The following is a 72,089-nucleotide window of genomic DNA, read 5'->3' on the forward strand; positions in this document are numbered from 1 at the left end:
GCACCAGATTAGGAGGAATGTACAAGTTTATGTTGATGACATGTTAGTAAAGAGCCTGCCTGCGCGAAGATGACCACTTAGACGACCTCTGGGAGACCTTCGACACCCTCCAGTCATATAACATGAAGCTGAATTCAAACAAATGTGTGTTCGGAGTAACGGCGGGGAAATTCTTGGGCTTCAAGGTATCCCAAAGAGGTATAGAGGTTAACCCAGAGAAGATACGGGCCATAATGGAGTTAGAACCACTGAGGACGGTCAAAGAGGTGCAAAGCTTGAATGGCAAAATTGCAGGCCTAAACAGGTTCATCTCGAAAGTGACGAACAAATGTCTACCATTCTTCCGCACTCTAAGAAAATCCTTCCAGTGGACAGATGAATGCCAGAAGACCTTTGAAGATTTGAAGAAATATCTTTCATCTCCGCCATTGCTCAGCTCGTCTAAACCAAGTGAAGAACTCTACCTCTATTTAGCAATTTCGCAAGCAGCGGTTAACGCGGCCCTAGTAAGAGAAGAAGATAGATCTCAAAGACCCGTCTACTTTATATGCCGGGTGTTCCAAGGAGCAGAAGAGAGGTACACCCAAATGGAGAAATTGGCCTTCATACTAGTAACCATGGCACAAAAGCTCAATCCGTACTTCCAGGCACATACCATCATAGTCCTGTCAGATCAGCCCTTGAGAAGAGCCATGAGTAGACCTGAGGCTGCTGGACAGATGGCTTTATGGGCAATGGAGTTGAGTGAATTCGATATACAGTATCTCCGGTGAACTGCGATAAAAGAGCAAACTGTGGCCAACTTCATTGTTGAATTTGCTCAATCAAAAGGCGAGGGGATAGAGGCCACCGTACAATAGAGCATCCACACAGATGGATCTTCCAATAGATGAGCAAGAGGAGCAGGTGTGGTAATCCAAACGTCGGAGGGGGATAAGATCGAATGCATGATCTAACTGGACTTCCTTACAACCAACAACGAGGTTGAGTATGAAGCCTTAGTGGTGGGGCTAGACCTCACAAAGGCAACAGGTGCTGAAAACGTGGTCGTATATTGTGATTCCCAGGTGGTAACAAGTCAGATTAATGGCGGCTACGAGTGCAAGAATGAAAGGATGAAGAGGTATCTGGAAGAAGTGAAGAATTGAATCAACAGCCTCGAAGTCAGATTCATTTAAATCCCAAGAGAGGAAAACGAATGTGCCAACTGTTTAGCAAAAGCGGCCTCAGCGAAATTTATGCTTGTCCTCAAATAGGTATTTTCATTTGTTCAAGTCTCCTCACTTATTGATGATGAAACAAATGTGCAGGAAGTAGATTTTGAAAGTAATTGGACTACGCCATTGATATCCTACTTGAGAATTGGCATGTAACTAGACAAGAAAGATGCCGCTAGGAAGTTGAAGCTCTAAGCATCCCGATTTATGTTGATAAGAGATGTCTTATATAAGAGAGGATTCTCTAGACCGTACCTAAGGTGTTTAAGCCACGAGGAAGTAGATTACCTAATGAGAGAAGTCCACAGGGTATCTGCGGAAACCACTCGGGGGCACGGTCATTAGTGCACAAGTTGATCCGAGCAGAATATTATTGGCCTACAATGCTGAAGGACACATAAGCTTATGTCAAGGCCAACGACAAGTGTCAAAGGTTTAGTACTTTCATTAGGCAACCGTCCGAAGAGTTGATCCCATGCCGACCCTTGGCCATTTGCTCAATGGGGACTAGATATCATGGGCTCCTTCCTGACAGCAGTTAGGCAGCTATAGTTGGCATCGACTACTTCACTAAGTGGGTGGAAGCAGAAGCCCTAGCCACTATCACGGAGAAGAACATTCAAAGTTTTTGTTTGGAGAATTATCATCTGCAGGTACGGGATACCTAGAGTGCTTGTCTCCGATAACAGAAAGCAATTCGATAACAACGAATTTAGGGGCTTTTGTTCAGAGCTAGGTATCAAGAATCACTACTCGACGCCCGCACACCCACAGGCCAATGGACAAGTTGAAGTCACGAACTGATCCTTGCTCAAGATCATCAAGACTCAGCTCGAGGGGGCAAAGGGTATCTGGTTGGTCAAGCTACCAAGCATTTTGTGGGTGTACTGAACCATAGCAAGAACACCCACTGGAGAAATGCCATTTCAACTAGCATATGGAAGTGATGTTGTCATCCCAGCAGAAGTCGGGCTCACAAGCTATCGGGTGGAGAACTAAGACGAGGATAATAATGAAGAGGCCATGTGCCTTCAGCTTAACCTGGTGGACGAAGTCCGGGCGACAACGGAACAAAGGTTGGCGCGATATTGAAATCTTATGGCAAAACACTACAACTCCAATGTCAGGCATAGAGACTTTTAGGTTGGAGATCTTGTACTACGGAAGGTAATGGGCGCTACTAGAGATCCTTCGCAAGGAAAGCTCGACCCCAACTGGGAAGGACCCTATAGGATCGCATCATGGCAGAGGATGGGTACCTACCACCTCGAGACGCTAGACGAGCGAAAGCTGCAACACCCATGGAACACAAAGCACCTATGGAAGTACTACCAATAGAGACAATATGAAGACCAACAACGCTGACCAAATTCCCACTTTATTTATTTTTACTACAATTACTAGTTTTACTTAGACAATTTTTTTTGCTACAATATGTATTTCTTTAAGCCTAAGGGGGCAGGAACTTTTCGACAAACACATGGTTTTTTTAATTAAAATAAGAGGAATATTCAGACACAACTATATTTTTTTACCTGGAAATTCTTACAAAGTCCAAAAAGTGGACGAACTAAAGTCCCCAAACTGGACGGATCATCCTAAGAGGACGAAAATTCTCACAAAGTCCAAAAAGTGGACGAACTAAAGTATACAAACTGGAGGGATCATCCTAAGAGGATGAAAATTCTCACAAAGTCCAAAAAAGTGGACGGTTATAAGAAAAAGTCCACAAATTGGATGGATTATCCCAAGAGGATGAAAATTCTTACAAAATCCAAAAAGTGGATGGGTATAAACTAAAAGTCCACAAAGTGGATGGATCATCCAAAGATGATGAAAATTCTTATCAAGTCCACAAAAGGGACAAACTAAGTCCACAGAGTGGACAGATCATCCCAAAATGGTGAAAATAAGAGTCCAATAGCGGACATGATATAAACTAATGTTCATTAAGGTGGACGGCTATCTCAGGAGGATAGGACAGACTTAATTAAATCCCATTAAAACGAAGTGGATGGATGCCTTCCACGAACAAAATATCAAACAAGTCATCATCATAGACAGATTAAACCAAAATAGCAAGAAAGTTAAACAGAGATACTAAAATGCCCTCATAGGGAAATGTCTACATTATCCAAAAAATATGACGGAGGGATCATAAATTGTTCTCCAAATATTCTTACATACCAAAAAAAAAAAAAAAAAAAAAAAAAAACTCCACTCCTTCTGAGGGTCGTCATTCTTCTCCATCACATCAACAACCACAGGCTGACAGGTTTCATCCTAGACGGTCTAAGCTTGGCCTTGCGGAGCTGACTCTCCATCACCAACTCCGTCATCAGCAAAGAGGCCCTCCGTGCTGTCAGAGGCGACAGGTTGTGCAGTCATTTGAGCTTAATCATCAATATTGAGCATTGAGAAGTCAAGGTCAGGATAAGCATGCTTAGCCTGACAGATGACATCATCAAATCCGTCTGCATAAGAACCAGCAAGCTCCTTAATGAGGGCATCGAAGTTACGGTACTCTTGCACAACAACATTCTTCGCCAAAAGGAGCCAGTCCTTAGCATCACAGATCTCCTTCTCCTTATCCTTCAGGACCTACTTCAGCTCCCTCGTCTGTCTATGCAACTCATCCCTAGCCTACTTCGCCATGACGAGCTTCTTTTCCTGGGCCACCTTCCAGGCCTTTAGCTCAATCAGCTCATCCTCTGTCGACCTGGCCATTGCATGGACACGATCCAGCGCCATCTCATGATTCAGACACCATCTCATTAACCCCTTTATCATAACCTTGGCTTGAAAAATGGGAATGAAGCAGTGTCAAACAAAATAAAGAGAAATGGACGGATGAAATGATGATGGAAGAATTACCTGGGCGATGCTAAAAAGCCCCATCTCCCCTATTGCCTCTGTCAAATGATTACTTAAGTCCTCATAATCTTCAGAAGTTATGACGAAAGAAAGCCTCTCCAACGCATGTTTGGGGTCCTCCCAAAGGAGGACGGGTGGCCTCTCCTTCTGGATGGATGGACCTTTCATCAAGCCTTTCCCTGCTCCGTGCTTCGCAAGAGTGACCGTCTTTGCACCCTCAGCCATTAGCACTACAATGGGCTCCAAAGGTACCTTAGGTTTCCTGGGAGGACGGTCCCTTTTGGACGGTTGCTTCCTTTTTGTGGACAGGTTGCTTGAGCTCGCCCCCTCGGGATCCACATTGCCGGTCTCCTTGTTCTTGGCAGCCTGTGCCTTAATCATTGCCTTCCTCTTAGTGTCTTCCATTTCTGTAAAAGTGGACAAACAAAATTAATTACCAAGATAAAAAATCAAAACCATTCAAACAGAATAAGGACGACGAACTTACTTTGGCGTATTCTTGCGTCGTATTTGACAATTGCTGGTGTTGGTACTAGTTCGTCACAATACCAATGAATGGTATCTAGTGTGAAGAGTTTGGCCCAAATCCTTTCTTTTGGCTTGGTCTTGGCAAAAAATTTTTCAAGAAAACTGAACTCCTTGAGCTCAACTTGTGGACGCCGTGGAACTGCAAAGAAGAAGATGATTAAAAGTATTAAAGAAATTATAATAAACTGAACGATTATGTAAAGGCTTCACACATTAGGACGGGTGCGTACCAGACGGGTGCAATATGCCCCAAGTCGTGTTGACGGGCATGTGTTCCATGTCCCTTGGATGACACATCCACTCGTCACCCTCTAGGAAGAAATAACAACTTTTCTAGTCCTTATTGGAGTCTGGGGTTTCAAATATAACATTGAACAACGGACTCCTAGGTACAAAACTATATATCCCCTTTGATTTTTCTATCTAATCTGGATAGTAGCAGTGAAGGAATTCCCGCACCGTCAACCTCCTAGATCCGTTCGACATAGCACTGTACAGGACCTCCATGACTATGAATACCCTCCAGGCATTTGGGGATATTTGGTTGACAGACAGGCCTAGGTATCGAAGAAGCTCACGATGAAGGGAGCTTAGTGGAAACCTAAGTCCTACCTTCAGCATCTGTTCATACACCTTGACGCCTTTTACCCTTTCATAGTAGCGTTTCTCTGACTTATAGGGTAGACGGATGGGGATGTTGTCTGGAATTTGGTAGTTGACCCTAAGAGTGTTGAAGTGTTTCTCCTTGATGGAGGACGTAAAAACGTTCACCGTCCACTCCGGTAGCATGATGAACTCCCTAAGTCCATTAGCACCTACGACAGACTTTATTGGTTGTTCCTCACTGTCATCAGAACCCTTCTCTGGCTCAGCCATCTCCATATCCTCATTTGTTGAGGACGGGGAAGAGGCAGGCAGACTCCTCTCTTCGCTTAAACTGTCTTGGTCTTTGTGACCTGACAGGTATACTTCCTCGTAATCTGCCTTGTCACAGATGAATGACTGGTTACTTGACGCACTAGACATTACCTACACGTGACAACAAAACCTAAGACTCTGATGGGTCTAGAAGGAGTGACAGGTGTATAAAGTCTAGAAAAATAAAAAGAGAATATGTGACGGTAAAAGAGACTTGAAAAAGAGAGTACTTACCAAGTTAGTAAGTGAACGGAGGAAGGGCGTTGATGACGGACACAACAATTGAACGGAGTGGTCTCTGACAAGGTTGACGGAAGCACTCTAACTGTGTTTTTCAATGGAGAATAGAGAAGTGAGAGAAGAAGAGTGTGGTACTTATAGAGGAAGTGCACGAAAGACAAAGCGACACCTCGATCCAAGATAATATCCAGTGGAAGAGCAACATGTGTCATGTGGCATAAATGCCTTCCAGACAACCTGTCAAGGTTAGGCATAGTTCACAGAATCCATATTGAAACCGTCTACCCATAGGCCTTTGAATCGTCATCCCCTGAACCTTGAACCATCACTCGACGGGTCTTTTTGTTAAAAGATGATGGACCCATGGAATGAGGGGGCAACTGAAGAAGATAAAAATCTAGGCTGACGGATCACTATGAAATGGGCCTGACATGTTAGCATCTGTGGGCCGATTGAGGATAAGCCTAACAAGTGCAAGGTCTGTTATGGACGGATCTTGTGTGAACGGATGCAATAGGGACGGATTGACCGCCCACGTGGTAGACAGAAACCCTAGATGGGAAATACTTGTGACGCACATTTAGTCACCATATAATCCCAAGGTAAATGGAATCCTAGCACAAAGAGGATTCCGGAAGACACGCGTATTAATGAAGATCTTCTTTATAAGGAAATGTCTTTGTAAGATTGAAATTTATCAACCATCTTGTTAGCTTTATTCCGTGGCAATTTGCTTGTAATTTAGCACTTAGTAACCCTGTATTTAGGTGGGATTCTTGTAAGGGTAGTGTGTGAAGAGAGTGTGAAGAATTGCTCATCCTTGTGCAAAGAAGCAGAGACTCGTGGCTAGGACTCGCGACTGACTCGCAGCTTGCAAGCCACCAAATGCTGTGCACATGAGAAGCATGCGGGAAGGTGAAGGGTCACGTCAGCTGTCGTACTACAGGACAAAAGTCCCAGGCTGGCTAGGCCGTTACCTCGCGACTTGAACTCGCGAATTGGACAAGCCACCAACTTACCCTATTTGGCAAAAACTAACTCTTCGTATTCCAAACACACACCACTATATATAGACCCTTATACCCACGAAATTAAGAGAGCTTCCAGAGAGAATTTTGTGAGAGAAACCCTAGAGAAAAACAAGATTGCCTCATCCCCAATCTTCTCTAAGAGACTCTACAAATTCCTCTACTCTCTTCTTCTCTATTGATACATCCTTGAGAGGTTATTGATCAAATCTTTTTCTCATCACACCCACGTCTGTGAAAAGGTACATTTGGTGCTAAGGGAAGCAGTTTGGAAGGGACCAATGACTATTGGTTGATGCTATAGTTTGTAGCGGAATCCGGTAAGCTAGAAAAGAAAAAGGTTCAGCGCAACCTTGTTGGAGCAAGAAGCTTGGAGGGCATGGTACTTGGGTAGATTAGGCTTGGAGGGTCTACTACTGTTCATGTATCCCAACTACATTTTCTAGTGGATTATTACAGCTTGAAGGGCGGCAAAGAGGTTTTACGCCGAGGGCTTCGGTTTCCTCTTCAATAACACATTGCGTGTTGTCCTTGTGTTTGCATCTCTCATCCTTTATCTTTGCCTTTTATTTTTTGCTGTGGTTATGATTATAATTGGCTTAGAGTGTTTATCAATTCTATGTTTGGCTTATGTTCATGTTCCGTACATTAATTGTTTGATAATAAGCTTGAATTGATATTTTGTAATTGAGGGTCAAAACGTTCAAGGGTGTTTTAGACATATATTAAACTTTTAGTCTTGTCCATCACGTTTGGGACTATTCAAAGAGGATTCCTATAAGGAAAAAACTTCTACACCAAGGAAGAGAGGTCAACCTTCTACTATAAAAACCCCAATACCCTCATTGATCAAGGTACACATAATTGACCCCTCTCTAGCATTCTAGAGTTGTGAGAAGTTCTAACTTGAACTTCGGAGGGTATTTGGCCGGCACCACACTGGTGCTCTCTGTTAGGTCTTCTCTTTTGGTTGTGCAGGTGTTGTTTCGAGCGTGCGAGTATCGTGTGGCTCACTGGTGCTTTTTTCGGCATCATCACCTTGTAATGAGCACCACATAAAGAAAATAAATCTAAAGCCTCTAACCACAAAATTAAACTTCAATTTTATGCATGCTTGCATGGGATCCATATAAAGAGTATAAAAGAAGTGACCAAGGGAAAAAAATCAACAATATATGCACAAACTTCAAAAGATTAGGCAGAGTACAAAAGGCTATGAAAGAACTACAACAAAATACATATAATAGATGACTGAAGCTAAGCAAGTTCATGTGCCACTTGATTGTTTTCTAAGATTGAAACCAATGCAAGCCATGAAAGATGTTCTGTATCATGTGTCCAAGAGGCCCAATTGATTCATTGGTTTGACTGCTTGAAAAAGCAATGTGCTTCTTGCTCTTGGGCGAAATAGATTTCTACTTCCAGTGCAAAAGCCTCCATTCGTTTTCTAAATAGAAATAGATAACTTGGTTTTCTAGTTTCAGAATAATTCTAGCAATAGAAGAGTTCTAGATATATTTGGAGATATTTATGATTTTAACATTTCAGATTGATTAGCCTCCATTGAATTGTTCTTGGAGATAATTATGATTTTAGCATTTCAGATTGATAAGCCTCCATCAAATAATTCTTTATGATCTAATCTAAAGTTGTTAATAAACTTGGAGATGGAATGTAGAGTAAAAATTATTGATAATTCATAAACTTGAAAAAAAAAAGAAAAAAAGAAAAAAAAGAGGCTGAACAATACAGAGATAAAATTGTAGTTTATGTAAGAATCAAATACATCCAATGAAAAAAAAAATGATAAGAATAATTAGGTTATGTTGTTTCTATCTAAAAAAAGTACTGCAATTTTTAAGTTGATAGAGTTTAACTTAAACTCAAACTTATAACTCCCCTCTCATATTGTATGTTTAATTTTTTTTTTTTTTTTTAAATTTTATGTAGTTTTTTTTAGGGGTTTCTTTTAATGTAGTTTAGGTCCTTTAGGATAGTTACAAAGCTATCCCATAAAAAATGAACTATATATATATATATATACATGTAAAAAGAGGGAAAAAAAATTGATATCTAGAATTTGGATTGTAATCAAATTAAGATTTTTATCAACTTAGAAATTATAGGAGAAGAAAAATTATATATATTTTTTAAATAAAAAAATATAAAAAAAAAATTTTGCAATTTGGTGAAGCCACTTGGCGTACCACGTCGTTTAAGCCCAACTTTTATTATATATAATATAATATAATTTTATTCCTATGATTTCTAGGTGGGACGCCAAACCTGGGTTTTCATTATCTCTATTGCTTGGTGTTTACCAACATTTCCTTTTCTTTTATCTTGTCAATTAATAGTAACCAGAATCTTCTATAATCAGCATGGATAAATACAAATACCTAATTTTCTACCACTAAAATATGGGACAAAATTGGGAAATGCCCTGTTTGAGCAAAAAAAGCAGCATTATGCTCTCTTTTCCAAACTAAATAGGGAAATGCCCCTCTTTTGTAACTCAATTTTCTCAAAATCGAGTTATAAAAAAAAAAAATTCTGGAGCCCTATAGCAACGTTTTTAAGGACCTATAGTGACATTTTAGGACCTATAGTGACTTTTTGTAACTCGAATTCCATAAAATCGAGTTATAGACAATTTTTTAAATTTTTTTTACCTATAACTCGATTTCATATAAATCGAGTTAAAAAACGCCATTATAGGTCCTAAAAATGTCACTATAGGCTCCTAAAAAACGCCGCTATAGAGCCTAAATTGATTTTGAGAAACTCGATTTTCAAAAGAGGAGCATTTGCTTATTTAGTTTGGAAAAGAGGGCATAATGCTGCTTTTTTTGCTCAAACGGGACATTTCCCAATTTTGTCCCTGAAATATGACAAGAAAGTTAAAAACTCCTTTTCTTCCCCTTTTCATCAATGCCAAAAAATTTTCAATCTTATAAAATGACACAGCATTATTACTGTCATGGGAGAGTTAAATATGACGTTGATTTCTAATTTTAATTCCCTTAAAAAATATTTAATAAAGAAAAGATAGGTTTTGTGGGTGTTGTTATCCTACTGATTATGAGATTATTTAATAAAAGCATCCCCAATGTGAAAACATACAATTGGACAGTACAGAACCAAATCTGTCGAAGTGTATTGGAGCATGCATAAAAGAAGTAAATAACTGTCCTCAACTTATTGAGTCTATTGAGTAATGTAAACAACGATAATTTTTGAAGCACACGTATATAAAAAAAAAAAACAATATGAAAAAAAAAAAAAATAGTATCCAAAAAAAAAAAAAATCACAACTCTTCATGGGATTAATTGGGAGTGATGGAGAAAAAAATGGTATTATGACAAAAAGTGTGAGTTTGTTTATGATACTAGAAGAATTCATATGAAAACTCATGCGTGCTGGATGTTACTAAACCCGTAGTTAGTCCCCTAGCAATGTGAAATTTTTCCCGAGATTTTTTTTAATGAAAGTTTTAGAAAAGATTTTTAGATTTTAATTTAACTCTTTTTCGCACTTATCATCTTTCTAAAGTCATTTTTTAGGTGCTTAAGTTACCAAATACTCCAAGTTGATTCTTAAAAGTTAAAATGTTAGTTGTCTAATTTATGCTAGTTATTAATCTTTTGAGGCTGATTATAAGTATAATTTTTGGACCAAAGGAAACATAGGATTTTGTATAAAAAAAAAAAAAAAAAAAACCTAGGAACTTGTTTGGTCATCCGAATTTTTTTTTTTCCTTTTCCAAACTTAGATTATTTTTTCTTTCTTTCTTTCTAATTGTATTTGAAATTAGTCTTCAAAACCCAATTTTGATATGATTTGTTTTTTACCACTACTAGTTGCAAATTCACGTGATGCATGAAAAATTGTAATATAATTATTTTATAAGAATGTAATATAAGATTTATAGGTTAAATAGTGCATAAAAGTATTTTTAATTTTTATAAGTTTTATGTAATAGAACTGTGGAGGCACGAGGATCCAAAGTAGTAATAAAGTAGGCAAGGGTATTTTTGAGAAGGGGAATTTTGTGAGGAATCCTTGGAGAGGACTTATTTTACTAATAAGGAGTTCGGGATGTTGCCATTGATGAAGATACTGAGGACTCCTTATTAACCTTGGAAGGCCAAGAATCAGGTGTATAGGGAGGACGGTGCAATCCCAGGGGGGACAAAGGTAACTTGGTGTAAAACAAGGAAGAGAAGAAAAAGGAAGGACAAGGCAACCATCCCCTCCGCATTAAATGCATTGTAACCACTTAGTTGGCTGCATTAATGGGGAAATAACCATGAACAGTGTTCTTCACAACTCATATTCTGGTGTAAACACCTTCTACCAAGGTCTTAATGGGACAAGTGTTAGGAGAGTTTGATCATAACCTTCCAAATGTAAGATCCAGATGCATCCTTGTTGAGTTATATAAAGCCAAGAAGCATTTGGATCAAAGGGAGAGAAAAGAATAGTGTGGAAGAGAAACAAAAGAGAGAAAAGAACCATCCCATTGTACCTTCCTCCTCAAATTGAACTCGAGGACAAACACTTTGTCAATTTTCAAGCTATTTCATGTTGAAATGTTACTATTTTGCGTATAGTTCTTGGGTATGACTGTTATCTTTTGTTACAGAACAGGTATTTACTAATAAGGAGTTTAGGATGTTGCCATTGATGAAGATACCAAGGACTCCTTATTAACCTCGGAAGGCTAAGAATCAGGCGTATAGGGAGGACGGTGCAATCCCAGGGGTGACAAATGTAACTTGGTGTAAAACAAGGAGAAGAAGAAAAAGGAAGGATAAGGCAGCCATCCCCTTTGCATTAAATGCACTGCAATCACTTAGCTAGCCACATTGATGGGGAAATGACCATGAACAGTGTTCTTCACAACTCATATTATGGTATAAACACCTTTTAGCAAGGTCTTGATGGGACAAGTGTTAGGAGAGCTTTATCATAACCCTCTAAATGTAAGATCCAGATGCATCCTTGTTGAGTTATATAAAGCCAAGAAGCATCTGGATCAAAGGGAGAGAAAAGAATAGTGTGGAAGAGAAACAAAAGAGAGACAAGAACCATGCCATTGTATCTTCCTCCTTGGATTGAACTCGAGGACAAACACTTGGTCAATTTTCAAGCTATTTCCTATTGAAATGTTACTATTTTGCGTATAGTTCTTGGGTATGACTATCATATTTTGTTACATTTACTAATGAGTTCGGGATGTTGCCATTGATGAAGATGAGGACTCCTTTTTAACCTCGGAAGGCCAAGAATCAGGCGTATAGGGAGGATGATGGAATCCCGGGGGGACAAAGGTAACTTGGTGTAAAATAAGGAAAAGAAGAAAAAGGAAGGACAAGGCAGCCATCCCTTTCGCATTAAATGCACTGCAACCATTTTGTTGGTAGTATTAATGGGGAATAACCATGAATAGTGTTCTTCACAACTTATATTCTGGTGTAAACACCTTCTAGAAAGGTCTTGATGGGACAAGTCTCAGGAGAGTTTAATCATAACCCTCCAAATGTAAGATCCAGATGCATCCTTGTTGAGTTGTATATAGCCAAGAAGCATTTGGATCAAAAGGAGAGAAAAGAATAGTGTGGAAGAAAAACAAAAGAGAGAAAAGAACTATCCCATTGTACCTTCCTCCTCAGATTGAACCCGAGGACAAACACTTAGTCAATTTTCACGCTATTTCCTATAGAAATGTTACTATTTTGTGTATAGTTCATGGGTATGACTGTCATCTTTTGTTACAGAATGGGTATTTAAAGTTGACCTCACATCCCATCTCTAACAAATTAATTGTGTGAGTGAACAGTAATTCGTATTTATCCATTTTTACTTTTTGCCCACTACAATTGGCATCGCCTGTAAGAAAGTCTCCTGAAGTAGCCGTATAAATCTCGTACTCATGGCTGGTCCTAGGCGTAGTGGATCACTATCGTCTGTTGGCTCTCAGCGCAGAGATCATTTCGTTAATCTCGAATGTAGGAGGGATTGAGATATGGCTCATACTCATAGTCAGGGAGCACCTTCCTTTCATTCTAAACGAACTGGACAACATGAGGCTAGTATCATTCACGTGATGATGAGGTCCATAACTTGGAGAAGAAGGGGGAGCGGTTATCTCGACGTCTTCGTCATCGAACTCGAATAAGGGAAGATAGGATCCCTTCCCTAGACCAATATTTAAGTACTGGAAGTGATGGAAGTTACCGACCTAGGAGCAGGACTCCACCTAGTGAATCGTTCATGTCATCATCTTGTCATTCTTCGGGATGAAATCATTATTGTAAGAAATCTGGAACACCACCAAGGAGAGGATAGGGGCATGATGCTATGGGAAAAGCTCTCTTTCAAATTTCTTGCTCCCCGTTTTCTCGGCGTATTGAGCAGGCCGAGCTCCCTCGTCGCTTTAACTAGCTTACTTTCACCATCTATAATGGTAAAATCGACCCAGTTGAATACATGAGTCATTTTAACCAGAGGATGGCCATTCACTCAAAGAATAAAGTCTTAATGTGCAAGGTCTTCCCTTCAAGCCTTGGGTTGGTGGCTATAAGCTGGTTTGATAGCCTTGAAGAAGGATCGATACATTCCTATGAGAAGCTAACTAGGGCCATCGAGGCAAGATTTGTAACCTGTAGCTGAGTCCCTAGGTCCTTAGACTCTTTACTCTCGATGTCTATGAGAGAAGGGGAGACCCTGAAGAATTATTCTGATAGATACTGGGAGATCTATAATGAAATTGATGGAGATTTTGAGGACGTTGCTGTATGAACCTTCAAAATGGGTCTTCCTACACATTTCGACCTGTGGAAGTCACTTACCATGAAACCGCCTCAAGGCATACATCAATTGATGGATCAGATTGAGGAGCATAAGAGGTTCGAGGACAACCAGAGCTCTAGCAAGGGTAAAGCTAAGGCTTTTGTACTTGACCAAAGGGATAGCTCGACAGGCCGGTTTGCGTCTTCCTGGCCAAGAAGGGATTTTATAATCAAACACCCCATATTGTCACTGGTCCTCAAGCAGTGAACTTTGTGTTCAAAGAGCCGATATTTTAAGTGCTAGAGAAGATTAAGCATGAGCCTTATTTCAAATGGCCAAATAAGATGGGTGAAGAGTCAACTAAAAGAAACTAGAATTTGTATTGTTAGTACCATCAGGACTGAGGTCATATGACCAAAGAATTTAGAACTTTGCAAGCTTTTCTTGATCAATTGATTAAAGCTAGTAAGTTGAAGCAATTTTTGCAGCAGCCACATAGTTAAGGAAATTGACTTGCGATAGGACCACAGAGAAGTGGAGCACCTCAGTCATCTCTGGGAAAAATAAATGTCATTTTTGCAACCCCGAGAAAAGCATTTCACCCAATTAGTGGGGTAATGTTAGTGTCACCACAAATGGCAGAATCCGAAGAAGAGGCACCATGTAAGAAGGCCAGAATTTCGAAGCAACCAATCATAGGATTTTTCGAGGAAGACAAGTTGGGAATGATTCAGCCACACAATGATGCCTTGGTGGTAACCTTGCGGATAGAAGGGTTTGATGTCAAGAGGGTGATGGTTGATAAAGGCAGTAGGGCAGAGATTATGTACCCCGACTTGTTTAAAGGTATAGTTCTCAAACTTGAGGATTTTGACCAATATGATGCTCCATTGATCGGGTTTGATGGAAACACTATTACTCTGAAGGGGATGATTCGATTGCCAGTATAGACTGGGGATAAGGTGGTGAGCGTGAATTTCATACTGGTAGATGCTTTTTCACTATATACTGCCATCCTAACCAAACCGTGGCTACATGCCATGGGGGCAGTCTCATCTATGTTGCATGTTAAGGTAAACTATCCTACTAATGAGGGGGTGGTTGAGCTGGTGGTATGACAATCGGTGGCCAGGCAATGTATGGTGGCGGCAGTTGATCATCGTGTTGCTTAATTTGGCTCTTCGGAAGTGGCGCCAACATTATAGCAACCACAGCTCGAGCTGCCTACCTTCTCGGATAGTCCAGCATCATGTGAGGAGTTGTAATGGGTCGTCATTGGCAAGGATATAGATAAATACTTTCAAGTTGGGATTCAACTCCCAGTAAAAGATAAAAAGTAGCTGGTGGACTTTCTGAAGAGTAATTTAGATTTTTTTGCGTGGAGTGCATACAAAGCACTCGGGGTTGATCTTGAGTTTATCTGCCACCATTTGAATGTTAACCCCAAATCTACCTCGAAGAAACAATTACCTCGACGTTCGTCTAAAGAACACGTCGAGGTTGTAAAAGACGAGGTCCGTAAGCTTAAATAGGCTGGGGCAATCAAAGAGGTTTCTACTTTGAATGGTTGGCTAATACTGTGGTGGTAAGGAAGAAATCGGGGAAGTGGTGAGTGTGCATGGATTTTACAGATCTTAATAAAGCCTGTCCAAAGGATCCGTTTCCTGTCTCGAGAATAGATCAATTAGTTGATGCAACGTATGGACATCCTAGGATGAGTTTTCTAGATGCTTTTCAAGGCTACCATCAAATTGCGTTGGCGCTGCTTGATCAAGAGAAAACAACCTTCCTTTCCCCAACAAGAAATTATCTTTATAAAGTAATGCCATTTGGACTATAGAATGCAGGGTCTACATATCAAAGAATGGTGACTAGAATGTTTGAGAGCCAGTTAGGAAAGAACGTGGAGGCATACATTGATGATATGGTAGTTAAAAGTAAAGAAGAGTCATCTGTTTGATCTTGGTGAAGTTTTTGCAATCTTAAGAAAGCACAAGTTATGCTTAAATACTTCTAAGTGTTCTTTTGGTGTAGAGTTTGGAAAGTTTTTAGGCTAAATGATCACCCATCGAGGGATTGAAGTTAATCTCGACTAGATTAGGGCTATTCACGAGTTGCATCCTCCTTGGAATTCGAAGGAAGTTCAGTATCTTATTGGAATGATAGCAGCTTTGAATTAGTTTATATCAAGGTCCGCAAAGCGATGTAGACCGTTCTTTCAGCTGTTGCATAAATGGAAGGATTTTTCTTGGTTTGAGGAATGTGATAAGGCTTTTAGGGAGTTGAAGGCGTATTTAGCTCATCCACCAGTCTTGTTTAGGCTAGTGAAAGAGATGGTTTTGTATGCATATGTGGTTGTTGCCCAACATGTATTGAGTTTGGTCTTGATATGGGTGGATGAAGGAATTTAGAAACTGGTGTACTATGTTAGCAAATCCCTCTAGGAGGCCGAGGTTAGGTATCTCCACTTGGATAAGGCAATTCTTGCTATCATCCATGCCACCAAAAAGCTGCACCACTACTTCCAAGCCCACATCGTGATCGTCCTGACCCAGTTGCCCCTACAAGCATTGCTTTGAAGGTCAGATTATACTAGAAGAGTGGAAAAATGGGGAACTATGCTCGGTGCATTTGACATTAAGTATCTGCCCCAAATGACTATGAAAGGCCAAATTTTGGTGGATTTGGTAGCAGAATTTACCAAGGAGTTAGGTGATTCTAAAGAGGCGGTAAAGCTTGAGGAAGCATTGAGAGTGAGTTCAGTGGAAGTTCAACAAGTTTGGCAGCTATTTGTGGATGGCGCAGCCAACCAGAAAGGATCAGGGATAGGAATTGTGATGATCTCGCCAAATGGAATTACTTTAGAAAAGTCTTTGAGGCTTGGCTTTTCAGCAACAAATAACGAGGCAGAATGTGAGGCTCTACTGGCAAGGTTTACTTCTATGTAGAAACTTGGAGGTAAGGTTATCAAGGCATATTGTGATTCAAGACTTATAGTGGGACAAGTTTGGGGTAATTTTAAGGCTAAAGACCCAAGGATGCTTTGGTACTTGAATCAAGTTAAGCATTTGTCGGGGGGCTTTCATTCTTTTATGCTTGAACAAGTTCCTTGAAGTAAAAATTCTCACGCTAATTCGCTAGCAACTCTGGCTACCGCAAGCAGGGAGAATCTTCCTAGCATTATACTTGTGGAAGATTATGCATTACCTGCTTACGACGTACCAGTTCCCATTGGAGTTCACTTTACGCGAGTGGGCCCTAGTTGGATGGATCCATTGTTTACGTTTCTCAGGAATGGAATATTACTCGAGGACAAGATTGAGGCAAAGAAAATTCATAGGAAGGCGCTAAGGTTTTGGTTATCTGAGGATTAAAAACTATACAAACGCTTTTGACTTAGGGATAAAGAACAGGTATTCCACCCCATTGTACCCACAAAGTAATGGACAAGCTGAGGCCACAAACAAAGTCATTATGGATGGTTTAAAGAAAAGATTGGAAGATGCCAAGGGAAAGTGGGTGGACGAATTGCCCCATGTTTTGTGGACATATCGCATAACTCCTAGAAGATCTACGGGTGAGACCTCGTTTTCCATGACTTATGGATCTGAAGTAGTTATCCCTATAGAAACAAGTTTCCCAACATTAAGGTTCGGCCAACTTGGTGGCAGGAATGAACGACTACTATCCTTTGACCTCGACTTAGCTAAGGAACGAAGGGAAATAGTTGTGGTCAGATTAATGCAGTATCAGTAGAAGCTTAGGCAAGGATTTAATAAAGGGATAGAAGTCAGGGTATTCATTCCAGGAGATGTTGTTTTGTGAAGGGTGGTCGAAAGTATGAAGAATCTCTACTAGGGAAAGCTAGGTCCTAATTGGGAAGGGCCTTATCAAGTGACTTCTATAGCCGGAACAAGGGGTTTATCGGTTGGAAGATTGAGATGGGGTTGTAGTTCGCTGACCATGGAATGTGAATAATTTATGAAATTATTATTTCTAATGTGAAATTGTGTAAATAAGTATCTACTTATATGCAATCGGGTGTATTGATCAGCTCTATTGTTGTCGTTTTGATTAAAAATGTACTTAACTTATTGTTATGGGTTAAACAGAACCTCAGCCAGGTTCGATTCCTCGGATCACCTTCCTTGGGTAAATTAACACCTAACTTATCATCATGGGTTAAACAAAACCTCGGCCAAGTTTGACTCCTGGGATCACCTGTCTTGAGTAAATTAACACCTAACTTGTCATCGTGGATTAAGCAAAACCTCGGCAAGGATAGACTCCTCAAATCATTTGCCTTCGGTAAATTAATGTTTAACTTTTTATGTAGGACCTCAGTAGATGAAATTCCTAGGATCTTCTACTTGGTATAAAACGGCACTTGGTTTCTTCCAAGTCAGTTTCATTGAAATCTAGATTGGGCCTTGCACTTTAGTCAACCAATTGTGGAGATAATCATCCTTTGACATTAAGCTTGGGAGAACTTGGTGCCGAGGGATGCAAAATGGTAGGCTATCTAGGTAAATTAAATGTGATGAAAATAAAAAAAAGTGTATTCAATAAAGGGTCATGTAGTTCGGAATGTGTATTAAGGCGAGGGTAAAAGAATTGTTATTACAGAATAAGGAAAACTATATATGGAAAAAGATAAGTTGAAACCTTTTCATTCATAAGTTCAGAAAGTAGAAAAGTACATAACAAAACAGGGGGTGAAGCTTTAACTAGTTAGAGTATTCACCAACTTCATTACCAAAAAAAAAAAAAAACTAGGTCCTTGACCTAACATCTATTTTTTCCATTGGCCGTTGGGAGCATTCTCTTTTTCTGCCCCTTCTTTTGTTTGATCCTCAGCAGTAGGTTGAGATACAAGGGGTGCAATTTTAGTTGTTGAAGAGACTTTGCCTCAGGTTTGATCCTTGTCTACCACCATGGAGACCATCGGGTAAGCTTTGCTAGATTCTGGAGGTTGATCCTCAATTTGGAAAGGCTGTGTAGGAGTGGTAGAGCTGGTCAGAGGTGGAGCTGATGTTTGTGCTCTTATGGCTGGGGGGTAAAACACCTTCTCTAGATTTCTTAATTCAGAAAAAGGGTTTACATCGACGGCATTCAAAGCCTCGATCCAAGTCTGGAGGCAGAAAATTCGGCATGCTACTAGGATTTGAGACTTAAGATGTGCTTTAGTTTCTTTTTGTCCCAAATCATACTTGGTTTGCTAAACTTTGTCAATTTCTTCAGATTTTTAGGCCAGCTCCTTGGTTGGTTTAGTGATTCGAGCCTGAGCAGGGGAAAGTTGACTCTTTGCCTGTTTTAGCTAATGGAGTTGTTCCCAGGCTTGCCTCTTAGAGCTTTCAATTGTAGCTTTAGCACTTTTCCTAGCTTTGCTGTACTCGGACAGCTTAAGGAGAGTTTCCTTCAGTTTTTTGTTAGCTAGCGCTTGGGCCTTCTGGGCAGCATAGTGCTTCGATTCCTTCTTTTTTTTTTTTTTTTTCATGAAGGGCTTGATCAACCCACTCATTGGTAACATGTGCTGCTTGGGTGGCCTAATTGTTTATAACTAAGAAAAAGAGTGGAAGTTAAATGTTGTATAAAAGAACAAAACAAAAACAAGAATTGACTACAAGGAGAAAGAAAATGTACTAGAGCTAAATCCCTTTTTAGGGACAAGAACATCTAGTGCTTCTTCAAGTTCCAGAGCTTGGCCACATCCCGGGGAAGTAGAAGTGCTTGCTCAACCGAATTGGCTATATAGCCCGACCTTCTGTTGTCAAAATTGTGGATTGAAGAATCCGTAGGAAGGGGGGCTCTGTCCAGCACAAGGGGAGGATTTCAATTAGGAGCGTGGGAACAACGTCCGGGGATCATGTCCAAAGTCTTTCCCCCTCTCATTTGTTGAGTTCGACTTACTTTGGTGGCCTTACTTAGTTCGGGAAGAGTTTCTTCATGGATTTCTCCTTCCTTGGAGGATCCCTTGCCTCAATTTTTAACCCTTTTTCCATTTTTTGTTGGCCATTTTTGTTTGAGAGGAAGGAGGAGGGGCAGGAGTAGGGGGTCTGGGCATTATGGGAACCTTAGGAGTGGAACCCCCAACATGTGATTCTAGCAAGGACAAAAGGTTTGGCATTCTTTTTTCCAACACCATTGCTTTGAGAATCGCAGTGGCCTCTTGGTCTGCACTAACTGAAGCAGCAACTAGTCTCGAGCTGGATGCTATGTCTTTAGTCTTGTCTTGATGGTAGAAGACTTCGAAATCCTCATTATGGATGAGGCTCTCAGTACTTTCCTCTTGGGTCTCTTCCTCTATCCCTTCAGATTATGATTCAAGCTCATCGTCCGAGGATATAAATTCCTCAGTTAAGGGTTGAGGATTTGTAAAGACTGGGAGCTCCATAGGTTGGGCTCCGATAGGAGGAGGCTTTCTAATGAATCCCTCAACGGCCACGTCAACCAGTGCCAAGCGCGGATCTCTTGCTTTGATTACGTTCTTTGAAACTTGGAAGCGAGTAGAAATGGGTTTGAAAACCAAGATGACATGCACTGCTTGGAGTTGGCCGTCTCGATTCAAAAAGATCTCAGATCTAAGAACTTGGTTCAACAAGTCGAAGTTCACCAAGTTGCGTCTTTTGGCAATAGCCTTCTTTAAAAAAAACAAAAGAAAAAAAGAAAGAAAGAAAGAAAGAAAGAGGTTAGTATAGAAAGGTGGAGATAAAATGTGTGTGTTTACATTTCCTAATAGTACAAGATCTTAAAGGTATCCCTAAGCCACCCCACCTAGAATGCCATCTTTGCTCGAGTAGTAAAGTCCATCATGCCATTCCCTTGAAATGAAGAGAAAATCCTCACCCATGCCCTTGTTCGTCTCTGGGAGGCAAGAAATTAATCTAATTGCTAGGACCTTAGTTTTTAGGTAATACCCTGCTTCGTTATTCCTCTGAAAGCTATAAACCCAATTTATATTGTGATGGGTAAGATTTATACCCATCCTTTTGTTCATGGCGTCTACACTACCCAAAATCCTAAACATATTTGGGGCATATTGTGTAGGGCAAAGTCTATAAAGAATAAAAAATTCCTAGTTACTCGACCCATAGGAATCCTTATCCCACCTTCGATAAACACTATCATGGGAATTGCTACGGCCTCTGTGGGTCTTTTTTCATGCCATTCTCCTAGATTGCAATGTTCTATGGATGCATTGCTAGGAATCCTATATCGCTTCTTAGACTCCTTTTTGTGTTCGGGAGTATTGACTAAACTAAAGAATTTAACCATTTGTGAAGGAAGTAGAAAAAAGAAAAGGAAGGCTTAAAAACAAAATTTGTCGCAGGAAGAAATAATCAAAAGCAAAAAACACTTACAAAAATTTAAGAAGAGAGGATCCTCAGGCGAGTTATCTGGAGTAAGGAGTATTATTTGCTCTAAAAGGAGTAAAATGGGGCAAGAGTCCCCAAACTTCCCCTTATATAAGAGACAAAAAAGAAGCAGAGATTTTCACGCCTCTTCAATTGAAGAAATGAGGACCGTAGATGAGAATCTGACTGTAGAACATGAGGGACAGCAAGCCACCCATAGCATTTATGGCAAAGTTGTGGATTGCGAAGCATCAGGAGCATGTCTCAGTCAGTTGCAAAGATGCTCTCATGTGGGAACTTGTAGGTAGCGTGTTGTGGCAACCAGTTCTCCTTAAACAAAACCTCCTTCTCCTAGGGCAAGAACGAAAAGTGAGGTTTGGGGCTATTGTGGAGGCACGAGGATCCAAAGCAGTAATAAAGTAGGCAAGGGTATTTTTGAGGAGGGGAGTTTTGTGAGGAATCCTTAGAGAGGACCTATTTTACTAATAAGGAGTTCGAGATGTTGCCATTGATGAAGATACTGAAGGCTCCTTATTAACCTTGGAAGGTCGAGAATTAGGTGTATAGGAAGGACACTGCAATCCCAAGGGACAAAGGTAACTTGGTGTAAAACAAGGGAGAGAAGAAACAGGAAGGACAAGACAGCCACCCTCTCCGCATTACATGCACTGCAACCACTTAGCTAACTGCATTAATGGGGAAATAACCATGAATAGTATTCTTCATAGCTCATATTCTGGTGTAAACACCTTCTGGCAAGGTCTTGATGGGACAAGTGTCATGAGAGTTTGATCATAGCCCTCCAAATGTAAGATCCAGGCCCATCCTTGCTGAGTTATATAAAGCCAAGAAGCATCTGGATCAAGGGAGAGAAAAGAATAGTGGAAGAGAAACAAAAGAGAGAAAAGAAGCATCCCATTGTACCTTCCTCCTCGGATTGAACCCAAGGACAAACACTTATTCAATTTTCAAGCTATTTCCTGTTGAAACGTTACTATTTTGTGTTGGGTATGGCTGTCATCTTTTGTTATAGAACGGGTATTTAAAGTTTACCTTGCATCCCATATCTAACAAATTAATTGTGTGAGTGAACAGTAATTCATATTTATCCATTTTTACTTTTTTTGCATTCAACAACAATACATAATGATATATATATATATATTAAACACAATTTAATAAAAAGATTTAAATTACATAATTACAATATTGTTTCGTATAAATGGAGAAGATGTTATTAAAATGATTTTTTTTTAATATACCATAATTGGTTGACTAATTTGAACAATCCAAGAATATTATAAAAAATGTACACCCTTATTCCATGGAACACATGTAACATGTTACATTAAATTTGAATTATTATATAACTTTAGAATTATACCATTTTTTCTTCTTCTCAAATATAAGTGTAGTGTCTATATTTTTTTTAACTTGAATTTTAAGATAATTTTTGTATTTATTATTTTTATTACTTTTTTAGGATATATCTCTAATTTCTAATGCCTATTTTGTTTATATTTTTAACCCATAACTTAAAAGGCAACCCACAAATGAATCAATTTAAGGCCCAATTAGTTCAAAATGGACCAAATGGACTGAAGTGGACTGCATTAGACTGAGTGGTTTGAATGGACTGAAGTGAACTGAAATGTTACATTGATGTGGCTCAAAAGGAGTACAACAAATTCCCCCCCCCCCCCCCCCCAAAAAAAAGGAATACAACAATAATAAATGCTACATTTCAATTCTTATATATTATATAGATTTTTTAAGCAAGTTTTCAAAAAGAGCAAACCTAAAAATGTTACTTTGGGTTATATTTTTTCAGTTTTAAGGAAAAGTTGTAATTTTTAACACTAACAACGGTTATCTAGTAAAAGCCTGATTATATCCCTTCTCTCCTTTGTATCCCTCTTCCTCTCATAATCCTATTCAAGCTCCCTTGCATATGAACACAACTCTCTTTCTATCTCTCTCCCTCTCACAATGACCAAGAAAGCCACCAAAGCCAAAGCTAAACCCTAATTAGCCAAAGCTAAAACCAAAACTCAATTAGCCAAAGCCTTACCTAAAAAACCCAAAATTGGTGGATCCAAGTGCGTGCATGTGTGCACACACACACACAAAATACCAAATTTGGACCTTAGAGAGCAAAGGTTTTGGGTGGTGGCTTGGGTCAACAATGGTTTGTTGATTATGGCAAGTTGGGTGTGCAATTGAGAGAGAGAGAGAGAGAGAGAGAGAGTGCGCTTACCAATGGCTAGGGTTTGATGGCAGGAAAGGGGACTAGGCTTAGTGTTAGATGAGTGAGACTTGATAAGGGATTTTCGTTTGTTCTTTGTTGAGTTTGAATGAGACAACACATGGTGTGGGTCACACAACTTTTCGGCTTATTTACAAGATTGCCACTAAATTTGGTTCTCAATTTCCCAAAAACACCAAAAACTTGTTTTTGTTTTTTTTATTTTGACATAGTGAAATTGGATTTAGCTTTTGGAAAGCTAAAAACTGAAAATACTTTCCAAACAACTATCACACTAGTGGGGCCCACGATTCTAAAAATTGGGAAAAAAAAAAAAAAAAAACCTGGTTGAATTGACTTGACCAAACATCTTCTAGAATTCACTTGCCAATTCATATAATTTTAGTTACACTAGCCGCATAAATTGAAGTAATAATTCTTAAATACAGAGTATATATATAACAAAAAAATTAATTAGAATATTAAATTATTTAGTTGTTATGTTGGCTTCTAAGTTTTTATAGCGAGTACGAGTGTGTATATATATTCAATGTATGACATCCAATAGCATATATATGAACAATCAAGATAAACGACATGTCTGTGGTGAAGACAATGAACTATAAGCGTTTGGCATTATATAGCCCTGTGTCAATGGAGATTGGAAAGGTTTTTATTCTTTGCTAATTAGAATGCGTGCTCCTAGCTATGTACGTCCTATATATAGTTTAAAATTTTAGGAAAACACCTCCAAGCAGAGAATGGATGCTTATCCTTCTACAAAATGAACTCCTTCAAGGAAAGGATAACAGTTAACAGATACCCTTGGAAAACACTTTCAGCTAGGAATAACACAGCTTCTCTCTCTGCCTTTATAAGCAGAAAAAATCCAATCTTATTGTTGTGAACGGCATCTACACAGCTCTTTGGTCAATTTCCTTATCATGGCCAAACTTATCTTCGAAAACCCAGATGGTATACTATATATATCTTTATGTTCTTAGTGTGTATGTGTCTTTTTAATTTTTACATATGAAAGCATTATTTGCAGGAATGAAATCCTTTGACTAGTTATATCACTCCTTTATGCAACTTAGGCCCTTTATACAATTGCCACCATATCAATTTAGAACTCAAATCCAAAGGTACTTATTTAGCTAAATATTTGGTTTTTGAAAATTATTTTGTTAAAAAATCTCTGTCGCAACTTATTTACTTATGTAATCTTTGACTTTCTCAAAATCAAGTTTAAAGTAGACCTCGATTTCTCTGAAGTCGAGTTCTATGCAATTTAGTGATATGTGCTAAACTTGAAACTCAATTTTCTCAAACTCTAGTTCTGCGTTCTATTGAATTGTATAGAATTCAACTTTAGCAAAATTGAGTTCCACATTGAAACTCAATTCTTTTAAAAAATTGAGTTTAAAAAAGAGGCTACATAATTAAATAAGTTGCGAAAGAAGTTTTGTAACAAAATAATTTTCAAAAACTGAATATATTTAGCAAAAAGGGACCGAAAGAAAATAATGCAAAAGAGTTAAAATGATTGGCTCCTTTATGAGATTGCACATAAAATATATGTTTCTTATTTTTTTGTAGTTCATTTCTGAGACATTTTGATTTCCTTCGATTGAATCGGAGTGCTGTGATTTTCATTGGATTTGAAAAGAGATTGAGGAGTTCAATTTTTTATTTACTCATCTTAAAGAAACATTAATGAGGATATTTTATAACCTGATGTACTAATTTGCCATGGTGATAACAGGGGAGATGTCTTCTTATTTCACAACAAAATTTGAATGTTGTAATGCACATGCACAAACACAAGAGGCTTTTTCATATTCCTTAAGATGTCCAAACAACCCTATCATATGATCATCTCATTTTACATGATTGGCAATATTTTATACATATTATTATTAGCTCTTACCTCCTATGTTTGTGAACACAATTTGCAGACATTTCAAGATCTACTTCAGATTCACCAACAATGCACTTCACAGTCAAAATAAAATCATTTTCATTACTTGCAAAGAATTCAATGGAAAGATATGAAACGGGGGAATTTGAATCTGGAGGTTACAAGTGGTACATTTTCTTTTTCTCTGTTAAATTTATCTATAGCAAGCCATAGTTACCTTTTGATAGGGGCACGGCCTTTCATTATCACTATTTTTTCATGTAATCGTTAAAATGCATCAAACAATTAGGGACTTTCTTACAGGAAATTGGTTATCTACCCCAGTGGAAACAAGGACAAGAATGTAACCGAGCACATCTCTCTCTACTTGGCAATTGATGCAGCAGATTTACTCCCTCCTGATTGGGAAGTGCATGCAATTTTCCGGTTTTTCTTGCATGATCAGATCAGGGATAACTACCTGACTATTGAAGGTATTCCACTCTTTGCATACTCAAAAAGTCTGAGGAGGTAACAATTTTTTTTTTTTTTTTTATAACTTTTTTTCATAATTATTGACATGACTTTATAACAACAACAACAACAATAAAGGCTTGATTCAAAATATTTTGGGGTCGACTATAAATCCTCAACAAATCACTTGTATTCTTTTCCTTCTTTTTATTTTATTCGAAGTTATACTCCTTGTCACTTCCTTAATTAACATGTCATTTTTTACTGGTACTTTTTTTTAAGAGATTGAATTTTATAAGGAGAGTTTACACTATCCAATAAGGATATAACACATCATCATATATATTACTAGAATATAAATACATTTGATCACACATAATAACCCTTTGGTTTACACATCATCATACAACCTTTTTTTTTCAAGGTTGTACGTGGTTAACTCTCTTCATCAAACCTCAACTTTAACTATTTTCCTGGGAACTAACGAAGCATTGTTTATGTATTCTTGTCTAGCTAGGGTTTTTTTTTTTTAATTATTATTATTATTTTTTTGGGGCAAGTATTCTTGTCTAGTTAACACATCTTCAATGTCTCAGTTTAATGATATTATCGAAGTGTATCAATTTCTCAGTTTTTTCGTCTAACATTAAATGACAAAATATTTATTCTCTTTGTAAATTTGTTTTCCTTGATCACAATAAAATCTCAACGTCTATCTCATGCAAATACAAAGCATTTGCTCTTTGCTAATTATTTTTGTCACATTGTATTGCCTATAGATACCAAAAAAGAGGAAAGGCGCTTTCGTGGAATAAAGCTTGAATGGGGCTATGATAAAGTCATTCCTCTCAAAACTTTTAAAGATGCCAGCAATGGATATCTTGTTGATGACATGTGTGTATTTGGAGCTGAGGTCTTTGTTAGTAAGCAAAGAAGCATGGACAAAGGAGAGTGTCTAGAACTAATAAAGGAGTCCATTACAAACAAGTTTGTCTTTAGAATCGAGAACTACTCTAAATTGACCTCAGATTTTTATGACTCAAATTCATTCAATGTTGGAATTTATAAATGGTATTTATTTATGAATTATGATCAGCTTTCTTGGCTTTCCGCTACCCCTTAAGTGTTTGTCTGTGTGTGAGAGATATATATGCTGATTGTCAAACATATATGCATGAGATACCAGAGGTTAATACACCATTCATGCTGATTGTTTCAGGAAGATATGGCTCGCTCCCAATGGAGAAGGCATTGGAATGGGCAGCTATAATTCTCTGAGTTTGGCTCTGGCTAATAAATCAAGCCTTTCTGCTGGTACGAAAATTTTTGTGGAATTCACGATGCGCATCCTGGACCAAGTAAATGGCAGGCATCCTTCTGCTAAACGTAATTGTCAGCTTCAGCTGGTTTGTTTGTTTGTTTGTGTGTGTTTTTTCTTTGAGGATGTGACGCCATAAAATCAAGCTTTGATAAGACATCAGGGGTTATTAATTGTCAAGTTTTGAAACAAGATATATAGGTGCATGTTAACTTAATATGAGGTATAGAACCACACTCACAACCATAAACGGGAATGGAATTCTGAAAATTAGCTAAGATCCTTCTTTTACTATTTGCAGTTAGCAGGTGGTTTAGTGCCTCAAGCTATGTGCATGGTTGGAACCGATTCATCTCAATCGGTTCTTCCAATCTGACAAACATGGGTTTACTGGTGAAGGACACGTTCGTGGTGGAAGCAGAGGTCACTATACTTGCAGTGGTTAATACAATATCCTGAGTTTGTAGTGCAAAATTATCAGGTGTAAATTTGAAATCATATGATTCATGAATGATAGGGTTGTAGGCATGCACTATGTGTGCATAAACACAATTGTTGGTTGTGTTATCAGTTCTTGGTGTCGGGTGTGTACTATATATATTTTCATCTTTTCTTTCCTAAATTTCCTTCACATACATTATGCGTGGAAAATTACAGTGAATTGTTTTTATACATGACTGTATGACACGACAGAGTTGCCGATAAGCTTTAATTCAAATATCATCTCTTCTTCTTGTAACTTATCAAAACTCAAACAAGTAATAAAAAGAGAAAAAGACTTTGATACAAAATAATCCCCGTTATTAGTTACAAGTAAGAGGAAACATCATTATCATCAGTCGGATTTAAGTAATATATATATATATATATATTAATAGGTAAAACTGAGAGAAAATTTATTATGTTTTAAATTGGATTCTAATTATTATTTAATTTTGCGTCATGTGTCTTATTTATGGTTTTTTTTTTTTTTTTTTATTTTTTTTTTGGTTATTTTGTTTGTGGTTGTGATCTTATAACAAAGTCATTGCATCACGAGTAAAACTGCACCAATTCTAAATGTTAATGCACATATCATAAAATGAAAAATCAGCAAGTTTTAGATCTTTTATGTAAGGGTTGTAAACGAACCAAATCGTTCATGAACAACTCTAGCTCGGCTCGATAAAAAGCTTGTTCATGTTCATTTGTTTACAAATAAGTCAAGCTTGAGCCTTAGTTTTAGGTTTGTTTGATAAACAAGCCGAGCTCAAGCAAAAAAAAAATTGTTTGTGAACAAGCTCGTGAACAATAGGGCTCGATACAAAACATGTCGAGCTTAACCTCGTTTATTACTTGATATATGTTTACTAAATAAACTTATTATTATGACATTACACATGTTTTGGAATGTTAATTTATAGCTTGTTTATTCATATATGTTTTGGAATGCTAATTTATTTAAATTTGTGAAGATTATAGTTGTACGAATGACAAATGTAGACGTAAAGATTGTATTTTGAACAATTACTCAAGCTATAGACAATAAATGATGATGGATAGATTTAATTATGTAAAATTGTAATTTGAACAAATTCTAATCATGGGCATTAGAAGCATGATAAAATGAGTATATTATATATATATATATATGTATGTATGTATGTATGTACGTATGTATGTATATTTTTTTACTTGATTTTTGGTGATATAAGCATTCGATAATGCAATTTTTTTGGATCTCAAGCTAAAAAGCCTGACTTGAGCTCGAGTTTGAGCTTCATATAAAGCTCGAGCTTGGCTTGACTAAATAATCAAACCAAGCCAAGCCGAACTCAAACTTTTTGGCATTCTCACAGGCTCAAGTTCAAACATTGTTTTTAGGCTTGTCTCAAGCTCAAGCCAAGTTTGAGCATTTTATTTTTATTGACGAGTCAAGCTCAAATGCACACTCCTTGGCAAAACTTGGCTTGTTTACAACCCTATTTGTTTGGAAAAGCAAAATTATATATATGTACATATATGTTGTGAACTCAAAGTTGCTTGAGTTTTTCCATTATTCATAATCAAAAATTTATATAGACTGACATATCATTTGTATGTTCTTTTACATATGTCCAAATAAGAGAGAGTATAGAACACCCCCCCTCCCCCCTCTTCCCCCACACTTCAACCTCATCCTTACTCTCTACTCTCATTTTTCCTTCCATCCAAACTAAAAGTCTATATGTGGTAGAAGAACTTACAAAAAAAACGCGGCTATAGCTCCAAAAAACGTGGCTATAGAATAATTCGGCCTATAGCCGCAATTTTTTTTTAGCCACATTTTTAGCCGTGGCCTAAAACCTATAACTATAGGTCTGAAGGGTCTATAGCTGCGTTTTACAAATGTGGCTATAGGCCAAGACCAATGTCCGCGTTTTTGAAATGCGTCTATAGGACATACTCTAGCAGCGTTTTTAAAAGGCGACTATAGGGGACAACTATATCCACATTTTAAAAACGCGATTATAACCCTTTTGTTTTTTTATTTTTAATTTCCCTGGCTGGATGGCTTGGTCTTGCTCCTTTGTTATTCAATAGCCTTTTACTTGCTAATTAGTAAGTATTATAAGCTAAAAACATGATCACATAATAACATGATTCTTGGTTGCATTTAACAAAGAAAACTAATGTAAATAATTGAATGTATAAATGTTATTTCACAGATATGAATTATTATTGTCATATATATGGTATCTTATTATTACTCCATAATTATTAACAGAGATGATGATAGGCATGAGAAAAGCATCCTGGTTGAAAAAATTTATGTTAGCCAAATAGGATGGAGACTATCCAGCTAACCTAATTTTGTTCTGTCTAAAACTGTGAAGGCCAAATACTTCCCTAATAGTTCCCCATTTGATGGGAAACTAAAACCTTAGGATTTCTAGTACTGGAAAAGTCTATGCTCAACACAAATTCCCCTTTAAATCTTGCCAAATGGAGGATAGGCATAGGCAAAAGCATTGAGATAAATCATGCTGCCTGGTTCACTCCTAAGATTGATAATACTTAGTTGGAAGAGTTGGGTGTTAAATTAATAGAGTTGGGTCCAACTAAACTTTGGTTGAAAAGTTTGGGGCATATGACACTTTCTTTTGAGGCTAAGGTTCCAATTAAATTCGCCTAGGTGAGGCCTCTAGAAGGCCATGAAGCAATCACATCATGCATGTGACACAGCATCATGAGGTTCCTGTTACGTTCTAAGGATTTTAAGATCTAAATGTATTAGAACTTCAATGTGTAATGTTGGCAAACCATGATCAAAACTTAGAGTCTAGAATTAGGCTTCTCAAAGTGTGTTTATGTGTAAAGTTGGAATCGAGTGTACTGCAAGATTTATTATGTAAATCTGCAAAGCTTGATCGATTGAAAATTAGACTCGATAGATCGAAACTCGTGCAGATTTTTTTTTTTTTGGCAAATTTTTCCAACTCAGCCCAAGCCCGTATGACTTGTATGGTTTTATGTTTTACCTTAAATATAAAAGAAAAAAAAAACCTAGCCACATTTTATGTTGCTGTTATTGTTTATGTTGTGTGTATGAATCTCTTGTGAGATCTAGAGGTGTTTGCCTTCATACATACTTAGGGTTATCAAGATCAAAATTTATGTCATGAGCTTGGTGATCATTTCAGTTGCTACATAAAGAGCTTAAAGAATATCACAAGTGGGAGTACTTGTAGTTGCTGTGAATCCAAGAAAGAAGTAGTATGTGGACTCGAAATTGTCACGTGGTCATGGTAGTAGGTTTTCTAATTGAGGTAGTAATAGGATGTTAGTGGTCTAAATCGCAATTGTAAAACTTCAATTCTTTCATAATGGATCTGTTTTACCTTGAGGATAGCTAAGTTAAATCCTCCCCAGGTTTTTTACTGGTTTAGTTTTTCTAAGTTATCATATCATTGTATTCTTTCTTTTTCCGCGCTGTTTCAATGATATGATTTACTTGTGTTAACCTAATTCTGAATAATTTACCATAGTTAATCACTTGGCTAAATAACTAGGTTAATCTGCTTGTGTTTAAGAGGTCTAAAAATGTACAAGTAGTATCAAAGTGAGTTAGCTCTAGTATTTAGATTCTTTGATCTAAGAGTTGATCCTTGACCCCTATTGTCATGGAACATGGTCACTCTCTTGTGATCCCATCTCACTTTGATGGGAACAACTATGCCTACTGGAAAGTAAGGATGAAAGCATTTTTGAAATCTATTGATGAGAGAGTTTGGAATTTCATTGAGTACAGATGGGAGAAGCTCACTACTCCAATTAGTGAGTGGCAAACTTCTCAGAAAAAAGCAGCCACTTTTAATAGCAAAGCCATGAATGCTATTTTCAATGCTATTTCTATAGAGGAATTTAAGAGAATCTCTAATGTTGAGGTTGCTCATACTGCTTGGAATATTCTCCAAACTGTACATGAAGGCACAAAGGTAGTTAAGATTAACAAACTGCAACAATTAACTACTAGATTTGAAAGTATTAGAATGTCTGATAATGAACGTTTTGATGAATTCTATGCTAAATTGAATGATATTGTTAACCCTGCTTATAATTTGAGTGAAATCTATGATCAACCTAAAATTGTTTAGAAGATACTTAGATCTCTGACTTAGGACTTTAGACCAAAAGTGACTGCCATAACTGAAAGCAAGTATATGGATTCCATCCCCGTTGATGAACTTGTACGATCTCTCCAATCCTATGAGTTAGACTTACCCGAGACAAACAAATCCAAATCAATGACTCTTTCGTCAGTTGATGATGTTGAAGGGAATGGATTTGATGATGAACACTCTGCTATAGAAATTGCTTATCTTGCCAAGAACTTTAGAAATTTTCTTAGAAACAATAACAAAAAGGCAAGAGGTAAAAACAATGCTGAACCTAGAAATTTTAGGAGGAATGAACCCACTAAGGTGAACAATAATGAAAAACCTAAAGAGAAAGTAAGTCAAACCTCTAATAATTCTATGGGTCAACAATGTTTTGGTTGTCAAGGGTATGGTCAAGTGATATCAGAATGTCCTACATTATTGAGATCAAATGGTTAGACTATGGTTGTAACCCTTGGTGATAATGAAGTTTGATGATGATGGAAACTTCATTACATTCACAGCTACTGTTGTAGTTGATGAAAGTGTTGTGGTTGATTAGAACCTTTCTGATGGGAAACTTTCTAAGAATGCTGATTTGCAAGAAGCTTAAAATAAGCTTTACAAGATTGCTGCAAAAGATTTTATGAATGTTGATTTAGGCTTACAGAAAATTGCTTCCCTTGAATTTGATAAGAAGAATTTGCTCTTGAAATTGTTTGATGCTAATGAATTGCTTGATAAGGTGAAGACTAAGAACATGTTGTTCCTTGATAAAGTTAAAAATTTGGAACTTGAATTATCTGTTGCTAGAGAACAAACAAATATGTCTGCGAGTCCCAAACTTGAACACATATTGAGTATTCAAAAGTCTCCCTTAGACAAAACTGGTCTAGGTTTTGAAGATAGCATCTCTATGACTAAGAATCATTCCACAAACTTTGTTTCTTCTTTTGAGCATCCCGTGAGTGAGATTGTCAAACCAGCAAAAGTTACATCTCCTAGGAAGATTAGGGTTGATCTTTAAGAGTCTAAACCTAAGACTCCTAACCCTCCTAATGATAAGTTGCATGCTAAACCTGCATGGGTTTGTCATTTATATGGAAAGTCTGGGTACATTCGTCCAAACTGTTTCAAGTTGCAAGCTGCTAAGTAAACAAATAAACCAAAAGTACCTGTGCCTCAAGCACAAGATCCCATGGTACTTATTGAGGAATTGGTAAAAGTTTTAAACCTTTATTCCAAACCTGGAGTTGCTTAGCATTCTATTATGAATAATAACTCCAATGTTAGAGTTGCTTCTAAAAAGTTTTGGATGCAAAAGGCTCGATCTAGGATTTGCATTGCATAACATTCATACATTTCATACTAGGATGCTTTTGTTATTATTTTCAAAAATAAATAAAAATAAATAAAAAAAAAGGGGAAAAGGGAAGAAAAATGTGTTTTGCATTATTTTTCTTGGATTTGAAATCAAGATTGGCCATATTATCTTTACATAACATGTTTATGTACCTTGTTTAGCTTGGATGAACTTATTTTATTGCACTTTACTAGTTTGAGCTTTGTAGTGTATGTTGTGTCGGAGTTGTTTATAGTTTTTGGTCACATGATCTTGATTTTGAAGTCACAAGCCTTTGATTGTTGGACTTGAACTTAATGAGAAAGGTATAAATAACCATCTCACCACTGTTTACTAGCCAATCATGAACACCATATTGCATATCATGAGATTTTGTGCTTGAAAAAGTATAGCACATGCACAAAAAGAACATAAAGTGTAACCTCGGATTAAATTCTAAAATTGGTGTGTACATTATTGTGTCACAATCAAATAAAATTGGTGTGTACATTATCTTAGCTATTTTAATAAGTTTCAAATAAAATAAAATTGGTGTGTACATTATGAGACAAATCAAGAAACTTACATGATTGCAAGCTTTTATTCTAGGAAATGTAAGAGTTATATGATGTAGCTCTTTAGGTGATTGTCTCTTTCAAATTTATGTGATGAATTTTGTAGAGATTGTGATTGATCACTATTTGTTTATCACCTCACATGTATCTTAAGTTTTTGCTAGTTGCACACACTACAAAAGTTACTCTTTGCTAAACTTGGTACATTATATTGTGTGTGATCTTGTTGTAGCCATCCAAGATTAAAAGTTCCTTAATTTTAATGCAAAATGTGTTTTAAACTTTGAGATTTGAGGACAATTTGATTGAAAATTTTGTTTTTGGAAGATCTGGGTTAAATTCAAGGGCTTTTTAAAAACTTTTCATCACATACTCATGCATTTCATTCATAAAACAATATGCTTTAAGGAGTTTCCGCATTAAAATGCTCTATTTTTCAAAAATTTGATTTTTCCAGATTTCGATCGATCAAACCTGTTGCTTGACCGATCGAAATTGCGATTAAAAATTTGGTTTGAATCTGTTTGGCTCAATCGCTGCTCGATTGATGCAAGACCGATCGAATAAGTTTTTCGATCAATCGAACCTATTTTTCGACCGATCAAAAATCGGTCAAAGATTTTTTTAAAACATGAAATTCTCATGTGTTCGTCACTATTTCAAAAGTTTTCAAAAGCTTTTCTCACTCTCTTCAACCGATTTAGATTCAACATCATTTCTTTTTGTTGTTTTTGTTGGGTTCTAAAACTTAAAGTTTAAACGTATTAGAACTTCCATTTGTAATGTTGGCAAACCATGATCAAAACATTTAGTCTTATTTTAAACTTGCTCAAAGTATGTTTAAAGTGTAAAGTTGGAATCAAGTGTACTGTAGGATTTACTGTGTAAATCTACCTGGCTCGATCGATCTAAAATTATACTCGATCGATCAAAGCTCGTGCAAATTGTTTTTTTACAGAATTTTCCAATTCAACCCAAGCTCGTTTAACGTATAGGGTTTTATGTTTCGTCTTAAGTATAAAAGAGAAAACTCTAGCCACATTTTGAGGTTGCTCTTTATGCTATGTGTGTGAATTTTTTGTGAGATCCAGAGGTGATTCCCTTCACATACACTTAGGGTTTCCAATCTCAAGATTGATGTCAAGAACTTGGTGATCAATTCAGTTGCAGATTCAAGAGCTTAAAGATATACAAGTAGGAGTGCTTGTCTTTGCTGTGAATCTAAGAAAGAAGTAATCCGTGGACTCAGAGCTATCACTTGGTCGTGGTAGTAAGTTTTTTACTCGAGGTAGCAATAGGATGTTAGTGGTCTAAGTCGCTATTGTGTAAACTTCAATTATTTCATAGTGGATTTGTTTTACCTTGAAGATAATCATGTTAAATTCTCTCCAAGTTTTTTACTGGTTTGGTTTTCCTGGATTATCATATCGTTGTATTCTTTATTTTCCGCACTTTATAATGATATGATTTATCGGTGTTAACCTAGAGCTGCATAATTTATCTAAGTTAATCACTTGGCTAAATAACTAAGTTAATTTGGTTGTATTTTAACGGGTCTAAAAACAAACAAGTGGTATCAAAGCGGGTTAGCTCTAGTTTTTAGATCCTTGACCCCTGTTGTCATGGAACACGGTCACTCTCTTGTTATCCCCCCTCACTTTGATGGGAATAATTATCCTTATTGGAAAGTAAGGACGAAAGTATTCCTGAAATCTATTGATGAGAGAGTTTGGAATTCTATTGAATATGGATAAGAGAAACCCATTACTCCTGTTAGTGAGTGGCAGACTTCTCAAAAAGAACTAGCCACATTTAATAGCAAAGTTATGAATGCTATCTTTAATACTGTTTCTATGGAGGAATTTAAGAGAATCTCTAATGTTGAGATTGCTCATACTACCTGGAATATCCTCCAGACTGTGCATGAAGGCACCAAGGCAGTTAAAATCAATAAGTTGCAACAATTAACAACTAGATTTGAAAGTATTAGGATGTTTGATGATGAATCTTTTGATGAATTCTATGCTAGGTTTAATGATTTGTTAATTCTGCATATAATTTAGGTGAAATCTATGATCAACCTAAAGTTGTTAGGAAGATTCTTAGATCTTTGATTGAGAATTTTAGACCCAAAATGATTGTCATCACTGAAAGTAAGGATGTGAACTTCATCCCTGTTGATGAACTTATATGATCTTTTCAATTCTATGAGTTGGACCTACCTAAGACTAGCAAATCCAAATCAATGGCTCTTAAGTTTGTTGATGATGTTAATGTGAGTGGATTTGATGATGAGCTCTCTGCTACAAAGATTGTCTATCTTGCCAAGAACTTTAGAAACTATCTTAGTAACAACAACAGAAGGGTAAGAGGTAAGAACAATGCTGAACAAAAAAAATTTACGAGGAATGATCCCACTAAGGTGAATAACATTGAAAAACCTAAAGAGAAAGTAGGTCAACCTTCTAATAATTCTATGGAAACTTCATTACTTTCACTATTACTGCTGTAGTTAATGAAAGTGTTGCTGTTGAGGAGAACCTTTCTGATGGGGAATTCTTTGAGGAAGCAAATTTGCAAAAAGCCTAAAATAAGCTTTGCAAAGTTTCTGCAAAGAATGCTATGAGTGTTGATTAGACTTAAAGAAAATTGCATCTCTTGAACTTGGTAAGAAAAATTTGCTTGTGAAACTATTTGATGCTAATGAACTGTTGAAAAATGTGAAAACTGAGAACATACTTTTGCTTGATAAAGTTAAGAATTTGGAGCTTGAATTATCTGTTGCTAGAGAACAAACTAATAGATGTGCAAGCTCCTAACTTGATCACATGTTGAGTGTTCAAAAGTCTCCCTCAGACAAAAACTGGTTTAGGTTTTGTAGAAAGCATCTCTATGCCTGAACCCCATACCACAAATTTTGTTCCTTTTTCTAAACCCCCTGTGAGTGAGGCTGTTAAACCTATAGAAGTCACACCTCCTAGGAAGATTAGGGTTGATCTTAAAGAGTTGAACCCTAAGAATTCTTCTCTTTCTAAGCGCAAGTTGCATGATAAACTTGCATGGGTCTATCTTTTTTGTGGAAAGTCTGGGCACATTCGTCCAAACTGTTTCAAGTTGCAAGCTGCTAAGCAAGCAAATAAACCAAAAGTACTTGTGCCTCAAGCACAAGATCCTATAGTACTTATTGGTGAGTTGGTAAAGGTTTTAAACTTTTATTCCAATCCTGGAGTTGCTCAGAATTCTAATGTGAATAATGACTTCAATGCAAGAGTTGCATCTAAAAAGTTTTAGTTGCAAAAGGCTCGATCTAATTGAGTCTTTGTAACATGGTTCTTGTGCTTCATCGCTCTACTCTTTATGACCATTCTTCTTTGTTATTTTTGTTTTCTTTGCTCTTCTAGAATTTGCATTGTATAACATGCATACATTTTATTCTAGGTTGTTTTTGTTGTTTCTTTTCAAAAAAAAAAAAAAAAAAAACGCCCTAGAATTGAGTCTTCTTCGGGTGTTGCTCCTCCTCCTCCTTCTTCAGGTGATCCGACTGCTGATAAGTTTATTGATCCGACTGCTGTTGCTGTGCCTCCACCTTCTACTTCGGATGATTCTAGCATTCGTGCTATGTTGGACACTGTCATGACTGTTCAGGTGGCTTATGGTCAGCTTTTGGTGGACGTGCTCACGAAGCTTTAGTCTTTGCATGTAGATTTGGCGAGCTTTAGATGGTCATCTCCGCCACCTCCTTTTGATGATGAGTCATGATTACCCTTTGGCAATTCGTTACAAAAAAGGGGAGTACATATAGATGGAGATAGGGGGTTTTTTTTTTTTTTTTTGGAGTTTTGGAGCTTTAGATTGTATCTAGGTGCTTCACTTTGTACTTTTTTTTTTTGGCTAATGATGTGTTTATTTTTTATGAGTTGTATATGATAGAGGGAGACATTATGTTCTTATTTCTGTTTCTTGTTTCACATTGTGCTACATTGGCTATTGATGTTCTTAATGATATATGTCTTTTATTTTATTTTATGTGAAATCAAGAATTTATTTTGTTTTACTTGTATTTTCCACACATGCATTTATGTGTTTGTTAAGTGTTACAGGAATATACAGGTTGATTCAGTTCTGCTATTGTCTACACTTGCAACTGATAGATAGTAGTGAGGTTGAATTGTTTTTGTTGGGCAATTATATTGTAATGGACTGTTTTTGTAACTTTGAGCATTTTGTTTTATTATGTGTTTTGTCACAAATTACCAAAGGAAGAGTTTGTTAGGTTCTAAGGATTTAGGATCTAAATATTTTAGAACTTCAATATGTAATGTTGGCAAACCATGATCAAAACTTAGAGTTTAGAATTAGATTGCTTAAAGTATATTTATTTTAAAGTTGGAATCGAGTAATTGCAGAAAATTACTGTTCACTTCTGCAAGGCTCGATCAATTGAAAATTAGACTCGATCGATCGAAGCTCGTGTAAATTATTATTCTGCAAATTTTTCCAACTCAGCCTAAGCCCATAAGACGTGTAAGGTTTTATGTTTTGCCTTAAGTATAAAAGGAAAACCCTAACCACGTTTTATTGTTGTTGTTTATGCTATGTGTATGAATCTCTTGTGATATCTAGATGTGTTTGCTTTCATACATACCTAGGGTTATCAAGATCAAAATTGATGTCGATAGCTTCGTGATCGCTTGAGTTACTGCGTAAAGAGCTTAAAGAATATCACAAGTAGGAGTACTTGTGGTTGCTGTGAATCCAAGAAAGAAGTAGTCCGTGGACTCGGTGTTGTCACGTGGTCGTGGTAGTAAGTTTTTTGCTCGAGGTAACAATAGGATGTTAGTGGTCTAAGTCTCTATTGTAAAACTTTAATTATTTCATAATGGATCTATTTTACATTGAGGATAGGTAGGTTAAATTCTCCTCAGGTTTTTTACCGATTTGGTTTTCTAGGGTTATCATGTCATTGTGTTATTTATTTTTCTGCACTGTTTCAATGATATAATTTACTTGTGTTAACCTAAATTTGAATAATTTATCAAAGTTAATCACTTGGCTAAATAATTAGGTTAATCTGTTTGTGTTTAGGGGGTCTAAAAACGTGCATATATGATTTAGCAAGGTGCACCACTATATGAGAGAATTTCCATACCTAGAAACTGTGCCTGAGACAAAGCAAATGATTTAGCAACAATCCAACTTTACCATCTGTTTGGTTGTAGAGAAAGAATAGAGATATCAAATGATGTGATTTTGAATTCCAAAGTTTTTAATTTATTTTGATTTTTGAAATGCAAAAAATCTAAAGCTTCAAAATGGGAAAGGAACCATTATAAACAAATAGTTTTATTAAAAAGTATTCTTAGTCCTGGGAATAACTTGCATCAAACTATAGCTTATAAACTGAATTAACAAAAAATCTCACATAAAATTTACTTAAAACTATTTCTTACTTAATTTTACGATAGAAAACTCCAAAATTTTTAAAGCTAGCAAATTCTAATGGCCCTGAATTGGAGCTATATACTAAACTCAGAAAGAAAAGCAATATACAATCTTAATTCAATCTTGCATGTTCTCTTAGTTTTACAAACTTCTAATAAATCAACACTAAGCCTAACTGTATCATTGGTTCAGTAGAGTGGCAACCCATTACTTTTAAAGACTCATATCAATGAAATCAAACTATTCAAAATTTTGAAACCGTTTCTCCATCACCTTCTAGCAAATCAAACAAAGCTTAAAGCAAGGAACAAAATTTATAAATAGAACTAAGCAAATTCAATTTCTAAGCCATGCTGGCCTTATGTATATCTAAAAATCAAAGTTTGCATTAAAAAATCACAAACAGTAACTCTTGTTAACAAATCAAACAGACCCATCAGAAAGGAAACATAAAAATTTTAAAGTTCTCTTTTTACCTTTAGTTTTCAAGGAGAAGTGGCATTAAAATTTGATACTTTAGAGTGGAATATCAGAGCTTTACAAGTATTTTCAAAATTCTTATAAGATATAGAGAGAAAAGAGAGAAATTCAGTTGCTTAAAAGTATCAACTTCCTTTTATAGCCAAGAAAAATCCCAAAATTAAAAAAAAAAAAAAAAACCACAAAAACTAAAATAAATTAATAAATCTAGGCTTGCTATGAAGAGCTTGCACCTTGTTATGTTTCGCTTGTACTTCAAATTATTAAAGCAATTTTCTTTTTCCTTTTGTCCCCATTGGTAGGTTGGGGTGGGATTCTAGAGAGAGATGGAGAGGTGGATCGAGGCTGGCAACATTAAGGAGGTTGTGGGTGAAGAGAGAGATTGGCGGGTTTGTGGAAATGGGTGGAAGATGAGTTAGAGGTTGGTGGAGTCAAGAGGGGTCGGTGATGAGATTAGTGGTCGACGTCGGCAAGAGGTCAGGGGTATGGCGCCAACAGTGAAGTAGGAGAGAGAGAGAGAGAGAGAGAGAGAGAGAGAGAGAGAGTGTGTGTGTGTTTTAAATGCAAGGGTTGGCTATAGTGGCATTTAAGGACCTATTGCGGCGGTTGTCGAGCGCCATTATAGGTCCTTCAAATTTTGTTTTTTGTTCTCTTTTTTTTTGGGGGGGATTGGACCTATTGCAGTGCTTTAAAAGTGCCGCTATAGCTTTTAGGAAGACTAGGACGTACTGAGGCGGTTGTCCAGTGCTGCTATAATTTCTTCAAAAAAAAAAGTTTTTTTTTCTTCGAGTTGGACCTACTGCAGTGCTTTAAAAAGTGTCTCTATAGGTCTTAGAGAGAGGGCACTTACGAAGCCGACGTCGAAGATAGGGAAGGCGACTAGGATTTGTGTCTCAAATAGAGAGAGAGAGCTTACAAATGGCCAGTGTTGATGAAAGAACATAAGATTAGACTTGGGGTCAGATGAGTGAAACCTGAGATTAAGTTTGAATGAGATAACACATGGTCTGGGTCCCACAACCTTTCAGTTTATTTACAAGATTGCCACTAAATTTGGTTCTCAATTTACGAAAAACACCAAAAACTTGTTTCTAGTTTTTTGTTTTGACATAGTGATGATTGGTTTAGTTTTTTAAAAGCAAAAAATTGAAAATAATTTCTAAACAGCTACTACACTAGAAGGGCCCACGATTGTAAAAATTGAAAACAAAAACAGGTTGAAACAACTTGACCAAATACACTCAAGAATTCACTTGCTAGTACATATAATTTTAGTTACACTAGTCGCATTTGTAAAAAATAAAATAAAAGACGATAGAAGTATGTGACATGCAAATTCTATCTTTATATCTAAAGTAATGTTAAGGATACTATAAATTTTTTAATTTTATAAATTGATGTATTAATTCTTAAATATATAACAAAATTGTAATTAGGATATTAAATTATTTAGTTATTATATTGTTATTATGTCGGCTTCTTAGTTTATTAGCGACCATGTGTGTGTGTGTCTATATATATAGTTTAACAGTCAGTACTAGAATAAGAGAAAGAGAGAGGAATATATTAATCCAAACTCTGTTTTCAGCTTTAAACTTATCTTTTCATTACTTATTTTTTGGCTGGTAAAATGGTTAAACTTATTTTCGGTAAGAAACTGTATAGACAAAGATCTGATTTAGATATACCACATGGGTCCTATGAGATAAATAAGTCATAATCATGTAGCTAAAACAATATCTCATATAAAGCAACTTGATAGGAAGCAAGTTACCGACGTACTACTGAAGCTCAAAATCCCATTTTAAACCACAATTCTTTGATTCATGCATTCTTTAATGAAATACAAGGTCATTTGTTGAGGACTCTAATCTCATTAGAATCACTAACTAAATTGGAAGTCCTATTTATTTTAGGATTCCTTACTTTAATACCGTGATAGACATCTCCTACAATGCTACCATCCACTATTTATGAAAGGGAAAAAAAATGCATTGTATATGATGTCTCTTCTGTTAGGACATATGTGATTCACTTGTTAGGAACATATATCACTATTTTATATAATTGACTAATCCTTTGACAAAACGCACTTTACTTGTATTTGTGTAGATCTAGGATGTGTTTAATACTTCAAGAAATCTTGTTTCAAGTTCAAGTGCTGAACCCATACAAGTCTATCCAAGATTCAAGTATGAAAAGTGCTGTTCATTAAAACTCGATAGCTATCATTTATCGAGACTTATAGAGCTGTTGAAGCCCATGGCTTGACAGCAACTCGACAGATAGGTATCTGTTAAGGTTTATTAAGTTCAGTTTTTCATTCAATTTGTGATTATGTGTTTGAACTTTCTTTTCTCATAACCCTAAATATATAAAATGATTATTTTCAGAACCGTCAAAAGTGGACACAAGTTGCACAAGTGTTGAGCAAAATTTGTTCAAGCAAATTGTGACCGGAGATAGAATTTGCCCTAGTTCATCTTTCTTGTGAAGAATTTGTTGTGTTTGTGCACCGTAGGGTTTTGTAATCAATGAGCTTCTCGATCTTCGTTGTTTGGATGAACTGAAGAACTTTGTAGCCAACAACCTTCTCTAGTTGGTGATTAAAGTGGCATACTGGGATCCGCGCAATTGGTAGTCACGTATTGGGAGCTGTGCATTACAAGGAGAGATTGTCACCATAGAATAAGTCTAATTAGGTATTGAGATAAGGGTTCAACTGTAGGTTGGTATAAGATACTAGGATTTCTTTGCTTGTAACTGCTTGTTGTGATAATAGTGGATTCTTGAGAGTGGTGACCTTAAAATCACCCGGTGAAATTTTTGCCCTGTAGGTTTTCCCCATTCATAAACAAATCACCATGTCAATTTATTTTCCACTGCATACTTTAGTTATTAGTGATTTGTTTGTGCTACCACATATATTTCATGTTAATCTGATTAATTAATTCACATGGCTAATTAATTAATTAATTCATCACAAAGGGTCAATGCAAAGTTATACAAGGTCTCAGAAAAGCATGAGAAGCTGTATAAGTTGACCACTAAGAAGCTTAGTGATGTCGAGCTTGAGCGTGAAGAGCTCTCCACAAAGTTTGATGAAGCCAATCAGACTATTGGAGTACTGAGGTTTGAGAATAACTTCTTGGCTGAGAAGATCAAGAAGCTTGAGGCAGAACTATTTCAAGTCAGAGCTCAGCTAGAAAGGACTTCAAGTGCTAAGCTCGATGAAATGCTGAGTCTTCAGAAGTTTGCTTCCAATTGAACCAGTTTAGGGTATGATTTCTCTCCTTCTAATATTACTTCTACTAGTACTATTGTTTTTCATTCTTCTAGTAATAATGTTGAAATTGAGAACACTAATGTCAAAACTGATTTAACTAGTGAGAACATAGACAAGGATAAATCTATCTTAGGAGCACCCCCTAAGTAAGATAAGAAAGAAGCTAAAAACCCTAGGGTTAAGAAGGCTAACTCTCAAAAGCCTAAATAGAAGAAGCAGCATCTCTGTCATCACTGTGAAGCAGTCGGTCATACTCGAGCAAATTGCTATAAGTGGCTAGCCACTCAACAGAGCAATGACATGATCGCATCGGAAAACCAGAATTTTTTCCATCCTTTTTTGTTCCTCTTGGAGGTCTTCTCAAAGCCCTCATGTTCCTTTCGAACTTGAATGGTTTCAATTCTTCGCCCTCACCACTGGATCAAGGTTTTGCAAGACAAAAAGGTTCTTTCAAGGTGTGGAAGGAAAAGGGCTCCAAGTGATTCTGTCAGTTTCTCTCTCTCTCCTTTTCTTATTTTTGTTTGCATTACTTGTATGTTTTGCTTTAATGTTTTGAGTCAGTTTAGTTTTTATGCTTTGCTTTATTTAAGATGTTTTTGTGTGTTTTCAATTTTGTTTATTTTGTTTTTTGATATAAAAAAATTGAAAAAAAAACCAAAAAAATACTAATATAGTGTGTTTGTGTACATTGGTACTTGTGTACCTTGGATGGCTATTAAAACAAAATTTTCTAAACTTTGTATCTTTTGTAACTTAGATGAGCATCTCAATGTACAACTAAGCAAATGAGTTTTTTGATTCGTGTTTGTGATAAGTAAGATTAAGTTATCTCTTGTACTTAAAACTCATATCACTCTTTTTGACAGGAAGGACTAGAAAATCCTAAGAGAAAGGCATAAATTACCATCTCACCACTGTTACCTGTCAATCATGAAATGACATTTGTATGCTTCGGCATAGTAAAAGTGCAATGTCAATGACATTTTTATACTTCGGCATAGCAAAATTGGAATGTCAAATGCTTAACATCATTATTTCTTTTCTTTCTCTTATATGCCTATGCATGATATGCTTATTAAAAGAAAAATATGCAAAGAAAAATAAAAAGCAAAAAGATCAAAATGCTTTGTATATGATTGCAAGTATGTATTCTAGGAGATGTAGGAGTTATAGGATGTACCTCAAAAGTGATAGTCCTTATCAAACAGTTATGATTGTGTGTAAGTTAAAGTAATTTTCTCATATCTCAAATCGTTGTAACATGTATACACTTATGCAATCTTGCGATGTTTTTTACACATAACACGCAATATTCGTTGCTACTCTTGATACATGTTCAGGTACAATGTGATTTGACTATCACAAGGTTTACATGTGTTAATGTATGCTCACTAAACTGTCTTGACTTGTTTTTGAAATATAAAATTGGTTAGATGTGTTTAATGTGTGCGTGTGTGTTTTTGGGATCTATGTGCTTACATTTTTCTTGATTGAGAGATGTTTTTGAGAGTTTAAAAATATTGTTTGGATCATTGGTTGAGTTGCATGCTTGATTGCATTCATATCTGTGTTTTTCCCTTCTTGAAAAACTGTTTTAAAGCAACCTTGATAGATCCTTGGCACCTTTCAATACCTGGCTTATCTGTCAAGATCTTCAATTGATTTTTATTGCAATCTTGACATCTCTTGATAATTAGGTAGATTGATCGAGAAAGTTTCTATCCCCTCAATAGCTCCTCAACAGATCCTCGATCCATCGAGCTTCCTTTTGCCTTGGACACATGCTCAATAGATGCTTTTGTCGAACCCTTTAAAGCTCAACAGATCCTCGACACCTCTCGATTTGTCAAGATTTACTGATGGGCTATATAAGGGGTGCTCGCGATATCTAAACTCATTTCTCTCGATCTCTCTCGATTTATCTAGCCTCTTCACCTCCCAAAACCTCTCTCACTCACCTTCAACCTCTTCCTCAAGGATTCTGCAAGCTTATTCAAGTTTTTCTTCACTTGGTAAGTTTCATATCCCTCATTTTCATGCATTTCATGCTTTGTAACCTAAGTTTTTAGGATTTCTGCAAAATTTGGGGTTTTTCAAAGTCGAAGAGGCTTTTGTGAAATTTTTGGGATGGGTTTTGAAGAGTTGATCTTAAAAACTTCATGCATTGCATCTTATGAGCATTATAATAGTATTGTCTTGCATTTAGATGTGTGCAATTGATTGTGTGCTAGTAGGTTTGGATTGGGCTGAGCCCATGATGCAATTTCTTTTGCATGTCACATGTTCATGTATTCCCATGCATATGTACTCTCCTTTCAATATATTTTGATATATTTGAACTGCTTAGGACTTTTCTGACTGTCTTCTCTCTCTCTCCCTCTCGCCGTTTACGTTAGTCTGCTTCTATGGCACCCAAACATAAATCTGCTCCGTCCCAAAACCCTCTTCGCTCTAGGGCTTCCTCTTTTGCTGACCTTACTCCTTTCTTTGTCCGGTTTCGTGATAAGAAGGCCAAATTTAACTTCTTTGAAAACTTTTCTCGACGAGGCATTCATTCTGAATGCCAAGTGATCTTGTCAGACTTCTTCGACACCGACCTACCCACTGTCGTCTATAGTAGGGGATGGGAGTCACTGTGTGACATCCCAATCACTTGTCCATCCATGTTGATCTAGGAGTTTTACTCCAACATGCATGGATTCGATTATTCTGTACCTTATTTCATTACTAGCATTCGAGGTACGCGTATAGTTGTCACATCGTAGATTGTTGCAGATGTGCTCTGTGTCCCCAGGGTTGAGTTTCTTAACTACCCTGGTTGTGATCGTCTTAAGACAGTGTCTAAAGATGAGCTCATTGCTGCTTTCTATGAGCATCCATCTGATTGGTGTGAGTGCTAGTTCACTTACTGTTCGGGCTTTACAAAAGGCCCTTGGTTTTTGAACATGGTCATGACTTTTGTTTTACACCCTCTCTCTCGCTATAACTCTATCACAGAGCCTCGTGCTCGGTTTTTGCTTTCCCTTATTAAGGGTCTTACCATAGATTTTCCTTACTTCATTCTTTCTATCATAGATATCTATAGGGATACGGTGATCCGTGATAAGCTCATCTTCCCTTCGGCTATCATAAGGCTTTTATGCCATTTTGGTGTTCCTTTTCCCTTTTCCAATCCCTTTCCTGTCATGGGTGCTATAGGTGCTGGTACCGTTGAATGCAGTAAGGCATAGTGTCATTCAAGATGGTCTGAATTGGTAGCCACTCTGACTCCTTTTGCTCCATCCACATCCACTCCTTCCTCTTCTACGAGCAGAGTGACACTCGAGGACATCATGACACCGCTTCAATGCATGGATGCTCACCTCGACACTCTCAGTGATGAGTTATGTTAGGTGAACACCCATGTTGGCTGCATTTCTCGATGCCAGGCTGAGATGGGTGGTTAAACCAGGCCTTCCACTCCTGCGGCCTCTGCGGATGAAAGTGATGGCTCTAACAGTGCTGATGATGATGATGATGATGCTACTGCTTCCGATGATGAAGATGATGGAGATGCTAGCTCTTCTATCTCTGATGAGATGTCTACTTGACACTCTTACCTTTTATCACTCGTGACAAAAAGGGAGAGTAGTTTTGATTATGAGAGTAGTCATACTTAGAGGGAGGGTTAGCATAGGAGATTTTTGACATGGGGAGTGTTCTTATTGAGGGATGTAGTGAGAATTATTTGTATCTTTTTCTTTTCTCCATTTTAGATACATTTATATATTGTATATGGGTCTTGTGACCCTTATTGACATACATTGTACTTTTATTCTTTATATACTGATGTATGTTGTTTTTCACCTATCCTTACATGTGTTGTTTCTTTTCTCTCTTTATGCACATGCTTCTTATATCTTGTATACAAGTTATTATTTTTGTTTCACACAAAGATGCCTTGATGAGTTTTGTTTAAAGTGTTTCAGAAATACAGGTTGTCAAAGTCTTTCTTGCCATAGACTTTCTTCTTGCAAAGTTTTTCAAGAGTTTGTGTTAGGATAGATTTTATTGAATTCAACAAGTGAATATAGGTTGAGTGATTTACGACTTCTCTTATATGTTCATTTGTTTGTTATGATTTTGTCACGGATTGCCAAAGGGGGAGATTGTTAGAACATATGTGATTCACTTGTTAAGAACATATGTCACTATTTTATGTAATTGGCTAATCCTTTGACAAAATGCACTTTACTTGTACTTTGGTAGATCTAGGATATGTTTAGTACTTCAAGAAACCTTATTTCAAGTTCAAGTATTGAAGCCATGCAAGTCTATCCAAAATTCAATTGTAAAAACTACTGTTCATTAAAACTTGACAGCTAGCATCTATCGAGACCTGTAGAGCTGTTGAAGCTCGTGGCTCGATAGCAGCTCGAAAAATAGGTATCTGTCGAGGTTTATGAAGTTCAATTTTTTAGGACTGTTTTTCATTCAATCCGTGGTTATGTGTTTGAGTTTTCTTTTCTCACAACCTTAGACATATAAAATGATTATTTTAAGGGTCGTCAAAGGTGGACACAAGTTGCAGAAGTGTTGAGCAAAGTTTGTTCTAGCAATTTATGACTGGAGACAGAATTTTTCCTAGTTCATCTTTCTTGTGAAGAAGCTACTGTGTTTGTGCACCGTAGGGTTTTGTAACCAAGGAGCTTCTCAATCTTCATCGTCTGAATAAACTAAAGAGCTTTGTAGCCAACAACCTTCTCTAGTTGGTGATTGAAGTCGCGTACTGGGATTTACGCAATTGGTTAGTCACGTACTGGGAGCCGTGCATTACAAGGAGAAATTGTCATTATAGAACAAGTCCAATTGGGTATTGGGGTAAATGTTTAACTGTAGGTCGGTATAAGGTACTGAGATTCCTTTACTTGTAATCACTTGTTGTGATAATAGTGGATTCTCGAGAGTGGTAACCTTAAAATCACCCGAATGGGTTTTTGCCATGTAGGTTTCCCCATTTATAAACAAATCACCGTGTCAATTTATTTTCCACTACATACTTTAGTTATTGGTGATTTGTTTGTGCTACCACGCATATTGCATGTAAATCTAATTAATTAATTCACTTAGCTAATTAATCAATTAATCCATCACAAGGGGTCAGTACGGTTTTGGCCTATCATCCTCAAATAGAGATTATTATTATTATTATTAATAAAATAAAACGGTTGATTGATATTATTATTATTATAATGGTGAACCTTTGGTTTTTAATTTTTAATCAATTTATTTTTAATTTTATTTAATTTTTTTAACAATTTTTTTTTTTTTTTTTAAATTTATTTATTATCTCTCTTATTGGACTTACTTTTTTTAGATTTGCCAATGAAACTTCTAAATTGGGCAACATTAGGAAACACAGTATACACACTATTAGTACACGGAGTTTGTATACATAGAGTAATTGAGATAGTTAAAGCAGTTCTAGCTTTGTCAATTTAGGTTTATGATGGGTATAATTTGGGAATTACTTTTAAGGGAGTTGTTCCTTACTTCAAAAATTAGAATCAATTGAAATTTTTTTATTAGTTATTTTGTCTTGTTCAAGTTTGTTAGGACATATGTGGAATATGTTTAGAACATATGTCATTTAGAATTGGCCAAGCTTTTGTCAAAACGCACTTTTCTTGTAATTGGGTAGATTTATGATGTGTTTAAGACTTCAAGGAACAAGAGTTCTAGTCTAAGTATTGAAGCCATGCAAATCTGTCCAAGAATCAAGTGAAGAAGTGTTGTTATTTAAAACTCGACAGATAGCTCGACAGATGGATCTATCGAGATTTAAAATGTGAAGCTCAACAGTTGTATCTATTGAGAATTATGAAAAATCAATTTTTCAAATCTGATTTCACGCATATCCATGTGTATTTGTATAGGGTTTCTTTTCTCACAATTCTAGACATATATAAAGGATTTTTTTAAAGGCCGTCTCATATGATGAAACTTGATGCAAAGGTTTTATGCAAGTATATTGTGAATGTAGATATTTGTCCTAGTTCATCTTTCTCTTGAAGAAGTTGTTGTGCGTTTCTACGCTATAGGGTTTTGTAACCAAGGAGCTTCTTGATCTTCATTATGTGGATGAACTAAAGATCTTTATAGCCAACATCCTTCTCAAGTTAGTGTGTTAATCACGTACTTGGATTCGTGCATCAATTGGTTAGTCACGTACTGGGAGTCATGCACTGAAAGGAGAGATTGTCAATACATTACAAGTCCAATTGGGTATTGGGGGTTAGGGTTCAAATGTAGGTTGGTATAAGATATGAGATTCCTTTACTTGTAACTGCTTGTTTTAATAATAATGGATTCTTAGGAGTGGTGACCTTAAATTCATCTGGTGGGGTTTTGCCTTGATGGTTTTCCCAATTTATAAACAAATCACTTGTGTCAAATTTATTTTTCCACTACATTTAACTCAATTGGTCATTTGTTTGTGCTACCACGCTTATTGCATGTAATTGAATCTAATTAATTCACTTGGCTAATTAATTGATTAATTTACCAAAGAGGTCAATACATTCTTGGCCTATCAAAGTTCTACTTTAGTGGTAATTATAGGGTTGTATGAGGATATGTAAAATGGTGAAGACATTTGCGAAAATGTATCTGACCTTGAAACTTGCTTTAGCGCTTATGTTACTGAAAAGAGAAATCTTGTTTCTGAGTTTTTTTAGCAAATAGGAGAAAGCTTTCATGGAAAAATTATTTCAAAGTTGTGCATAGGAAATAAATTTCAGAGAGAGGGAGAGAAGAGTGTATAAATAAGAAAGCAATGTTGTTTATTTATTAGTTTTTTTTTTGTGGGAAGGAATAAGAGATAGAATGTTGCGTCTCTAGTTTAGTTTGTGTTGTATACATAGGTATATACAAATAGGTTGTAATATATATACCAAAAGATGCTTATTGAAAGGTCATAACCCTTCGTATGAGATATATATTAAAGGTGCCTATTCAACAAAAATGTGCTTATTGCTCGAAAATGTGTCTATTGAATGAAAATGTGCCTATTGACCCAAAAGGTGCCTATTGAAGGTCATAATCTTTTGGGTATAAATAGTAATTCATATTCATTTGCTAACTTCTTCTCAACTTCTTATCTTTCATCTTTCTTAAAAACACAAGAAACCTGTAGGTCTTTTCCAAAATTGCTATTTGCAGAACTCAATATATTTTGTTGTATCCTAGGGACAAATTTGTAGTAATCCTTTAGCAACTCTTGTGTGGGGGAAAATATTGTCTAAGGATAACATTCAATTATGCTTCTAAGTTGTTGAGGTACAATTTTTTTCACTCATGCCACGTGCCCCAATCTTATTTAATCAAATTTATTTATTCACTAAAAAATACCAAAATATCACCCATAAATTATTTTGGGCCTCTATGAATATTTCTCGTCCCATTGGCCCACAAATATTTCATATCTCATTATCTAAATTAGGCCATGATATAATCTATCACAAAAAGCACAAAAACTCATATCTTATTCAATTTAGCTAAGCCCAAAACTGGCCTTACAAGCCCAATGCACACATCTCATTATTTTTAAAGCCCAAGACTACTTATGCTTGGCAATTACTTTTATGCCCAATTCTCATTGGCAATATCAAAAGCTAATTTATGTTGGCACCATTAAAACCCCAAGGTAGCTACTTTGCACTATTTAGTAAAAGGCCCAATAAAAGGCCCAAGATTATCAATACTTGGAAAAATACTATATCATAAATATTTCACATAAAGTCCAATAATGAACAATGCTTTAAGTTCTTAAACATATTACTATAATATTACAAGTCTATGGAATCTATATGATAAAACCCATGGTAACTATTTATGTATGTTATGTAATACTATTCATTTTTTCAAAACCAATGGTAAACATATATCAAGCCCAGTAGAACTATGAATTTGTGTTACTAATATTAAAGCCAATGGAAGTTTATTATTATTTATCTTAAACCCATGACATTTATTTATTTCATATCATATTATAAACCCATGGTAACTATTTGTGTTACGTAACACTATTCATTTTTCCAAAACCCATGGCAAACATATATCAAGCCCACGGAGAATTATGAATTTGTGTTACTAATATAAAAGCCCATAGAAAGTTATGATTATTTATTTTAAACCCATGACATTTATTTATTTTATATCATATTATAAACTCATGGAATTTATATAAGAATCCATGGTCACCATTTATCTTATATCACAACATTCATGATATTTATTTCCAAAACTCATGATAATTATTTATCCTACAAGCCCATTATGATTATCTATAGAAAAACCCATGAGAATATCACATTATTCCATTATAGCGATTATTACCACATTTTGTTTGAAACCCATGGATATTGTCTCTATTTAACTCATGGTAAATATTATTCACAAGAAACATTGCAAGTTACTATTTAAAAACCCCAAAGAAAATATCATTTACAAAATAATCCATGGCATTAATTATGAGAAACTATACAAATTGTTATTTAAAATCCATGGAAATTAATACCCAAAATCTATCATAATTATTTATTAAAGCTCATGAATATATTTCATTTTTACTAACAACCAAAGCCCATGTGGAATAAAAATCCATGGCCATATATGGTAACTTTGTCCATTTTGTAGGGCTTAAAATGAGAAAGCAAAAGGATAGGCTCAAGTGGAGAGAACCACCAAGTCAGAGGTCTATCGAAATACTCAACTCTCATGGCCAAGCCTAATATGAAATCTCAGTCAAAATAGCCCATGTGTGCAAACTAACCCAACTAGAGAACTCCCTTCAGTTCTGCCTTCCACTAGAAAGCACCTTAAGAAGCAACCAAACTCCCAAACCAAATTAGGAGTTGACCACATGTCCCATCAGCCTCTTTGCCATTGCCAACTCTAAGGTGAATAGTACTAGAGGCTGGGCTGACACCTAAAAGCTAATGGGCAATAAATACCTTTCTTCTCCAAGTTTTGGTCATAACTCAAGAAAGCCATAACCAATACCTCTAAGCTCATGAAATCCTCAACTAAATAGTTTATTTTATTACTAAAAATGTATGTAATTGATTCATGAACTAAGCCCATGAATCCCAAAATGGGAAAGTTAGGGAAAAGTGGCTTGGAGGGCATAAGTGGGTGTCTAGCAGAAGCTTCCAGTAGATGCATTAATGGTTGACACCTAGCTTGGAGTATCAACCAACCCTTTTGAGTTCTAATCCTAGTTGCAGCAAGCAAGATCTCTAGTCCTCATACATGCTTTAATCCTATTGGATGAAATTAATCTCCAAATCCTAGCATTTAATGCCTAGATTAGGAGCATCTCAACCTCCAGCTGCATTACCTATATAAGAAAAACACTCTAAGATTTCATTGCTGGTTAGACCTGGTCCTTTCTGAATTTTGCTAATCAATCCCTTAAGCTTCACTATAAAAGGAACTACTATAAACTCAATAAAGGGGGAACAAGATCTTATCATAAAATTCTTTACCCATCATGCTATTTTCAGCTTGTAAATCAGTCCTTTAGTTCATAAATCAGCTTTTGATCCATAAATACCCATGTACACTTACCCATAAACATCCCATTCCATCTCTTCAGAAAATCCCAGCACCTTAAAATAGTCATAAACAGCACATTTTTACACCTTACCCAAAAATGGATAAGCACCACTCCATCTCTCTTCCATACTTCCATATATTCACTCATACTTTCCATAAGTCACTCACACCACTTACTGTACATATATATTCATCATTATTGGCATAATATGGCACAGAGATCTTGTTTAAACATTTGCTGCACTAGATAAGCACCTTTTCTCTCCCTTCATTCAATCCTAATTTTTCCTTTTTTACCTGTAATTATGAAGTCTTTGTTGGGGGCCGTTTTTCGATGTGTGGCCACATGTTTTTCGCTAGAAGGGTGACATTGCTAGACTCGAGTTTGTATGGGAGTTGCATCCAAAACTCAACATTGGGCCAAGTAGTCCAATGGCTTTTAGCGTATTTTAAGGCTTACAAAATTGGTAAAGCCTATAGTCTAAGAATCATGATAATGGTTGAATAAATAAATAATTTATGTTTGATATAATAGTTTTGATTAATAGTTGTAATAGTAGTTGAAATAAAATAAGATGTATTTAAAAGTGAAGTAATCATGTATTCAATAATGTAAATTTATAAATATAAATGTGGTGACTTATCATTGCATGGTTTGTAGATCTAGCTGTATAGCATCAGTGAGTTGATAACATTCTAGCAAGATGACTCTAGTGGTGGAGAGGCAGTTTGCCATGATAATTTCAAGATTGAAGAGGAAAAAATGGGTGCAATTGGAGGGAGAGAGAGTATGTCTAGTTGTATGTAGAGGCTGGTTAAGTTTGTCCCCTTTACTATGCATTTAAATGAATTTCCCCTTGATAACATTCTTTTAGATATTGTGAAGTTATGAATAGTATTTCCTTCAATAGGAAGGACTTTTGTAAGATGGGTTTGTGCCTTCCATGAGAAGGGCTTTTGTAAGAAGTATTTGTGCCTTCAAGGAGAATGACTTTCGTATTAGTGTTTGGTATCTCTTAAGAAGTATGGAGATGGTAAAGAATATAGATGTTTTGTGGGATGTAGCATTTGTAATTTGTATGACTAATAAGTGTGGGTATTTGGTGAGAAATGGGTTTGTAATATATATGAGAAATATGCATGGAAAAGTTGTGAGAGATATAATTTGTAAGATGTATGAGAGATATATAAGATGGTAAATGAATGATATTAGAGTTGCTGGAAAGATTATAGTGATAACTTGTGTTGCTTTCCAAGATATGAGATTTTATAAGAGAAGTGGAGAAAGAGATGTTTAGAGATATGGCTAGCAAGATAGATGTATTTTCTGAATATGGAGAGTGAGAGAATGAGCATAAGATGACTAATGGTGTAATAGAGTATTTAGCAATGTTGCTGAAATTTTCTACTAGGGGTGGTTAAGGGCTTATAAGTAGTGATATGATGGACATTTTGTGAGCTAAGGGCTAAAAAGCTTAGTTTCTAATTTGGAAATTAAGAACTCAGAAGCTCAGATCCTCATTAAGAGCTTAAGAAGATAATTAGAGAGAGAGAGAGAGAGAAAATAGAGAAATTTATGAGAGAGTTGTTCTTCTCTATTGGTGTGCCTTGAGGTGTTGATGAAAGCTCTATTCATAGCTGAGTTTAAGGGGGTATTTAGCAAAGAATCTCAGCAAAGATTTGTCCCAATTATCAATAAATCTTCAAAAAATCCATCTTAGGATTTGGTTGAAAATGGCATTTTTAGCTTTAAGAAGCTCTTGCTGTTTTGGGTAATAGTAGTTGGAGGAAAGACCAGCAAAAAAGGAAAGGATTTTACCAAGAAAATATAGTGTCTTTGGTTAGTTTTGGTACTTAGCCAAATAGGGAAATTTTGTAATTTCAAGGTTGCTAGGTCAGCTGTCACAACTATTTTAAAAAAGCCACCAACTATTAGAAAAAGCTATCACAGTTGTTGCTTAGGGCTGAAGTAGATGAGGTCAGCTGGATGATGTCAGGCTGCTAGAGAGAATATTTAGCATTTATTTCATGGATTTGGCTGAAAATGGTAAGATCACTCTTAAGGTTATCTTCCTATTTTGGGTATAGCGACTGGATGCTAGAATTTGAGTATTAAATGTCTGGTGATGTCACTTTCAACCAGGTGTCAAGTACTAAACACATTGCTGGTGTTCTGTTGGAAAGGTTTCCTCTTTTGGGTAATTATATTTTCGTCCATGATCTTATTACAATACATCTTTAGTAAGTAATAGAATGATTGACTGATAGTTAATGAAGTTTTAGAGATCTAGTCAAGGTCTCATTGTGTTGTGACTTAATCTTGGTGAGCAAGAAGAGCATTTAATGTTCTGCTTTGGCAGCTGATAGGGGAATATTTGGACTGACTATGGCAGATGGCAACTAGATATTAAAGATATCATGAATATTTTATATTTGAATATTAAAGATAGCCAATTAGATTCCGCCATGTGTTTGGCTTGGATTTTAGCTGAAAATAGTAATATAATTTATGTAGAATAATATGATTAGGTTTCTAAATTTGTATAGCAATAGCTAGAGATTGAATGAATAGTTATTTTCTTAACATTTAGATGGTTGGAGATATTGAGTATTTGTCATATGATGAATATTAAGTTTTAGAAAAAGTGCAATGGAGACTTTTATCATTTTAAGTGCTATGTGAAAAAAAAGGCTTATAATATGTTACGTGCTACGCACTGGCTCGTTAGAGTTCAAGGAGTTGGAGAAGACACGCCAAGCAACATGTTTCTTTTATCAATTTTAAACCATTGGAACTTTACTGAACATGCCTCTTGTCCTTCCAAACCATGACTTCCAAAATTTTCCCAAAGAGACTCATGAGCTTGAATCATGAGCCAAAGATGAAATAACATACCTTGGGCTTTGTTGTAATTTTGTGTAAATATGGGCTTTTGTTGGAGAAGCCACTTTCCATGAATATGAGGGAGGTAATATGGGCCGTGAGCTTTGATTCAATGCTTGAGCCTGATCCATATGTTGATGTTGATGATGTTGTGGGTTATGATCCCAATTGATGAAGAAGAAATGTGAACTATGAATCCACCTCTTGAAGTAATGATCTTTTGGGCCATGTGAGCCCAATCCATGTAGTTAGATAAGATATAACCTTATTTTGGGCTTTAAAGGAAATTTACCCAAAATTCAATAATATGTTGATGTGGCGTGGGTTGCCAATGAAGTAATACCATGTGGCATGGAAAAAGAGTCTTCAATAGTATTTAATTCTTGTTTATTACTATTATATTGAAGGCCATAATGTCTTGGATACTATGGAAGTTTTCCCTCATATATGTTGACTTAATAATAATGAGGAAAATATATGATTTTTATCATGTAAACACATTTATGGACTAATCAAACGTTACCGTTGGAGGTCTGTCATATTCATCAATGGACCATTTTCCTCTTGTGTATCTGTTATAATGGGCCCACTTTTATATTAACCGACTACAGAGGAAATGCATAATTTTATTGTGTGAGTACACTTATTAATTTGTTAAACATCTACCGCTAGACGCTTCACTTGTTTACCGCTGGACTATTATTTAGGCACTTATTGTGGTAGGCCATCCTTTGTGCTAGCTTATCTTTCCAGGAGGTATTTTTGGGGATTTATTATAATCTTTTTTGGATGCAACCTGGACCTTGAGCAAAATGGGCATTTCACACTTCATCGATAGCCTTTGGGTCATATTCTAAACCCAAAGTCAAGTCTCAGTCTTGGCTTCCCAAATATCATATTGGCGATGAAAAAATGCCCCTTGACATAAGTCAAACAAATTTTCTATTTGTCTACTGGATCATTCTGTTATTTCATTATATTACTCCTCTAAATTCTCAAAAGTTTGGCAGTTGATTTTTTTGTAAGTCGATTTTTTTTTTTTTTTTTTGGTTAAATATTGGAAAGGTCTAGGAATCAAGCCAAACCAACGGTAGCAACAATAATACTAAACGATTTCTTTAATCGCCTTATGGATGTTTTTCTTCTCAAATTTCTCTTTCTCTTCCCTATGCCTTATCGATGCTTTTCTCCTCAATGACAATTTTTTGTTTTAATATATACATCTTATGTAAAAAGGTGAGTAGATACTAAAACTTAATGGGTAAAATGAAAAGGCACAATTGTTTGGTATTTTTAAATGTATATGTGACATAAATTTATATAGCCACGCGGAGCAATAAGGAGTGGTCAACAAAAAGTCAAAAGTTTCACTTTTATACCAATGCTTTTCTTCTTTATGATAGTTTTTTATTTATTTATTATTTTTTTAATAATATATACATCTTATGTGAAACGGTGAGTAGATACTGAAACTTAATAGGAAAAATGAAAATGCACAACTGTAAATCGGCACTTTTATGTAACATGCTATGGTCTCAATGCCTTTACAAGGTAGTGATGAGTTTCACACACTCTAAGCCCCGCCTGCGCGTGGTTTGGAAGAGACGTGGTTCCCTTGTCATGAAAGAAGTTATGAAGAAAGGGAAGTATCGGGTCAAACAACATTTGTTGTTGCTTGTACAACTTTCTAGACCATAGATTTAGCAACACATTCTAGGCACAGATCATTGGTATTGGATGCATCGTTAGGTTATGCCGAATAAAATCTTCTCCATTTTTAAATGTATACATGGCATAAAAATTTATATAGGCACGTGGTGTAATAAGGAGTGGTCACCAAAAAGTCAAACATTTCGATTTTATATTATACTAGTTGCTAATCGGTGCAATGCACGGGTAAGGTATTTAGTATGATATATGATTTAATCTTGGTTTATTTATTAAAAATTATATGTTATAAAAGGAAGAAAAAAAATTATTCTACAATTATTATTATTATTATTATGCCTTAAAAAAATTATGGAACATAAAATTAAAAAAAAAAAAAAAAAGTCATTATAAATTAACAAAATTTGTTAATGCACTTGGAATTGAATTTGTTCCCCAAAATATGCATCTCTTTATCTAACTTAAAAATAAAATCTACAAAATATGAATTTATTCATTACAAAAAGTTTTATATCCCTAAACTTATTGTTTAGGGGTGTATACTGTAGCAACTACACTATCATTTGTTCTGAGAAATTTTGTTAAAACCCATAATTCTTATCCCATAACCCAAAGATTCCCAATTAATATAAAAAAAATAAAATGGAGCTTCAAACATATCAAATTATGTACTCATTTAACAAAATCTGCTTCACATTGAATACTCTCTAATTATTTAACAAATAGACAATCCTCTTCTACAATATCCAACAACTAAACCTTAAAACAACCCAACTTAAAATTTGGAATGGTGAATACTATTAGTGGACAGCAATAACTACAAAAATTATCTCTTCTGATTGCCTAAAATATTGTGGATAGCAATAACCACAAAATTCTACTATAGCCATTTAGCCTGTTATAAATAACAAGCTAAATGGCTACAGTAGATTTTTGTATATAGAGAACAACCTTACTGTTTAAAACTAAATTAAATGATTGGATCGATAAAAAAATTTCACCAAAAAGAGAAAGAGAGAGAGAGAAAAAAAAAAAAAAAACATAAATCAAGCACCCTTGGCTGTCATGTCCTCCAATATCAAGTTTTTGGTCTTTAGACTTTACTTTAAAGTAGGGTTTATATAGAGAGAGAGTTAGGGTTAGGCATACATGGGTTTACATTAGAATTAGGTCTCTTGGGTCTACACACATAAACCTAATACCTCTAACAATTTAAACACTCCAGAAATCTTCTTCTTAAGAGGTAATTCACCCAAATCATCAATGACTTTTTCTTTGAGAAATTTGTTAAAAAAATCTCTAATTTTAGTACCATAGAAAAGTCATTATCAAGATAATAGCCAAGAAAGCTCATGCAAGAAGTAGACAATGCAGAAATTTTGTATAGTACCTACCATCAGACGTTTCTCAAAAATACAAAACAAAACAAGACCATCAAAATAGAAAAAGACATGAAAAATTAAATACTTACAATTTCTAGCCACCTTAAAAATTCAGGATGAAGCAACATACCAAAAACTGTCCAGTTGGGATTCTAAGGGTACATTTGGTACACTGAATGGAGATTACAACAGAAATTGTAATCTTTATTACTAAGAATAAATGTGTTGTAATGTAATAACTAAACATATTCATTAGTTTGGGTGTGAATTATAACATTACAATGAAACTTAACATTTATTTTAGGAAATATCTCACTCATACAATTATGTTTTCTTAAAAATTGTTATTTTTAAATTTAAGAGAGATATATGTTTTTTTTTTTTAATGATTTTTTACTTTTATAATTGTTAGATGTATATGGAAAGTTTGTCTATTTGGAAATATATTAAGTTTTGAAATTATTGCATTTACTAAGGAATAGCTAATACAACATTTTACAGAAGAATAATTATACCTCATTTTGAAGAGTAACTATTAATAAGGAATGATTATTCCTTATAATAAAAATATAATCAAATTAAAGAATAACTAAATTATAGGAATAACTATTACATTACAACGTTTATTTTAGTATACCAAACATGTCCTAATTCATGGTAAAGGCATTGGATTGGGGTACAGGCAAGGAAACGTATAGAGAATTGAGAGAAAAGCAACAACCTTTATTCTTAGAGACTCACGTCTCTTTATTCACTTGAGACTCTAATTCATGGTAAAGGAATTGGCTTGGGGTGCAGGCAAGGGGAACATATAGAGAGAAAAAGAGGAAGGATTCGTTAAACTTATAGAGAGAAGAAAATAAAAAATTCAAATTAATAAATTAATAAAAAAATAATGTTGATGTGAAAATAAAAAATTCAAATTAATAAATTAATAAAAAAATAATGTTGATGTGAAAACTGTGAGGCCTCCAAAATTTACGTGACAAACTTATATGAAACCAACAAAAAGTCAAAAGTTTTGATTTTATATATATATATATATATATGTATATAGCGTCCAATAGCATATACATGAACAATCAAGATAGATAAATGCATGTCCTATAAAATAAAATAAACGCATGTTCTATCAAAAAAAGAAAAAGATAAAGATAAACGACATGTCTGTGGTTAAGACCATGAACGATAAGCGTTTGGCTGTATATATAGCCCTGTGTGACTGTGTCAAAGGAGATTGGAAAGGGTTTGATGTTTGCTAATTAGAATGCGTGCCCTGGCTTTGTACGTTCTATAAGGAAAACACCTACAAGTAGAGAATCGATGCTTATTCCTTCGACAAAATGAAATCCTTCAAGGAAAGGATAACAGTGATCAACAGGTATCCTTGGAACACTTTTCGGCTAGGAATAACACAGCTTCTCTCTGCCTTTATAAGCAGAAAAAATCCAAACTTATTGTTGTGAACAGCATTTACACAGCTCTCTGGTCAATTTCATTATCATGGCCAATCTTTTCTTCGATATCCCAGATGGTATACTTCATATATCTTTATGTTCTTCGTAGTTTGTATGTGTCTTTTTAGTTTTTACATATTAAAGCATTATTTGCATGAATGAAATCCTTTGGCTAGTTTCATCACTCCTTTATGCTACTTAGCCCCTGTATACAATTGCCACCATATCAATTTAGAACACAAAACCAAAGGTGTTTTTTTTTTTTTTTTTTGCTAAATATCCAGTTTTTCAAAATTATTTTGTTAAAAAATTTCTATTGCAACTTATTCAGCTATGTAGCATTTTTTTCGAACTTAGCTTTCTCAAAATTGAGTTCAAAGTAAAATTGGATCTCTCCAAAGTCAAGTTTTTTATACAATTTAGTGATATATGGCAAACCTGGAACTCAATTTTCTCAAACTCAAGTTTTACATTCTATTGAATTGCATAGAACTCGATTTTAGCAAAATTAAGTTCCATGCTGAAACTCAATTTTCTGAAATAGGTAACATAACTGAATAAGTTGCAAAAAAAGGCTTTGTAACAAAGTAATATTCAAATACCGAATATATATTTAACAAAAATGAACAAAGAAAATAATGCAAAAGAGTTAAATGATTGGTTCCTTTATGAGATTGCAAATAAAATATATGTTTCTTATTTATTATATATATATATATATATGAGTTAGGTTCAAATTACATCTGGTGTAACTCTAAGTAATGTTACACCACTCAATAACTTGTTATTGAATTAATATTTTGAAAATCCAACCGTTGAGTTACATGTTTTATATGTTCTTAACATGCATGCCAATTTTCATATCAATCGGATGCTATTTACCATTTGATCTATAAGCTCATTTTTTATGTATTATCTTAAACTACAAAATTTTGAAATTTAACAATTGATTGATAACATGACTATTAATCTTTGATTATCTCAAAATTTTGCAAACATGAAGAATATATAAAGATAATGTAATCTAACGGTGAATTTGTCAATATTCGCATTCAATTAAAAAATATTGAGTGGTGTAACATTACTTAGAGTTACACCAGGTGTAACTTGAACCCAACCCTATATATATATATATATATATATTTTTTTTTGTAGTTCATTTCTGTGACATTTTGATTTCCTTTGCTTGAATCAGAATACTGTGATTTTCATTGGATTTGAAAAGAGATTGAGGAGTTCAATTTTTTTTTTTTTTTTTTTTTTTTATACTCATCTTAAAGAAACATTTATGAGGATTTTTTTATAACCTGATGTACTAACTTGCCATGGTGATAATAGGAGATGTCTTCTTATTTCACAACAAAGTTTGAATGTTGCAACTTGTAATGCACATGCACAAACAAAATAGGCTTTTTCATATTCCTTAAGATGTCCAAACAACCCTATCATATGATCATCTCATTTTACATGATTGGCAATATTATATATATTTTAGCTCTTACCTCCTATGTTTGTGAACACAATTTGCAGACATTTCCAGATCTACTTCAGATGCACCAACAATGCACTACACAGTCAAAATAAAATCATTTTCATTACTCGCAAAGAATTCAATGGAAAAATATGATACGGGGGAATTTGAATCTGGAGGTTACAAGTGGTACATTTTCTTCTTCTCCATTAATTTAATCGGTAGCAAGCCATAGCTAGCTACCTTTTGATAGGGGCACGGCCTTTCATTATCACCATTTTCATGTATTCGTTAAAATGCATCAACCAATTGGGGATTTTCTTACAGGAAATTAGTTATCTACCCCAATGGAAACAAGGACAAGAATGTAACCGAGTACATCTCTCTCTACTTGGCAATTGAAGCAGCAGATTTACGACCTCCTGGTTGGGAAGTGCATGCAATTTTCAGGTTTTTCTTGCATGATCAGATCAGGGATAACTACCTGACTATTGAAGGTATTCCACTCTTTGCATACTCATAAAGTCTGAGGAGGTAACCATTTTTTTTTATAACTTTTTTTTCATAATTATTGACATGACTTTATAACAACAACAATAACAAATGCCTGGTTCAAAATATTTTGGGGTTGGCTATAAATTCTCAACAAACTAGTTATCACTTGTATTTTTTTCCTTCATTTTAATCTATCTGAAATTATACTCCTTGTCACTTCCTTAATTGACATATCATTTTTTTAAAGAGAATTTTATAAGGAGGGTTTACACCATCCATTAAGGACATAACATATCATCATATTACTAAAACATATAAATACGTCTGATCACACATAATAACCCTTTGGTTTACCACTTCTATTAATGTTATTTTTGGTCTTTTTTTATTATTTTTTGTTCTCTCAACTGGAATCAACTTTTGCTTTTAACTCTTACAACATTTTTTTTTCATGGTGGTATGTGGTTAATTAACTCTCTAAATAAAACCTCAACTTTAACTGTTTTCCTGGGAACTAATGAAGCATTGTCTATGTATTCTTGTCTAGGTTATTTTTATTTTTTATTTTTATTTTTATTTTTTTTCGTCGTCGTCTAAGTATTCTTCTCTAGTTAACACATCTTCAATATCTCAGTTTAAAGATATTATCGATGTGTATCATTTTTTCAGTTTTTTCGTCAACATTAAATGACAATATATAGATATATATATATATTCTTTTTGTAAATTTGTTTTCCTTGATCACAATAAAATCTCAACATCTATCTCATGCAAAAACAAAGCATTTGCTCTTTGCTAGTTATTTTTGTCACATTGTATTGCCTATAGATACCAAAAAAAAGGAAAGGCGCTTCCGTGGAATAAAGCTTGAGTGGGGCTATGATAAAGTCATTCCTCTCAAAACTTTTAAAGATGCCAGCAATGGATATCTTGTTGATGACACGTGTGTGTTTGGAGCTGAGGTCTTTGTTAGTAAGCAAAGAAGCATGGACAAAGGAGAGGGTCTAGAACTAATAAAGGAGTCCATTACAAACAAATATCAATGGACAGTCTATGGCTACTCTAAGTTGACCTTAGAATATTATGACTCAAATTCATTCAATGTTGGAAATTATAAATGGTACTTATTTATAAATTATGATCAGCTTTCTTGGCTTTCTTGACCCCTTAAGTGTTTGTCTGTGTGTGAGAGAAGTGCTATATATATATGCTGATTGTCAAATATGTTGATAATACACCATTCATGCTGATTGTTGCAGGAAGATATGCCTCCGTCCCAACGGAGAAGGCATTGGAATGGGCAGCTATAATTCTCTGTATTTGGCTCTGGTTAATAAATCAAGCCTTTCTCCTGGTATGAAAATTTTTGCGGAATTCACGATGCGCATCCTGAACCTAACAAATGTCGACAAGAGTCTTTCTGCTAAACGTAATTATCAGCTTCAGCTAGTTTGTTTGTTTGTTTGTGTTTTTTCTTTGAGGATGTGATGCCGTAAAATTGAGCTTTGATAGAGACATCAGGCGGTATTAATTGTCAAGTTTTGAAACAAACTATATAGGTGTCAACTTAATTAAGATGTGGTATAGAACCACACGCACAACCATAATAAATGGGAATTCTTAAAATTTGCTAAGATCTCTTTCTTTTACTCTTTACAGTTAGTAGATGGTTTAGTGCCTCACGCCATGAGCATGGTTGGAACCGATTCATCTCAATCGGTTCTTCCAATCTGACCAACATGGGATTACTGTACAGGGACGCGTTCGTGGTGGAAGCAGTGGTCACTATACTTGCAGTGGTTAATACAGCATCCTGAGTTTGTAGTGCAAAATTATCAGATGTAAATTTGAAATCATATGATTTATGAATGATAGGGTTGTAGACTTGTAGGCATGCACTATGTGCATCAACTCAATTGTTGGTTGTTTTTATCAGTTCTTGGTGTCAGGTGTGTACTATATACATATTTTCATCTTTTCTTTCCTAAATTTCCTTCACATACATTCTGTGTGGAAATTGTTTTTATACATTAATTTTGTGACTATATGACACGACAGAGTCGCCGGTAAGCTCTAATTCAAATACCATCTCTTCTTCTTGTAACTTATCAAAACTCAACAAGTAATAAAAAGAGAAAAAGAGTTTGATGCCAAATAATCCCCGTTATTAGTAACAGGTAAGAGGAAACATCATCATCATCAGTCCGATTTAAGTAATTTCGAATATTGCAATTTGCAAACATGCATAAATAATCTCATTTCTTAATATTTAGAACTTTTCAATGTTCACAGAAAAATTATTTATAAGATAAGACAACAATTCTTGAATGGGTTAAGAAAATTGAGAGAATCAACAAAACCTAAGAAAGGGATCAAGATTTTTTATTTTTTATTTAGAATAAAAAAGGGGGTTGCAATGCAACACGGGGACCTCTCAAGAGGTCACCCATTTTAATACTACTCTCAAATATATAGAAGGGTGATAATGTAAGATAAAATACGTGCACATAATACTTTCTACCTTGTGATGCAACATATAAACAAACTAGCTATCCTTAAGTTTAAAACTTGCAAGGCACAGATTGGCCACAACTTGCTCCCAGGTATAGTACTGTTATAGATATCAGTTTTCAAATTCAATGTATGGATACTTATCAGATTATTATAAAGCAATATTTGTATACACAATCTAACTTGTTCATAGAATTGAGCATGAAATGAAAAGAGAGAAAAAAAAAAGGATTTTCGCTTGGGAGATGGTGCAAGTAGAGAGAAAATAAAATTTGGGTTTTGTCGATAACATTCTTTTAAAGTGCACAAATCTTGGAGAATTTGTGAGGTTTTATTAATATTGAAAAGTGAAGAAAAGAAAACGAGTTCAGTGTGTTAGGTTCTAAGGTCTTAGGATTTTATATATTTAGAACTCTAATTTGTAATGTTGGCAAACCATGATCAAAACAATGTATTTAGTCTTGTTTAGGCTTGCTCAAAGTTGGTTTATTATTGTAAAGTTGGAATTGAGTGGTTGCAGAAGTACTTGGGACTTTCGGCCTGGCTCGATCGATCGAATAATAGACTCGATCGATCAAAAATCGCACAGGTTGTTTTTTCTGCAGAATTTCCAACTCAGCCCTACTTCATTAAACGTTTAGGGTTTTATGTTTTTACCCTAGGTATATAAACAAAACCCTAGCCACGTTTTTTAAGGTTGCTCCAATTGTATTGTTGCTCATACATTGCTGTTTTGCGTAAATCTCTTGTGAGATCTTTGAGGAGTTTTCCTTTACACAAAGCTTAGGGTTTTCAAGTTGGAGATATTATCTACATCTTGATGATCAACTTGGTTGCTACCATTGAAGCTTAAAGATAATCGAGCGGGGGTGCTTGTAGCTGATTGAAGAATCCAAGAAAGAAGAAGTCCGTGGATTCGGAGCTTGCACGTGGTCGTGTCAGTAAGTTCTACTGGTGGGCAGCATTAGGAAGTCAAGCGGGGAGCTTGTAGTCCTTCTGTATAAACTTCGATTCTTTCGCATAGTGGATTTAGGTTTACCTTGAGGATAGCTAGGTCAAATCCTCCCCAGGTTTTTACCGTGTGGTTTCCTGGGTCATCATATCTTGTGTTCATTTATTTTCCGTTGTTTTATATCTTGATATGATTATTTGATTGCTTTAACTTAGAATTGCATAATTTGACTAAGTAACAACTTGGCTAATTAATCTAGACTAACCAATCTGGTTGCTTTAAGGGGTCTAAAACCGTTCAAGTGGTATCAGAGCCAGTTGCTCTTTTGTTGGAGATTTCTTAATCTCTGAGCTGATCCTTGACCCCTGTTGTCATGGAGTATGGACACTCTCTGTTTGTTCCTCCTCACTTTGATGGGAACAACTATGCTTATTGGAAAGTAAGGATGAAAGCATTCCTGAAATCCATTGATGAGAGAGTCTGGAATTCCGTTGAGTACGGATGGGAGAAGCCCACTACTCCTGTGAGTGAGTGGCAAACTTCTGAAAAAGAAGCAGCTAGCTTCAATAGCAAAGCTATGAATGCTATCTTTAATGCTGTTTCTATGGAGGAATTTAAGAGAATCTCTAATGTTGAGGTTGCTCATACTGCTTGGAAAATCCTCCAAACTGTGCATGAAGGCACAAAGGCAGTTAAGATAAACAAACTGCAGCAATTAACTTCTAGGTTTGAAAACATTAGGATGTCTGATGATGAATCCTTTGATGAATTTTATGCCAAACTGAATGATATTGTTAATTCTGCTTTTAATTTGGGTGAAATCTATGATCAACCTAAGATTGTTAGGAAGATTCTTAGATCTTTAACTGAAGACTTTAGACCCAAAGTGACTGCCATAACTGAAAGCAAGGATGTGGACTCCATCCCTGTTGATGAGCTTGTAGGATCTCTTCAATCCTATGAGTCTGACCTACCTAAAGTGAACAAATCCAAATCAATGGCTCTTAAGTCAGTTGATGATGTTGATGGTGGTGGATTTGATGATGAGCTCTCTGCTACAGAGATTGCCTATCTTGCCAAAAACTTTAAGAACTTTCTTAGGAATACAAATAGAAAGGCAAGAGGTACTTACACTGCTGAACCTAGAAATTTTAGGAAGAATGATCCCACTAAGGTTAACAATTTTGAAAAACCTAGAGAAAATTCTGGTCAATCTTCTAATAACTCTTTGGGTCCTCAGTGTTTTGGCTGTCAAGGGTATGGTCATGTGAAGTCTGAATGTCCTACATTCTTAAGGACTAAGGGTAAAGCTATGGCTGTAACCCTTAGTGATAATGAGGTTTCTGATGATGAGTCCGGTGGTGACGAGGATGGAAACTTCATTGCTTTCACGGCTACTGCTATAGTCAATGAAGGCATATCTGCTGAAGAGAACCCTTCTGATGGGGAACTCTCTGAAGATGCAGATCTTCAAGAGGCCTATAACAAACTTTGCAAAATTGCTGCAAAGGATGCTATGAAAGTTGATCTTGGCCTAAAGAAAATTGATTCTCTTGAGCTTGAAAAGAGAAATTTGCTTGTTAAACTGTTTGATGCAAATGAACTTTTGAATAATGTTAAATCTGAGAACATGCTTTTGCTTGATAAAGTTAGAACTTTGGAACATGATTTATCTGTTGCTAGATCTGCTAGTTCTAAACTTGATCACATGCTGAATGTTCAAAAGTATCCTTCTGATAAAACTGGGTTAGGATATGTTGAAAGCATCTTTGATACTGGACCACATTCCACTACTTTTGTTCCTTCTTCTTCTTCTGGACCTTCTATGAGTGAGGTTGTGAGTGATACTGTCAAACCACCTGTGAGTGAGGTAGTTAAACCTGTAGAAGTTTCACCACCTAAGAAGACTAGGGTAGACTTAAGAGAATCTAAACCTAAGGAGCCTACCAAATCTAAGGACAAGATGCATGGTAAACCTGCGTGGGTTTGTCATTATTGTGGTAAGTCTGGACATATTCGTCCTAACTGTTACAAGCTTCAAGCTGATAAGAGAGCAAATAAACCAAAAGTGCCTGTGCCTCAAGCACAAGATCCTATGGCATTAATTGGTGAATTGGTAAAGGTGTTAAACCTTTATTCCAATCATGGAGTTGGGAATCACTCAAATGTGAATAAGAACTCCAATGCTCATGGTGCATCTAAAAAGTTTTGGATGCAAAAGACTCGAAATACTTGAGTCTTTCTGACATGGTCCTTGTGCTTCATTGCTCTATTCTTTTGTGACCATTGTTTTTTTTTTTTTTGTGTTTTCTTTGTTCTAGGACTTGCATTGCATTACATTCATGCATTTCATTCTAGGATTTATTTGTTTTCCTTTAAATAATAAAAAAAAAAAAAAAAAAAAAAGGAAAAGAAGGAAGCAAAATTTATGTTGAACATAATGTTCTTGATTTTTGAAAAACAAGGTTGGTCAATTTATTTACACATAACATGTCTTATGTACCTTGTTTAGCTTGGATGAGCTTACTTTATTGCACTTTACTAGTTTGAGCTTTGTAGTGCATGTTGTGTGGGAAAGATGTTTATGGTGTTTATCACTTTGTCTTAATCTTGAAGTCACATGTTATTTGACTGTCGGACTTGATCCTTTTGAGAAAGGCATAAATAACCATCTCACCACTGTTCACTAGCCAATCATGAACACCTTAGTGCATATCATAAGATTCTGTGCTCGAGAAAGTGTAGCACATGCACAAAAAGAACATAAGGTGTAGCCTCAAATTAAATTAAAACTGGTGTGTACTATTAGGCTTGATGCCAATTCACTTAATTCAAACCGGTGTGTACTATTAGGCTGAATGCCATCTCATACAAATAAGAGGCAAAAATGCAAGAAACTTACATGATTGCAAGCTTTTGTTCTAGGAGATGTGGGAGTTATAGGATGTAACTCTTTAGGTGATAGTCTCTTTTAAATTCTATGTGATGAATTGTGTAGACTTTGTGTTTGATTGCTATTCACATATCACCTCACATGTATCTCAAGTTTTTGCTAGTATCACACACTACACAAGTTACTCTTTGTTAAACACTGTACATGCTAGTGTGTGTGTTTTTGGTCTGACCAACCAAGTTTGAAAATATCTTGAGATTTGTGCACAACATTTTTGTTGCTTGAGAAAATTCAATGGGAGAATGATTGAAACTTGTTTTTGACAAAATTTGGGTTTAAAAAATTTGGGTTTTTGAAAAAGCATTCCATCTCATACTCATGCATTTTGCTTTTCTTGGTTAATGCTTTGAGGAGTTGTTTTTCAAAATTAGGTTTGTGTCTTTCAAAACTGGATTTTTTTAAAAAATTTTAGTGAGCCTCTGCCCATTTCGATCGATCCAGTCTGTTTTTCGATCGATCGAAAAAGTGCCTTAGTTTGTTCTAAAATGACTGTTTCATTCGATCGATCGAATGTAATTTTCGATCGATCGAATATCGTGAAAAAGCTTTTTAAAAGGTTCAGTTCTGACTTTTTCAAAGTTCCTATTCAACCTTTTCAAACTTTTTCTTCTCTCTCTCCGCGTTGGCAAGGCTCCACCTAGAGATTTTTGTCGTTTTCCTCCGTTGTTTTTGCAAGATCTCTCTCTCCTCAAGCCGGTAAGACACTTTTGCCCTTCTTTTTGATTTTATTTTCATCTTTTCATGCATATTTTCATGCATTTAGGGGCGATTTTCGCACTTTGCAATTTTGGGATTTTCATTTGATTCAAGCCATATTTTATGCAATTGATCAATGGGTTTTTGTGGGGACATGCTATAGACATGATCTTAATAGTTTAATTTGATCAATTTTGAGTTTGGTGTGAAATTGAAAAATCTAGGGTTTCTAATTGATCCAATTTGGGGATTTTGTTAAATTGGGTAGAATTTGATACAATTGGCTTGTTGTGTTGATGTAATTAAGCATTATAATCTATGTGATAAGTTTTGTAATGCTCAATTCATCAATTTGTTTTAAAAATTTTCAAGTGGTTTTCAATTTTTGGGGTTTTTGTTAAGAAATTCCCTGCTCAAGCCAATTTTGTCAATTTAATCTCAATTAAACTTAATTGCTCACTGCATTAGTACATGCATCATGGCATTATATCTGTTCATGCATCATATAGATTTTCATTCTATTATTTTTGTTGCTAACTTGCAGTCTGCCCTTGGTTTTGTTTTCTTGTGTCTTTTTGGTTTTCTCTTTTGTGTCTCTGTCCTTTCCTTAGCATCATGCCTAGGAAGACTAGAGCCCGTAGGTCCATTCCCTCTTCCTCTCCATCCCCTCCTTCCTTTGACCGTGAGAGGTTTCCGAGTGAGAAAAACCAAGATCTTTTTGAGAAGCTTAACCTTAAGAGGAAGATTTGGGCTGAGCGTTCTGTTTTGTTAGATGAGCTAGATCCTGCCATTAGGGCAAACTTTGAGCGTCGGGGCTGGTTACCCTTGTTAGACATTTCTGATCCTCCTCCACCGTCTGCCTTGATTAGAGAGTTCTATTCGAACATCTCTATCCACGTCTATGATTCCAACACTTTAGTAAAGAGTTGGATACGAGGTGTAGGGTACACCATTACTCCTCAGGTAGTGGCTGATGCTCTAGGGGTACCGTTGGTTAGGGATCCTGTCTATCCTTATGACGAGTCTCCCGAGCTGAGCGATGTTTTATCTTACATCACTGGGACTTCTGTCCAGTGGGGTTCTGATCCTAGGATCACTTCTGCTGAGCTCTCCGGGTTGCACTATCTGTTCTTTAGGATAGCTTGTCATTCCATCTGGCCCATTTCTCATGTTCACACCATTCCTCTTGAGCGGTGTGTCTTTTTGTACGCTCTGGTTACTGATGCTCCTATTAGTTTTCCCCATCTCTTTCTTCGTTCTTTGAACGATGTTTATAGGAGTTCATCTTCTTCTCATGCCCTTGTTCATCCTATTTTCATTCATAGGATTTTGCTCCATCTTGACCTTAGTGACTTCCCTTCCTCTGAGCCTGTTCATGTGATAGCTCCCATAGGTGCGTCTTTTCTTAGACAGAGGGCCGCTCATCTTCGAGCTGGTTCTAAACACCCTAGGTCCGAGCCGTCTAGTAACGCTCCTCCTCCTTCTTCTTCTACAGGTACTGCTGGTGAGGATGTTCCTGATCCAGTTGGTGATGATGCTGCTGCTGCTGATGTTCCTCCACCTCCTTCGACCGACTTTGATGTTCGTCGTACTCTGGAGACTGTCGTGACCGTTCAGGCGGCTCATGGTCAAATTTTGGTGGACTTACTAGATGAGATTCGTGCTCTCCGAGCCGATTTAGCGCGTCTTCATTCACCCTCATCACCTCCTTTTGATGGCGACTCATGATTGCTCTTTGGCATTCCGTCACAAAAAGGGGGAGTGGAGTTTTGACTTGTAGAGGGTTTTTGTTTGTTAGGGGGAGATTTTTGTTACTTGTGGAGTTTTTTTTTAGATTGTATCTAGGTGCTTCACTTTGTATATCATTTTTTGGGGATTCATGTTAGGGGAGTAACATTGATTGATATATTTTTTATTGATTCTTGTTGATTTGTGATTCACTACTTATTGATTTATATTTATGAGTTAATCATTTATATATGTCTTTATTTTGTGTTGTGTGAATCTTACAAGAATGTTATACCTGTTGTTTTATTTTTTTCTGTCACACATGCGTTTATGCGTTTGTTGAGTATTTCAGGAATATACAGGTTGATTCAACTAAGCTGCTGTCTACACTTGCAACCGATGGATAGTAGTTAGGCTGAATTTGAAATTTATGAGCATTTCTTTGTAAAGGGCTTTTTACTTGTAAAACTTTGAGCTTTTAATTAGGGTTTTGTCACGGATTGCCAAAGAGGGAGTTTGTTAGGTTCTAAGGTCTTAGGATTTTATGTATTTAGAACTCTAATTTGTAATGTTGGCAAACCATGATCAAAACAATGTATTTAGTCTTGTTTAGACTTGCTCAAAGTTGGTTTATTATTGTAAAGTTGGAATCGAGTGGCTGCAGAAGTACTTGGGACTTTCGGCTTGGCTCGATCGATCGAATAATAGACTCGATCGATCGAAAATCGTACAGGTTGTTTTTTCTGCAGAATTTCCAACTCAGCCCTACTTCATTAAACGTTTAGGGTTTTATGTTTTTACCCTAGGTATATAAACAAAACCCTAGCCACATTTTTGAAGGTTGCTCTAATTGTATTATTGCTCATACATTGCTGTTTTGTGTAAATCTCTTGTGAGATCTTTGAGGAGTTTTCCTTTACACAAAGCTTAGGGTTTTCAAGTTTGAGATATTATCTACATCTTGATGATCAACTTGGTTGCTACCATTGAAGCTTAAAGATAATCAAGCGGAGGTGCTTGTAGCTGATTGAAGAATCCAAGAAAGAAGGAGTCCGTGGATTCGGAGCTTGCACGTGGTCGTGTCAGTAAGTTCTACTCGTGGGTAGCATTAGGAAATCAAGCGAGGAGCTTGTAGTCCTTCTGTATGAACTTCGATTCTTTCGCATAGTGGATTCAGGTTTACCTTGAGGATAGCTAGGTCAAATCCTCCCTAGGTTTTTACCGTGTTGTTTCCTGGGTCATCATATCTTGTGTTCATTTATTTTCTGCTGCTTTATATCTTGATATGATTATTTGATTGCTTTAACCTAGAATTGCATAATTTGACTAAGTAACAACTTGGCTAATTAATCTAGGCTAACCAATCTGGTTGCTTTAAGGGGTCTAAAGCCGTTCACAGTGCATGAGAAGAAGAAAAGTTAGATAGAGATAGCAGCCAATAATGAGCTGCTTGAAGCAAAAAAAAAAAATGTAGAGTTCTTAAGGTTAAAATGTAAGTTTTCTAATTTATACCAGCTATAAATTTAGAGGCTGATAGTAAGTATAATATTGGACCAAGAAAACATATGATTCACTACAAAATATGAGGGCTATAGTGGTACTTGTAAAACGTCGCTATAGATCCTAAAAACGCCGCTATAGGTCTAGCTAGGTCTACC

The 72,089-nt window shown here is 35.8% G+C and overlaps 2 protein-coding genes across 2 annotated transcripts; both read left to right on the forward strand.

Moving 5' to 3' along the window:
* Nucleotides 1-24,110: 24,110 nt before the first annotated feature.
* On the forward strand, nucleotides 24,111-27,603 carry LOC112039317 (MATH domain and coiled-coil domain-containing protein At3g58370). Its single transcript, XM_024072179.2, has 6 exons — nucleotides 24,111-24,176; nucleotides 25,160-25,289; nucleotides 25,426-25,595; nucleotides 26,355-26,646; nucleotides 26,795-26,961; nucleotides 27,195-27,603. Exons 1-6 carry the CDS (start codon nucleotides 24,146-24,148, stop codon nucleotides 27,350-27,352), a joined length of 948 nt encoding a protein of 315 aa, XP_023927947.1. The 5' UTR covers nucleotides 24,111-24,145; the 3' UTR covers nucleotides 27,353-27,603.
* A 32,021-nt stretch (nucleotides 27,604-59,624) lies between these two features.
* On the forward strand, nucleotides 59,625-63,612 carry LOC112039313 (TNF receptor-associated factor homolog 1b). Its single transcript, XM_024072174.2, has 6 exons — nucleotides 59,625-59,702; nucleotides 61,156-61,285; nucleotides 61,424-61,593; nucleotides 62,420-62,711; nucleotides 62,851-63,020; nucleotides 63,251-63,612. The coding sequence occupies exons 1-6, from the start codon at nucleotides 59,672-59,674 to the stop codon at nucleotides 63,406-63,408; spliced, it is 951 nt and encodes a 316-aa protein (XP_023927942.1). The 5' UTR covers nucleotides 59,625-59,671; the 3' UTR covers nucleotides 63,409-63,612.
* Nucleotides 63,613-72,089: the final 8,477 nt, after the last annotated feature.

Source organism: Quercus suber, unplaced genomic scaffold, assembly GCF_002906115.3.
Source record: "Quercus suber isolate HL8 unplaced genomic scaffold, Cork oak 2.0 scaffold_366, whole genome shotgun sequence".
NCBI lineage: Eukaryota > Viridiplantae > Streptophyta > Magnoliopsida > Fagales > Fagaceae > Quercus > Quercus suber.

Excerpts from the sequence above, each read along its gene's own strand:
- LOC112039317 (XM_024072179.2), top strand. The coding sequence starts at position 24,146 with ATGGCCAAACTTATCTTCGAAAACCCAGATG. Across the intron at positions 25,290-25,425 it reads GAATCTGGAGGTTACAAGTG|GAAATTGGTTATCTACCCCA; the intron begins GTACATTTTCTT and ends ACTTTCTTACAG. Across the intron at positions 25,596-26,354 it reads TAACTACCTGACTATTGAAG|ATACCAAAAAAGAGGAAAGG; the intron begins GTATTCCACTCT and ends TATTGCCTATAG.
- LOC112039313 (XM_024072174.2), top strand. The coding sequence starts at position 59,672 with ATGGCCAATCTTTTCTTCGATATCCCAGATG. Across the intron at positions 59,703-61,155 it reads TTTCTTCGATATCCCAGATG|ACATTTCCAGATCTACTTCA; the intron begins GTATACTTCATA and ends CACAATTTGCAG. Across the intron at positions 61,286-61,423 it reads GAATCTGGAGGTTACAAGTG|GAAATTAGTTATCTACCCCA; the intron begins GTACATTTTCTT and ends ATTTTCTTACAG.